Here is a 60,948-nt window from a genome sequence, read left to right as displayed (position 1 = left end):
AGTCTTTGGTTGATTACATACCAGGGTGCACCAACAATTGCTATTAAGATTTTTTATTGACATCTTTCCATTATAGCAATATAGGATTTACTACTTCAGCCCCACACCTCTATGCCATATGTCCGTATTGGTTTAATAACTGTTTTATAAATTAAAATTTTATTATTTATTGACAGCTTATGAGTTTTTTTAATTAACTAATTTTTTCTTTTTGTCTTAGTTGTTTTGTTTTCGTATTTTGCTGATGTGTTCCTTTCAACACAGGGTTTGGTCCAGATGTAGCCCAAAGTATTTGGTTGTTTTAGTCCAGGATATTTCCTCATTGTTGATATTATGGGTGGTGTTGTTTCTTGTCGTAAAGTGAAAGTTATTTAACTTGCTAAAGTAAGTTAACCCTTTCGCTACGGGTCAAGTATCAGTTGCGGGTTGCTCATATACGGCACCGGGAAAACTTTACAGTGGAAAACTTAAAAGTGGTTGAATCGTTTTTCGTTTGTCGGCAGTCTGTTTATATTCGTTTTATCGAAGTAGTGGAATTTTTTTTCGTAGAACTTAAAAAAAAAAACGGTATTCAGAAAGTACGGCGCTAGGGTGGGTGATGTGCTGCCGTGTATGTACGGCATCAGTATGGTGTATTTGTGGATCGTAACGTACATAAACGATACTAGTAAGCAAGATGGACAATGTAGAACGTACTATTACGATTATAGCTCTTGAAAGATGTAAATACTATACAGAACCTGAACGATGAAGATTAATTTGCGTAATAGTACGGAGCTCGCTCATCAGAGCTGCAAATGAAAATCGTACTTTTAGGGCAATGGTATCGAAAGGGTTAACTTGATTTCATTTATTTTTATTTTCCATTTTTCCAGCCAGTTTTCAAGCTCATACAAGTAGTCTTGGAATTGTGTAGCTATTTTAATGTGCTTATGACTTGTAAGTGCTACTGTATTACCTGCAAATGTACCAATTGTTACGTTATTTGAAGATCAGACGTATATAATAAATATAAGAGAGGTCCCAGGACGCTGTCTTGCGGAATTCCCACCTTAATGGTATATATTTTGGATATTTCTCCATTCACTTTTGTTCTGAACTGTTAGTTTTCCAAGTATGATGTAAGTATTCGAAAGAATAGTGGTATTATTTGTCTAATTTTATAAACTCATTTATGCCAAATCTTATCAAAACCTTGACTTACATCTAGTGATACCATTGGGCACAATTTCTTCTAATGTATATGTATCTATATAAACAGGGATGCTAAAATGAGTCATAACACTCTATTGATACCGATTCGAGCACGAGAAGTTTATCGAATTTTGTCCTTCTAGGCCATATATTTGGCCATTTACTTCAACAAAGCAATAGCAGCTTTTGCTAAAATATTTATTCTTTTACTATCAGAAGTACCTGCATTATAGCCACGGAGGAAGTTCCTTTCCTCAGGTAGGTGTAGCTTATACCTTAGTGTTCTGACGAGGGCGTGGGAGAGAATCGGGAAACTGATCTTTGCCCCCACCCCCCGAGAAATTTTTTTGTTTCGGCCCTGGGAGAATGGGAGTTCTTGTTATAGTTAATTTAAAAAAGGAAATGGTTAGGTACAAAGATTTCATTTCAAACCAAGTGCCAGCTATAATAAACTAGTATCTCGCCTGGGGCAAGAACAAGACGAAGAATAAAAAGAGTAAATTGATTCATTTTAAACAACCTGTCAGCTTCTTGAATTTTAAATGCACCTAAGAGCTTTGTGATCTAATCGAACCACTATATATATACCGAGTATGTCATCTCTAGTTTTGTGTTCTGTAACAATATTTTAAGTTTTTCCTAATGGCGGTTATTTTTGATATTCTTCTAGTCTTCTAACTTTCCGAAAACTTCTGTTAAAATAAGTATAAACAAAAAATAATACAACAATAACAAACTTAATACACTACAGTTAAAAACTTTATTTAAATCACAATATCAGATCATCATCATAACTATCCGTAATAATATTACTATCACTAGACACATAAGTGGGCATAGCCATAAACTTTGTGACGAGCCAATCTCTTATAAACCAAGGGCTAATATGAAACAGAGTGTGAAACATCTTGTATCTGTAGTCCTCATTTTTGTATACGGCATCAGGCTTTTCGTCCAGTAAAGTTTTTTCATATTCCTTATATAATCTAAAAGGCAAAAGAGCAAATAAATAAATTCTAGCAATTGCATAAGGTTAAGGTTCGATACCTCATTGACATTTTTGAGGTTAAGAATCAGTATCAGTTGTTGGAGTTTAGTTAGTCAGTTAAGTTCACAATCACTGTGTCAAAATATTCCGAAGGTGAGAGAACCGACGATATTTTCAAATTACCAGAAAGCTAAATTGGTATTATTGGCAACAAATTCGTATTCAAATTGTTGATTTTGAATTTTCCAAAATAGGGAAAGATACTGTTGCATTGTTAAAAATATCAAATCCTGAAAAATATTCTGGACAGAGTTTTCGCAGATCTTTTATAACGTTCATGCAGGCGTTGGTAATGGCCTTGAAGTATCATGGTAAATGATGGATAATGAATTGTAAGTATAATGTCAATATTATATGCATGATATGCGAAGATGGTTTCTCTGATCAAGCAAGTGAGTTTGAAAATACTATGTCAACAGGATATCAGACACAAGATGAAGTGAGACTCAGAAATCAAATAGACAGATCACCAAAATGATGATACGAGAGCTGGACCTTAGCCTTAGGAAATCAGAAAAAGATTTATATATAATTCTTTTTTTCTGTTCCATCCGTGTTTAATGCTACTCCCAGATATGTGTAACTTTCTATAGTTTCAATATCGTCCTCTACTTCAACTGTGCGTCTGTTTATCCTAGCTCTTGCCTGTGTTAGCTTTTTGTCTTTTGAATATTTATTTCTAGTCCGGTCTCTTCTGTCCCTGTTTTTATTTGTGAATATATTTCTGCCGCCTCTTCTGTTCTGCGAGACATAATATTAATGTCATCGGCATAGGCGGCAATCTGTATTGATTTATTTGCTGGGATATTACCTATTTCTATCATATATTCGAGATAGCTGCCTTATCACATATTCGAGAGTCAGGTTGAATAGTGTCGGTGCCAGCTCGTCTCCTTACTTACAACCACAAAGTTCTGCAAGATCTAGATCCCTTTTACCATCAATTTGACCTACGCAGTATATATCTCAAATATTCTAATTTTCTTTTTTCTTTGATGGTATGTATGATTTCGGTTTGTTTATTTATAGTTCAGGAAATGAAGCTCGAAAAAAGTTAAAACCTCGCAATTTTTTCGTCCTGCATGGATTGAGTTGAAATTTTAACAGAAGGTAGGTGATAGCCCAAAGATCAAAATCTATATCGAACCGAAGTGCGCTGAAGGGTTTTAGGGGTGAAAACTACCCCTAATTGCCAAAAATGATAAAATAACATATTAAACCTGAATATGGGTAAGATTTGGTTTGAATTAGTTAAATAATGATTATTTTATACTTTTGAATAGAGTTCCATCATATTTTAACCCTTAAAAAGCAACCCTTGTTAGAGATTAATGTAAAAAAATTACTAATTCTAAAAAAATGATTTCGCCTTGGATCGCTTTGGATAAAAATTTGTATTTAAGCTCAACTCACCCTCTGCTTTATAGTTTATGCCATGCCGATGAACCCTGATTGTTCTTAGGGGTGAAAACTACCCCTAATTTTCAAAAATTGTAAAATAACATTACAAATCTTAAGATGAGTGAAATTTGGTTTGGATTAGTTAAATAGTGATTTTTTTATACTTTAAAATACAATTTCATAAATTTTCAACCCTTAAAAATCAACGCGCACGTGCTACTTCTTTTAAACTTGAGAAAACACTGACGAGGAACCAACGAAATATACACTCACACACGTAGACATATGAGCAGATATTTTATTCTGTTGTATGGGATTTCAAAATAAGAACGCTTAAAATTTCGAATGTATAACGCCCCACAACCTAATATACCGGTTTTGTAGATTATTATGCTCCGAAATGTACTGTACTATACTAATGGAATTTTCCGGAAAAAAAAATTAATTGGTTTTTTTAACGTATTTCCTTCATTTTTAACGATAGAGTGTTTCTTCAAAAACGATTTTGTAGAGGTTTTTAAGAGCTACAAGGATCTGTGAATTAAATCTTTTTGGAACCCTTGGTTTTTAAATGGGGTGAGTTTAAAGGGCTCGAAGAAGATGGTGCTTGATCGTAAATCGATGCTTTAAACGGCTATATCTCGCCAAATATTCATTGTACAACAAATCTAAATAAAGGAAAATTTTAGTCATTAAAAAAGCTACAATTTAGTACATTTTTATTTTTTTTATATATTCAGTATTTTCGGGGATATTTAAAAAAAGAAGGGTAAAAAAAAAGAAATTGTAAATCGTTTCTCGCTTTAAGCTGTACTTTTTCTAAAACTAAGCATTTTAAATGGGCCAAACTTCTTGGACGTATTAACAATACATGTACAAAGAGAATTGCAGAAGGGTGAAGATCGATTTTAATTATGGGGGTTGTTTTCATCGATTTTTTCGTAAAAAATGAGGTATTGACCTTATTTTCATCATAACTCACTCAATTTTTGAGCTAGAGTCTTTTTTTTATGATAGGTCTATTTATGCTCTTTAAAAAAGGTTGTATGAGTTTTCTTCCAAAAATGCATCATTTTCCCGATATTTGACTTTGAATCTTTCAAATTTGGCATTTGAAGAAAACCGCTGAACATTGATAGGCCGTATTTCGGTTCCTATTATATGGCAAAAACATTTTAAAAATGAATTGTATTTGTTTTTTTAAAAGCTACAAATTTGTTCTCTGCAATTATTTTGATAAAATGCACCATTTTCGAGTTATTCGCGAAAAATCGATTAAAAACGTCGATTTTTTCGTCTAAATGTTGTTACTTTCAATCGCGAATAACTTGAAAAACATCAGTTTTACAAAAAAAATGTATAGAACATTTTTTGTTTAGAATCACTTTTTTAATCGAAACCTGTGGTTAAAACATGAAAAAAAAATTTTCACCCCCGAGATGGGGTGGCAACCACCCCCAAGGCTTTGGCGCACTTTGGTTCGATATAGATTTTGATCCTTAGGCTATTACCTACCTTCTGTTAAAATTTCAAGTCAATCCACGCAGGACGAAAAAATTGCGAGGTGAAATGTTTCATTTCCTGGACTATTAGTTGTTTTAGTACTTCTATGTTTCAGACCCTATCGATACATGAAATTCACAGGATACGTTGGTAGGTTCATACATTGAAGGCTACAGTTTCCTACAAAGATATCTGTAAGTGTCCATGCTGCTACTTCATACATTAGTTTACTAAATACATAACATCTGAGAATAAAAGTCCATACGAATAGATTGCTATCGCGGATATATAATACAGTCTACATTTTTATGAGAGTGGCTTGAGCTTGTTTCACTCGGAACCTTATCTTTTGTGTGTCTTCACATTTTTTTAACTAATGCTTACTAAAAGATTTCTTGTTAAACAAGGAAGCCTGACTCCGCGCTAGTGGTATCGATAACGTAACGAGTGGTATCTCTTCTGACTTCTCTCTGTCTACTGTTACTTTTGCTTTCTGATTCCTGTGAGATTCTTATGTCTCACTTTGCTTATGTGTGTTGCCCTAGTTCTCTTCGCATCTGCTGTAAATACGAACATAAATGATTTTCAAAAATATTTTTAACACACGACTAACTGTGCTCTACAATATTAATCATTTTCGGTAGGGTCATAAAACTAGAAATTAATAAATCTTTGGGTATTTCGTCACTGCATTAGATTAAATTAAACTAAACACGTTTACTACAACATTGAGTGATTGTTCTTTACAAGCAATTTATCAGTTCAGAGTATATTTTATCAAAAATAATCGACGTAGGATGTCTAACTCAGTTGGTGTAGGTAGCGACCATAGCCTAGTAATATGTAAAATAAGAATCATCATGAAATACTTCACACCCAAGAGAGCGGCTCCAACACCAACAAAAATCAGAGCCGCAGGAATAAATACAGAATCCACGGAATACTAATACAGAAAAAGAATATCAGAGAAGATTGCTGGGAATGAAGTTATGAAAACGATAACATCAAGGAAATCTGGGAAAACGTAAAAATAACATAATTAACGCACCAACAGAATCACTTACTCTACTACTACGCAATACTACTCTCTCAAAGTGAATATGATTGCTGAACTAATTTAATATAACCGCCAGAAAATTTAACACGTTAATTTACCCAAAAAAGACAAAATGCATGGTTATAACAGCAAATTTACTAAGATGTAAATTGGAGCTGGAAGGTCAGATAATAGAATAAGTGATGGAGTGTAAATATCTAGGCATTACATTATCTAGCTACGAAAAGATTTTACAAAACAGTCATCAGACCAATAATGACATACGCGGCAGAAACACGAACTGACACAGAGAGTATAAAAAGGATGTTAGAAATAGCAGAGATAAACACACTTGGAAAAATTGATGGTAAATCACTATGGAACAGATATAGAAATACACATATAGGGCTTAGATGCAAGGTGGAGAACACCAAGGACTGCGTAAGAAATAGAAGAGTAGAATGGACAGATAATATAAGACAACAAATAGAGTAGTAAAGACGGCAAGAGACGGTTCCCTAATAGGAAGACATAGGTTACATATTACAAAAAATTTTAAATAAAACTTTCTTTCATATAGTTACACATACTGTTTAATTTTGTTTCTGTAGCAATGATGATTTTCCGTTGCTGATTCATTAATAATTCAGTAGATTTACTTTTGTATAATTCGGCAGCTTCTTTCATATTTATGTAGATATTCGGCTGCTAGATTTCGATTTAACTACGTTGAATAGACAACAACAAACTCTTGTTTTGCTTATCTTGTTTTTAATATTCCTTCTACAATTCGAATACCTTTGTTGATTTTTTTAAACAGTGTCCTTTGTTTCATAACGTCCAAGATTTCGACTTTCGAGTTTTCCGTTTTTAGTTTCAGTTATGGCTTTTTAATTACATTAAAAGTAGAAGTAGAAGTTTAGATGTTTAATTTTATTTTTTTTTTAACTAAATTTACATCATATATGACTATTTTCTTGTATATATATTAATCAGGACGTCTTTCAATATTGGATGTTAATGCCTTATTCAACAGTATTCGAATTTAAAACAGCAAACTGTTTAATATTAATCATATGTAATCTAACACGGGAGAACTTATGTATACATTAATATATTAAAATAGTGTTATTTATAGCTGTAGATCATAAAAAATTTAAAGTAAAAAAAATTGTTAACATTAAAAATAGAATAAAGAAATATAAATATGAAACTTGAGAAAAAGTGATTAATGTTTTAGTCAAATGGACCTTTTACTACTTGATTACAATTTTTTTTATTTATAAAAATACCATATAAACAGAGAAGTACGATCGGATTAATGGTGTCTAAATAGGGAATTTATCTGCACAATACCCATGGGGAAATAAATTGATTGGATGTAATAATGAAACTGGCAAAAAATTAAGCAAAAATAGAAACGGGAGAACAGCTATACAAATAGTTCTGGTCTATGCCTTAATAATAAATAAGAAAATAATAAACGATGCATATGAATAACAATATATATATACAGTATACTCCCTCTATAACGAACACGGTTATTACGAGGTTTCGCTTATAACGAGATACATTAGATGTCCCGTGAAATTTCTATTAAACTATAACCGTCTATAGCGAGGCAAATTTGGTTATAACGAGAGCAAATAAGATCCAAAAACGTGTTTTTTACGTTTTTGGTCGGTCGTGGCTATAAATAAATACCTTTTCAAACAGCCCCTCAATAAACTTAACTGCAGCTCGCAATAAACTTCTTTACAATGAATAAATACAATTGTTTCACATCTTTAGAAAATATGATAGAATGATACTGGACCATTTAAAGCAGTTAAAAATGACAGAGTTCTTAAAATTGCAGAAGCAATAGTTTATGATATCCTTGAAAATACGCTTTATACATTATGTAGTTGGAAAAAAATATAAGTACAGATTTTTTGTTTTAACGTATATCATTGATAATAAAAGTAAACAACTCTTTTATGCTTTAATATATTTCATTGACAATAAAAGTAAATAACTTTTTTTCAAAAACGCCATTCAAACAATATTTATTAGCATCTTATATTGCTCCGAATGGCTTCACTATAGGAAGTTAATGGTTTAGAAAACTACAGATTCATATGTATGCACAGTATTATTATTGTCTCATATAACGAGATCGGCTTATAACGAGGTAATTAGTCTGTCATTTCAGTTCTCGTTATAGAGGGAGTCTACTGTATATATATATATATATATATATATATATATATATATATATATATATAAAGAAAATTACTAAGTTCTCGGTAAGAACCATGTTAAGAATTTAATACTCGACGTTTCGGCACCTATTTTGGAGCCATTATCAAGAGGGACACGATTACGTTCGAGTTCATGACGTACTGTATAAATACAAGAACCGTCAAACGGCACTGAGGTCTCAATCTGCCTACTCCTTAGTGTCGAGTGACAACCGGTCTTACTCTGTGGCTGCTTTTATACTCTCAGTATGCACGGGAACGGTATGCGCTGGAACAATCAATGAAATGAAAAGAGTTTTTGACAAAGGACGAGGCGTTTTCGGCTAATAGTTGTAAGGATAAAGAGAGATGTTTCGCCAATTTCTGAGTGGGGCAGTTGTATGCACTGACGATGGGTCTTAGTCTTAGGGGATTGGGTTTATGGATTTTTGGAAGGCCGTATATCTTTGGAATTCGGGATGATTTTTCTCTGGGTATACTACTTTAGGTCTAGCCCAACATCATGTTCAGACAGGCCACAAAATACATTTCGAAAAAGCAACAACCACCGCTCCCATCCGCTGCTTAAAATCGAGAATCATTCGTGAAGCCATCGAAATTGAAAAACAACCTAACAGCTTAAAAACACGCGATGACGCTAAACGACTGCCGGTAACATGGCGACCGCTGATGATATTAATAAAAATGAATCTCTGCAAAGAAAGAACCTTTCAATACATCCAATGGTTGGCTACATTAATTCACAAAAATGTCACGGTATTGGTAAGCTTACTATACAAAGCGAAAAGCTTAGTGCCAACAGAGAGGCAATGGTGGAATTTTAATATTAACTGGAGACCATAATTACAGAAAATAATCTACAACTTTCTCAAATTTATAAACATGGCGAAACAAGGGTATATTAACGAGAAATATCTACAAAAAGCTTAGCTGCAAGTAATGAGTGCATTGGTGTATAAAAATAATAAAACTTTTTTAGTAATTCTTAAATAGAATATGTTTGGTTATTACTTAAATAAAAAATTCATACCCTTCATCTTCAATTTTAAAAGGCATCGGAGGAGGAGTAATGAATGATAAGTAAATATTGTATCGTTTGAAGTAGTCACTGTAAAACGCATGTTGCTCTGGAGAAAAATTATCATGCATTTCTTGAACATTCTGGAGCTGTTTAGCCATTATATTACTTTGTAAAGTAAACGAGCCAGGTATAAATTGAATTACATTAACTCCATATTTGTTCATCTCTACTCTAAGACCATCACAAAATCCTGATAAAGCTGTTTTAGTTGCTCCATATACTGACAGGCCCGGAAGTACTGATTGGGAACAATGACTAGTAATGGTTACTATTCTTCCTGAAAAAAATATTTATAAGTTAATACTTATTTAAGACAATTAAAAAATAATTTGTAAAATATAATATATTTTTAACATTTTACACCTTATTTCCTTTGTAACGCCATAACTTGAGAACGATTTTACCGATTTCATTCATACTTTGCCGTAATCTTTTTAAATTTTCTCATGCTCTGTAGAAGGTTCTCATGGAAAAAAATTAATAAAATTACGCAGAAACAAAAAATTTCAAAACACGATTATTTAAATTTAGTGAGTTTACCAATTTCACTTTTGATCGTTGGCACGATGCAAATGTCACGTACTGGCTACATTGGTCGGTCAGAGGCTATAGCGAGATAATATGGTCAAAAGTGACCCGCACCGATCAGCTGCGCGACTTGTGCTTTAAATAAAGCATATAAAAACATGACTTCATACAAATTTTTAGCTTCCCAGAGGCCATAGAAACTCTTAAATCTAAAAAAGAAGCTTTTTCAACTTTATTTTTTTCTGGGCGCAATTTTACTTTTAAAAATCTGAAAAAATTCATGAAGGTGTATCTTTCGAATAAAAAATAGCCTGATTTTTTTCAAATTTTTATATTGAACGTTGAGTCTAGGAAAAATCATCATCTACGAGATCCAAGATAAATTTTCGACGTGAAATTTTCTTGTCCGTGACAACTTTGTAAAGAGAACAGGCATTGATTGCAGCCAAATCCAATACATTATAAAAAAACTTGCAACGGCCACCGTCTTGAACTTGCTTTTACCGTGTACTTCTTAGCCATTTGATCGACAACATCGACACCAAATTTAGTTTGGTTATAAAATTTTATAATTTCTGGCTTTTTCTTTCCTGCTTCTTTGACTGTTACTGACGAGTGACGTGTTGAAAATAAAATAACGTTTATATTTGCTTTACCTTGTTAACCAATTGCAACGCAGTTTTTATGCTTGAAAGCCTTTGTTGAAAACAGCTCACTATTCTTATTTTTCAAGGATTTTGGTATTTCTCTTCGAATTCTATTGACTGTTCCTACAATTGTTGTATTATTTCGTTCGAGATCTTGAGCAAGATGGATAAAAGTAAAAAAATTATCAGTTGTTATATTTCGTCCTTTTTTTAGTTAGGGTTTCATCAGCTTCAACACTACATGGTCAGAAAGTCTTTCATAAGAGGAGCGAGTGTCATCTTTTCCTAAATACGGAAATCCATTGAGGAGATATCGAGAATCTACATCTACAGCCAGCCAGTACTTGATTCCAAACTTCTCGGGTTTGTTAGCCATGAATTGTGTAAATCTGCACATCGCCTTTGTTGGAAAAAGTTGTCCATCAATTTATGTTTTCGTTAGATATAAAACATGATTAACAATTTGAAATAAATCGCTGCCAAACCTCTGAAATTAGACAAAATTTATCGCCCTGAATGAAGTCTTCTGATATAGCGTCTGGTTGACCGGATGTCAAAACGTATAAATCGCATTATTTGTAAAAATCTATCTCAACGCATTCTTTAAAAAAATCGGAGGTCCCCACTTCGTTGACCACAAGCTCTTCAGACTAAAACTGTTTTGCCCTAACATTCCACGAGCATACAAAAGCCCAACAAAATGCTTCAATTTCTTCTGGTGAAATTTTCCACCCTTCAATTTGCAATTGTCGACAAGCTTCAACTTCTGTGCACCGTTTTATATGTTTCAAAATCTAATCGTCAATGAATAAGCGAAAAGCACTTAAAGCAGATCCGACAATAATTTTTGTTTTTGCATATGATGTGGGTCCTGAAGGGTCCTTCAGAATATTTCGTTTAGCTGCTCTACCTTGAAGAGAAGTGTTCAGATTGATTTTTCCCACACAGTACCATCCGCAGATGTTTCTGCATCAATGATAGATGTCAAAAGATTTTGAAGATCTTCATTATCGGAGTTATCAGTGCTCTCATCACTGGAGCTTCTTGAAGGCGATTGAAAATATTCATCGTCACTGTTATCGCTGCCAAAATTAGTTGCTTCAAATTCCGCATTCTGAATTCTTAAAACTTATGAACTATGATGGCATAAAATGGTTGACAAATATATTTAACAATATATATGATACAGGCATAATACCCCTAAAATGGTTAGTGTCAACTTTTATAAATCTTCCAAAAAAACCCAATGCGAGGAAGTGCGAAGACTATAGAATTATAAGCCTTATGAGCCATTTACTTAAAACATTTCTAAAGGTCATTCACAAAAGAATATATACAAAATGTGAGGAACAACTAACAAGAACACAATTCGGATTTCGTGATGCTCTGGGAACACGGGATGCCCTTTTTGCTGTACATGTGCTTTTTCAGAGATGCAGGGATGTGAATTGTGACATATACTTATGCTTTATAGATTACCAGAAGGCATTTGACAGAGTAAAACATGACAAATTAATGACTGTAATGCAAGAAATTGGAATTGACAACAAAGATCTTAGAATTATCAGAAACATTTACTAGAATCACACGGCCAAAATCAAAATAGAAGACCAGTTAACTGATAAAATTGCAATAGAACGTGGAGTACGACAGGGCTGTATTTTGTCTCCATTGTTGTTCAATATTTATTCTGAATGGGTATTTAAGGAAGCCTTTAGACGATTGTGCGAAAGGAATACTAATAAATGGTGAATGGTTGAATAACATTAGATATGCAGATGACACTATAGTTTTTGCCGATAATCTGAATGACTTACAGATATTAACAAATCGCATAACAGAAGTCAGCAACAGATACGGACTAGCTCTTAACATAAAGAAAACCAAATTTATGACAATTAGTAAAAAACCAATACTAAACGCTCAACTTACAATCAACCAACAGAATATCGAAAGAGTCGAGCAATATACATATCTAGGCACCAATTTAAATAGCCAATGGGACCACTCAACAGAAATTAAACAGCGAATAATAAAAGCAAAAGCAGCATTCGTTAGAATGAGAACCATTTTCAACAGTCGAGACATATCATTAAAAACAAAATGCCGTCTATTGAACTGCTACATATTCACAGTTCTGCTCTACGGAATGGAAGCGTGGACACTGACTGTTGCATCTACGAATCGGCTCGAAGCTTTCGAAATGTGGTGTTATAAGCGCATCTTACGTATATCCTGGGTTGACAGAGTTACTAATGTGGAGGTCCTGCGTAGAATGGGGAAAGAATGTGAAATTCTCATGACTGTCAAAACTAAAAAGTTGGAATATCTAGGACACGTAATGAGAAATCAAGAACGTTACGGCCTTCTCCAGCTGATTCTCCAGGGGAAGGTAAATGGTAAGAGATTCAGTTTCAGATAATTGTTCTAGTTCCGCTAAATAATCCAAAGCTTGTTTGCTGAGTAAGACCACGACCACGACTTGACCAGATTTTTGAAAATCAATCTGATAACAGACTGTCACCGACGGCTTTTAGACTAATACTGCACAAAAATGCCAAACCAACAATAACTTTAAAACAAATTCTAGAAATAATATTCTTGGAAAATTATATTGCCAATTGAACGAAATTCCCACGTAAAAGTGAAATTTATAACCCACATAAATCGATTCGGATCAAAATTATCACTTGTCCTCTTACAAAATTCCCACGTAAAAGTATTTGTGAAATAACCCACATAAATCGATTTGGGTCAAAATGACTATTTGTCATCCTTCTAGGGATATTATTTCGTAAAACAAGAATTTTTAAATAAATTTAGAATAAAACACTACCAATGTATAGAACAGTTTAGTTTGGAGGAAGTCAAAAAATTACAATAATCTCCTTCAACTAATTGAAAAGATATTAAACTTTGAAAAAGCAAATTGGTCAAAATGACCACCTCTGTCTTTCTAGTGTTAAAATATGTTTTTTTTATATGTGAAAACGCTCATGGTGACCTGTGGAATTTGTGTTACAGGATTTGTGTTGTAGCTGATTCGTTTGCTTGCCTCTTGTGGGGGTGAAATTACACAAAACACTTTTATTAGCGGTTTAAACTACTTTGCTCTTGTGTCTTGTGTAGAACGAGTGAGAGAGAGGGAGACAGGGGGAGAGAGAGAGAGAGAGAGCAAGAACAATGTCTTGGGCGACTAAACAACTTAAATAACTAAAGGCGAGTGACTGGTACCTCCAACGTGGTGTGCGGGCGGGAGAGGTGTCAAATATGCTGACGATCATCTGGTCTTTTTTACCTAATAACAGATAAGTTTGATATGCAAACTACAGCGGCGGCATTAGATTAAATTGGAGTAGTAACAAATTAGTTGGTTTTCCAACACATATTTTCTTTCATATAATAATAATATATGTAATTCAACACAAATGCGTTCCATGCTGAAATATCTAATGATTTAAAAAATATTTTTTGTATTATTTTCCCTCTATCTCTTGAGGTTGGGTAGTCATGAAGGTGTTGATCTAGCAGATCAATATCTCTCATTGTATCATTATATTCAATGATGACATTCAGTTTAGAAATAGCATTTCTTTCTCTATCCATTTTCTTGTTGTCTCCATCTGTGGATTATGAACTGTAGATAGAAGACAAACATCTTTCTTATCCTTTCCATTACAATTGAAATGAAATTGTTTCCCCCTTCTACAACTTTTTCTTTATGATTTAGATGCAAAGTTCCATATGTATCTGTTTTGTTCTGTTCTTGGTTATTACTTCTGTCAACTGAGGGGACAAATAAAAATTATAATGAAATAAATTTAGTAAAATAAAAAATGTATATTACATACATATCTACTGATTATTAGGTACAAAATTCACTTCCCAAACACTTGTAATGAAAATAAGGCACACAATAGCTCTAAGAGTAAAGAAAAGACATAATTTGCTTCAGATACACTAACGCTTTGTATAAAAACAAACATTTGAATCCCTATCAACTTATCCTTGGTTCTGACTGCAAGTTATTAGATAAATTAATATCATTTTACAACGATTCAACACTGGCTGGGCAATAAAAAAAGGTATTTAGGTATTGCTATTTAGGTATTTATACATTTCTTTTTAAATAGCAGATTCGTAGGTGCTTGAAAATTTTAAAAATTAAAATGTATTGATTGCCTGTCTCTCAGCCGACCCTGAGCAAAATTACCAGTAAGGAACACTCATATCAGAGACGGGCACATACATGGAGAGGTTAACAAAAATATATTTTTATAAGTAGAAGTCTGTCAAAAAAGTGTTTGTACTTACCTCTATGATGTCTTATGAGTGGACAAAAAGCATTAGTAAATTTCAGTGTACCCATCAGATTTACATCAATTTGTTGATGTATAAGTCTTTCAGTCAACCATTCAAATTCTCCAAATACCATGACACCAGCATTGTTAATAATAGCATGGAGCGCTAAAAATATTAACTGGATTCAACATTTAATGAAGTGAATAGACTACAATGGAAAAAATGTACAATTCAGTATACCACTGTCCCTAAAGTTGGTTGACAGTAAGAAAACTTTTAAATTTAAATAAAGCTAAAATAATGTGACATTAATTACATAAAAAATTTCAAGTGCAGAATATTGGCATAAATTTGGATCATGGTGGAATTTGGTCAAAAATGAAACATTTAAAATTATTTAATATTATTGTCATATTGCAGTATATGTACGACCAATCATATCCTATTCTTCTTCTTGTAGTTCCTTCTCCTATCGGAGGTTGGCTATCATCACAGCTATCCGTACCTTATTCTCAGCTGCTCTAAAAAGATCTACTGAGCTGCAACTATACTGTTCTCTTAGGTTTCTCAGCCAGGAAATTCTTTGTCTTCCTATGGATCTTTTACCCTTGATTTTACCTTGCATTATGAGCCTCAATATATCATATTTCGCACCTCTGGTAATGTGGCCTAAATATTCCAGGTTTCTTGTTTTGATGTGCTTTATGACCTCACAATCCTTTTGTAGCCTTCTTAACACTTCTGCGTTTGTAACTCGTTGGGTCCATGGTATTTTTAAAATCCTTCTATAGCACCACATCTCAAATGATTCCAACTTCTTTATATTATCCACTTTTAGTGTCCATCTTTCCATTCCATACAACAAAGTCGAGAACATGTAGCGTCTTAAGGCTCTTATCCTCAGATCCAGAGGAAGGTCTTCATTGACAAACATTGTTTTCTTTTTTATAAATGCTTGTCTTGCAATTTCAATGCGTGTCCTTATTTCTCTACCTTGGTCATTGTTTTCATTTACCCAGGTTCGCAGATATTTTTAGTTATTCACTCTTTCTACTTGTTCTCCCCTTAATATCTACCCTTCCTAATGTATGTTGCTTAGAAATAATCATGAACTTGGTTTTCTCAACGTTTATTTGCAGTCCATATTTAATACTGACTTGATGTAATCTATTTACTAAGCGTTGCAATGTTTCTAGACTGTCTGCAAAAACAGCGGTTTCGTCTGCGAATCTTATGTTGTTTAAGATTTTACGGTTTATTTATATACCCTGTTGTTCCTCTGATATTGCTTCCTTAAAAATATCTTCACTGTACAGATTGAATAACAGTCCTAAGCAGTCCTCATAACATGCTAAGTGGTAATTGTATGTTGTGGTATACTATAGTATATAAAAAGAGCAAACAACGTTATAATTGTGTAAGTTATTCTAGGATAAATCTGCATCCCAGCATAAGAGTTGGGCTGGCTATATCTGATACAAATGCATTGATTTAATTTTACAATAATATAAGCCATTGTTACAGGAACATCAGTCAGTTAATATATTAATTTTTTATTTTTGTGTAACCATAAAAAAAATGTTGACATCTGTTTTGTATTAGAAAAAACGAAAAAAAATTATAAAAATAGGCATAATGAAAGATGAAGGCAAACTATGATGTGTCTTAAAAAAACAAATAGTAAAAATGTAAGTATCTATTCAATTCTCTTACTGAAAAAAAATGGAAACAATTGTGCAAATGAAGCATATACACCCAGTTATTTTACAAGCAGACAGAAGGCCAATGTCTACAGACTATTTAAAATTAATGAAGAAATAAAACTTACCATATCCTGAATTTCTTGTTAAAAAATGTTCAATAGTTTGTACAGCTGCCTTAACACTGGATGAATCAGTTACATCAAGTTGAATTTGTATTATATTTTTCCCATATTTCTGTCGAATTTCTTTACAGCCTTTAGAGTCTAAACTTAAAAACCCAGCTATTACAGTAAATCCCATATCAACAGTGTGTTGAGCTAGGGAAAAACCAAGTCCAGAATCACATCCAGTAATGCATATAACTTTTTTCTTGTTTGGTTTAATTTGTTTGTTATTCTTTTTAGTGATATAAGCCACGCTGGCTGTCGTTATTACAAGTATAGTTAAGGTTCGTATTGAATCATATTTATTAAAACCCTTTTTAACTAGATATAAAATCCCCAAGAAGCCTGCTCCTACTGCTGCAAACATTTCGTTAAGTAATTCGAAAGCCACTAAACTGCACTTAGATAATATGCCCATTTCTTTAAAACCGTGTTTTATACAGATCTCTCCGAATTTCCATGTTAGCCGTGTTCTTTCCAGTCATCAATCAATAATTGCAAAATTTACATTTTTACCTTTTCAAGAAGCTAACCTTAAACAAAAATAATAATGACAGTGACACTAATACCGCCATGCCATGACATATGAAGTGACTTCTTCTTAAAACCTGGCCCCGAACGGTACGCCTTGGGGATACCACCGACCTTAGACATTTTCCTTTGCTTTGTCTACCCGTAAGCCACAGACTCATATACAATGTTTAAAAAAAAATGGGTTTATTAATAACTGTGAAGTCATTTTCAATTCAAAAGTGGAAGTAAATCTTGTGACTACCATGATTCAATGAATTCAGATAATTTTAAAAAATGGTTTGTGCATCAGCTTTGAAACTTAGAAGAACCTTCGTTGATTATAATGGATAATGCATGGTACCATTAGAAGAATTGTTCACTGTTATTTTTGAAAGTTAGCAAAAAGTGGGACATAGATAAAGAAAAGTGGGACGAGTGGAACGCACGTGTCGCACATGGTACCTGGTACCACCACAGTTTATTTGAGTTTATGCAGCCACCAGCCACCCTCAGGAGCAGGAGGAGTGTTTTGAAGTTTAAACCGTAACCAAATCGCCCATTTGAACAATTCTTCTATGTACCATTCAACTTTACTTGAAAAAATTCCAAATGCAAGTTGGACCAAACATTCTTTAATAGAATGGTTGACAAACCGAAATAACAATTATTCAATGTCTATGATGAAGTTTGAGTTAATGGCTATTGTAAAGAAGCATTTACCAGATAAAGTATTTAAGTATGTATTAGAATTTATTTAATAAATGGCATTTTTATATATTTTGTTTTACAGCTTGGATAGAGTAGTGGCCCTTTAATGTGGCCATCATAGAGATTTTTTTGTTTATTTCATTGCAAATTTACAATCTATTCCACACTAACATTTGGAGTAATAAGTAAATAGTTTGTATTTTGTAGTATGCATGTGCCATGATCCATTCAGCAATGGCTCTCCCTCTCCGTACAGTTACTCAAGTAGGTCTTTTGGCCAGATTCGTTTCAATCTTCCAAGGGTTTTCAGATTAAGTCAGTTTCTTTTTGCTTTTATGTGTGTCTTTCATGTCAGTTTCTCATCCAAGTGGAGTTCAAGCAATTTTACCAAAATTTTTACGGATTGGGTTGTTATTTATGGTAAATTGAGGTGATCTGCTTCTTCTTGTAGTAAATGTTATTTGAGCGGATTTATTTGTATTAACACTTATTTTCCATTTATGTAGCCATCTAGAAAGGATATCCAGGTAGTATTGCAACTTCTCAGATGCTCTCGTCGGTTATTATTGCAGTATCATCTGCAAATGTAGCTGTATCATATAGAGATAAAGTATTTAAGTACACATTAGAATTTATTTATTAAATGGCATTTTTATATATTTTGTTTTACAGGTTGGATAGACTGGCCCTTCAATATGGCCATTGTGTCTTGAGACTCACTCCATACCATTGTCAATTCAATCCAATAGAGAATGTTTGGTCTGACTGCAAAAGGTATTACGATGCTAATATAACTTCTGCTGGCGTTACAAATGAAGCCACAGTTTTAAATCTTTGGAAACAATCTTTACAACAGGTAAATTAATTTTTTTTTAATTCTTAGGTAATAACTTTGCTCTAATTTTAGGTTACACCAGAAAAATGGAGGAACTATGTTAAACATGCGGAGAAACTTATTAATGAGTATTGGGAGACTGCCAAAAGAATCGACATAAACCCCATAGCTCCAGTAATTATCAATTTAAATGAATCGGATTCTGACTCTTCGGATGACGATTTTGTGGAAATGCCAGGAATAGGCTGATACTTAACCGTTTTTCATTTGATTCGCCAATTTTGATGTTTGGGTTACATTTATTACTATGTTCAAAAAAATATTTTTTTTTTCAAAAACATTTTGAAATACAAGGGCGTCCTCTAATGGGGACATTAAGGTATTTGTATAGTATTTTTCAAAACACCATTCAATAGACATAGTTTTTTCACCATTTTGCGACCTTTGTGTTTCAATGGTATCACTTGACCTAGTGGTTCAATGGTATCACAATTGGATAACATAGAACACTATTGTCATACCATTTCACACACAAAATTTCATTAGTTTTGTCAAATCTATAATCATATGCATTTTTCTTCATTAGCTTTCTCCATTACTGGACATTTTTGCACTTGCAGTTCCTGTTGCCTTTACATTTTTTTGTTTCAGATATATCATTAGTTGACAGTTGATGTCATGAAATGTTTATTGAAAAAATTTAATTTGTAGATGGTTCAGGCAGCTATTTCAAAATATCAATTACTATTTTAGCTCCAAGTGGTCTTTTTTAATAGTACCATTTGCTTTTTTCCTTAACAAACATGAAAATCATAATCATATCCAGTGGAACCAGTTATCATCCCATTCTTCTTCATTCATTCCCCCTGGATTTGTCTAAGGAAATATCTTTATAAGTATAAACATCCTCACTGGCAGTACTTTCCAATAATTTTATCTGCAAAAAGTCTAATAATAATAATAATCTTTATTAATAGCACATGGCTAGAAAAATATACATATAAATACATCAATTTATACCCTTAAAATTAAATCACAATGCTTTGCTTAACATATATCTTACATAAATTTTTAAATTGAGCTAAGTTTCCAGAAGCCTTAATGTTTTCCGGTAATTCATTGTATTGCTTTAATCCCCTATAAAAAAGATTGTTCTGACCAAAATTAGTGTTGACCCTATTCAGATAAAAGTTATTTCTAGAACGTGTGTTGTATTCATGTACATCTCGAACAAAGGTACAATTATTACACAAATGCACAGGTATCAGACCATTTAACATTTTATAAACAAAAATCATACTATTACATACAATTGTCTGTCTTACACTTAAAACATTTGCCATTGTTAGCATGTCAGTTCTACTAGTGTATACACTACATCCTAATATTATCCTTAAGGCTTTATTTTGTTTTTTCTGCAGTACATTCATTTGAGAAGCATTCATTAAAAACAGCAATGTAGAGCAAAAATAGAGATGGGGAGCAATAATCGATTTATATATGGTCAACCTAGACCAGCAACTTAAATTTTTTGACATTCTTCCCAATGCATAGATTTTTTTTGCTATTTTGTTTGTAACAAACTTAAAATGTTCAACAAAACTTAAATTTTCATCTATAATACATCCCAAATACTTATACTGAACCACTCTCTCCAAAGCAAGATTATTAATTTTTACATCTTTTATTATGTTATTTAATTTAAAATTTTTATTCTTTATAAGCATCATTTTTGTTTTAGTTACATTAAGACTTAAGGAATTATTATCGAGCCATTTTAATATATTACATATCTCTTCATTTATTATATCGATTATTTCATCTACCTTATCCCCTATTGCATATATCACAGTATCATCGGCAAACAACTGTACCTTACACTTTTTAACAACATCAGCAATATCATTTATATACAGTATGAAAAGAGTAGGACCTAACACAGTTCCCTGTGGCACACCATACAGAGATGTCTGAGCCGATGAAATGGCACCATATTTTGTCACTTGTGTTCTATCAGTCAAATATTCTTGAAACCACTTTATAATTTTTTCACCAAAGCCATACCTTTCCATCTTTCTCAATAGCAGTTGTCTGTTTATGGTTTCAAATGCCCGTTTAAAGTCTAAGAAAACCACACCAATCATTTTCCCGCACTCCAGCGCACCCTTCCAGTCAAACAAAACCGTCTGCATTGCACTCTCACAGGAATTTCCTCTCCTAAACCCTGCTTGGAATTTAGTTAACACATTATTGCTTTCCAAGTACTCCACTATTTGATCATTTACACATAATTCCAGCAGTTTTTCGTATGGTGGTACCATATTTATGGGTCGAAATTCCTCACACTTAACAGTTCCATGAACCTTCTCAATTGGTACAACCAGACTTCTCTTCCATTTACTTGGGAATACGCCACTTTCTAGACTACCATTTATAATATGCAAAATTTTGTCGCCTATTACTTCAAAGGAACTCTTTAAAATTTGAACTGTAATACCATCAACATTACTTTCTTTGTTTTTCATTTCTTTCATTTGTTTTTTTAAATCTTTCATTTCTAACATTTTGAATTTTTCCATTTTGCAGTCGACATTTATTGAACTACAAATTTCTTGGTGGGTTTTGTTTGAAATAATGCTATCTGCTATGTTTTTTACACTGTCTAGAAAAAATATATTAAATCTTTCACTTATCTCTTTACCAGTAACCCTCCCACCATCAAATATTATTTCACTTTTAGCTTCATGGTTTTTTTTGCCGTTTACAAGCTCCTTTAATGTTTTCCACATTCTTTTTGGGTCGTTCTTACAATCATCTATTTTTTCCTGATAATAATTTTGTTTGGTAATTCTGATTAATGCTACGACTCTATTTCTTTGTTGTTTGAAATCATCCCAGTCAGTATCAGTTTTAGTAAATATAGCCTTTTTGTAATATTGATCTCTTTTTTTAATTTCATTCGCAATGTCTTCATTGCACCATAATTTATTTCCCCAAACATCCTTCATATTAATAGACTTTTCTGGAGCAAACTGATCGAGTGCAGACAATACATTAGTTATTAGAATATCAGCATTGTTACTTACATCTATAGAGGAACTTGACGGCCACTGCATATCCATAAGTTTCATTTGAAATCTTGTCACATCCATTATATTGTACTTTCTATAGGTTTTTGTAAGTGTCGTCTCATTGTTTCTACCCAGATCAGCTACAATTATCGAGTGATCTGTAATCTTTGGAGTTGGGAGCACCTTGCAACTAATGTCTTTTTGATTTGTAAGTACGAGGTCAATCCTAGTAGATGTCGATTTTGTAATCCTTGTGTATTCGTTTATTAGCTGATAGGTACCATTTTTAATAATAATATCATTTAATTTCATAGAGTAAAAGTTTATACTTGCCAAATCTATATTAAAGTCTCCCAATATCACAAAGATAGCATCAATCTCAATGATATCTAAAAACGCATCCAACTCCTCCAAAAATTCAGCATGACTTGCACTAGGTGAATGGTACAGACAATAGATGTAATATTTCTGGTTTTCTATATTTATTTGTATTCCTGTTAACCATATATTCTTGTTTTTTTCTTCTTTAATAATTTCTTTATAACGATACCTTTTTTGTATATAAATTGATGTTCCTCCTGTATGTCTACTTGAAGAAAAACCAACAACTGAGTTGTAGCCATCAATATCTATTTCATTTGATGCAAAATCTGAGGTAACATGGGTCTCCGATAAACACATAATAATTGGCTTTTTCTGACTTGCAATCCATGATAACTGTGTTTTATGTGTGCTAAATCCTTGAATGTTTAGGTACAGAATGGTTGGACTTGATTGCTATATTTTACAATTACCATGTGATAATTCAGGATACCTTATTTTTTCTTGTAATCGCTCTACTACTTTCTTATAGGCTTCACAATTCCTATCATATGCTTTATGTTTCAAATCAATATTGGAAATTTTTAAAACTTCTGCATATTTGCAGTTTACACAACAAACTATACGTGATTTACAGTCTTTTACGTGATGCTCACCAGCGCATTGCTGACAAGTGGGCGTCTCTTTTTTGCACTCTTTTGCAAAGTGACCAAACCTCCAACAATTGTAACACTGTTTAACATTTACACTTTCTCTAAAAAAATAGCTCTTCCAACCAATATGCAACTTTTCATTTTTATTAATGCGTTCGTAGGTATGCACATCCATCTGGAATATAATATTTACCATTCCTTTTCTGTTTTTCATAGTATGGATTACCTTTAGTTCTCTTACACTTGGTTCTGTTGTTATACCATTTTGTACTACAATTTTTTCAATTAGAAGATCTTCATCTTCTATATCCTTTTTATCTAAGTTAAATACTATTATTCTGGGATTCATCTTTTCAGGTACTTTTACATCATAGGACTGGCCCAATGACATTTTTATATTATTACAGACATCCTGTACATTTTCTTTTCCATTACCCGTACATCTTATAGCAACTCCTCCATCTCGAATATACTTAACTTCTGAAACACCAACTCCCAAGTTGCATGGGTTGATTTTATCTTCAATATTCTTTCTGGTTATTTCACTTGTTTGATTTGAGTCGTTTGGTTTTACTATGATGACTTTTTCTTTTTGTTTTTTCACTGCTTTGCTGTAACTAAGATCGTTATTTGATTTCCACCTTTGGTCACACTGCTCTTTAGTACTACTTTCATTTTTTAAGACTTCATTTTCTTGTTTCAGTAAGTCTATGATTGTGTCCTTGTCTTCTAATGATGCCTCCTTAGTTTTTAATAACTGTTGATAAAGTTTTATGGATTCTCCATTCTGACATTTGAGACAGTAGAATTTCATGACACGGCTTGATAGTTGTAAGACTTTCACTTCAGATGCTGTTAATTCGCCACATTCTTTACAAATTGCATCATTACACCCATCACAGTCAAAAACATCTTTGTTTTTAACATTAATTTGCTTACACACATTACATTTCATGTTTGAGGTTAGGTTCGGTAAAAATCAAAAAAATTTCGAAAATATTCCCGAAATATTCACAAAACTACAAAGCTAAATGTATATTTAAACGACTTGAATACTTTTAATTTTTAAATATAATTTTGTACATAAAAACTGTAGAATCGCTTATTTTGACATCCGCTAGATGAACAAACTTTGTCATTTATAAATACCTGTCTCTGCTCAAAGCGTTGTAAACACACGAAACTCCTAGGTCCGCATCCAATGACCTGATCTAATTTCATTTCTAGATGGTTCAGGCAGGTATTTCAAAAGATCAATTACTACTTTAGCTCTAAGTGGCATTTTTTTAGTATCTTCATTATCATTCGTTTTTTTTTCAAAACAAACGTCAAAACCATAATCATATCCAGTGGGACCAGTTATCATCCAATTCTTATATCCAAATCTGACTGGCTCCTCTCTAATTAATGTTTTGCTAGGTTATGACCGAAATATTTCACCATGAATTCGTCTAAGGATATGTCTTTAAGGAAACTCTCCACTGGCAGTATTTTTCTATAATTTTCTATTACACTGATATTCAAATTCTACTTTTGAGTGTTTTCAATAAACTATTATTATTACGCATTAGTGAATAGTTTTTATGATTAGAATTATATTTTATTTATGTAATTAATTTATGTTACCTAATAAATTTCTGAAAACAGTATTTTTTGTGTTACTTATACTATGGCCAAAAAGCATTAGTGAGAATAGAAGACATAACATCAGAAGAAATAACAGTACAAAGAGTTGTTCGACAAAGGTGTTTGACTTAAACCTTAAGGTAAAAATACGACTGCTGAGGTGCTATCCGTATTATAATACGGGATGGAAGCGTGGACACTGAAGAAAATTGACGTGAGGAGACTGAAGGCATTCGAGATGTGGATGTACCGAAGAGTACTAGAGATCTCATGGGTAGATGGAATAGTGAGGAAATGTGTATGCATAAGGAAAGAGAAGTACTAACAATTAAGAGGAGAATAGTGGGATATATGGGTCATAAGATGAGAGGAGATAAATATCTAATACTCCAGGTCATTATGCAAGGAAAAATCCGGAGAAAAAGATCCATAGGAAGGAGACGTAACTCATGTAATAACGACTTACTTAGAACCGCGGTCTCAAAATTAAAAATCGATGTGATGATTGCCAACTTTCGACGCGCAGACAGCCCCTTGAGAAGAAGATACAAAAATTCAATAAATGAATCATTTTGTCGTCAATTTTAAATGTTTCCATATTTATAAATTTAATAAACAATATTGTTTACTTTTTATTTTTATTAATATACGGGATTACCCCCATTATAAAAAAAATATATCTTAACATATTTTGTAATAATCAAATCTACTCAGATGACCTTGCAATAAAAATACTAATAATTCCACAAGCTTTCCCCTGTGGGTAATTACGAACCTGGCATCTGTCAGATTCTTCAATAATGAAATAATTCTCGACCAATGACGTATAATATATAGACTCAGTGAATGCTTTAAAAAGTGTCCGCAACATGAATCCTTTGTTATTGTTTATTATTTTGATATGAAGTTGTGTGTTTACATATTTTTTGTGACAAGCAAATTTTATTTAAAATTTTTGAGATTCATTTACCTACTATTTTAGTAAAATGCCATTTAGGTATCTTGTTTGTGGTCGCCGAAGTTCGAAGAGCGAAACGTTATCACCATTGTTTAAATAGGACTAGTTAGACAATCCTTATGGAACAAACGTTTGACTTTTCTTCTGCCGTCATATGGCGGCCTCTAGTAATAAATTTAAAAAACTATTAACAGAAACTTAATTCTCAGCAGGATTCTATACGAGTATATTTCTACCAGTCTGGTAACTAATGCAAACCCGTACACGGGTGCCAGATTGTGAAGAAAATATAAGACTTTAATAAAATGCTTATTGTTATTATCGTTGAATGCGTCTTGTGAAAGATAACTTGACTATTTCGAGCGAATATTTCAAATTGTTTTTCTACTTTGAGACTTGATAAATCTAAACCGGTTAGTAATCTATTTAAATGAAGCAGTTAAATGCTGCCTTTTTTTTAAGTTTTATTAGTTTACCAGATATTTAATTTGGTTATATGATTTGTTAGAAAAGGATTAAATATTTAATTGAAATAGACTCGACTGCTATCGTCTTAGAACACTCATGCGGAGGTGTATTTTTTAGTCAAGACATGAGTTTTATCATTGTTTAAAAAAAATTCTCTTTAAACAATGGTTTTATGTATGTTTTGAGAAAATTAAATTTTCAATGTTTTAATATTTAAAATGACGTTTGAAAATATAGTAAATTTATGGGTATGGTTTTTTGATAATGGTTTTGAAACAAATAAACAGATCGATATGCCACAACAAGAGGCACCACATATTTAGGGACAAATTAATCTATGTGTTGGGATAAAAGGAATAATAATTAACAAAACTTTAATAAATAGTACCCTTTATTTTATTTATTTATGTATTTTATAATATACACACCATGTTTGTATTTCTGTTTACATAAATGAAAATGTTTTTTTCAATCAACTCGCACGATCTGACTGTTTATGCAAAAATTAAATTCGCGTTATTTTCATAGTTAGATAACACTTATCAAAATTCTGATATCTACACCATAGACAATATTAACAAAATAATAATTCAAGGTAAAAAAACAAAACAAAATTGTTTACATTAAAACATTTACATTGTTTAAAGTGTGTGATAATTATGAAATCTTTTTGTCTTGACCAATGGTGATAACGGCATATCTAAAAAGCTCATCAACAAAATCGTCAAGTTCAGAATTATCACTGTGCGAAACAGTATTGGCACTGGTTGATGGTTGTTTTTCTAATGAATACGTATGAAAAACGCGTGGTGTCGTTAACGAACCTTCCTCTTCTACCTCACTATATTTTTTTGTTATAGCAGTACTGGGTAAATATTTTGCATTGCGTCAAAATGCTTACTGCATAGATTTTTTTTTAAATCGGGTAGCTCCAGACTTTCCAATGCAGCATTACCTACAACAATATTATTATTAACACAACTGAAAAAAAGCAACTTTCTGCACAATACATTAAATTAAATTATATATATATATATATATATATATATATATATATATATATATATATATATATATATATATATATTAATTATAATTAAATTATATATATATATATATATATATATATATATATATATATATATATATATATATATAGATATATTATATAAGAGTAAGAAAAAAAATTTTTAGATAGGAAAAAAAAGAAATTAATTACTATTTAAATGGGAATAAGCCACAATTAAAGGTTAAAATACGTTTATTGACGTTTTAATTTCCACTTCAGAAATCGTTCTCAAACATGTTTGTTTTTTAGAACGATTTCCGAAGTGGAAATTGAAACGTCAACAAACGTATTTTAACCTTTAATTGTGGCTTATTCCCATTTAAATAGTAATTAATTTAAAATGAAACAAGAAAATAGCTTCAGAACAATATTAGGAAAAAAAAAGATCCCATATCACTACCAAAAACAAATTTTTGATAGTCCTATAGAATCTAGTCATGGATGATGTTATTAGTGATTGTATCAACAATTACACTTTTTTCATTCCTTTTATTAAAAGATATGTAGATGATTTAGTTTTGGCACTTCCTAAACACAAAATGAATGAAATAGTCAACATTTTCAACAATCATAATCAACATATACAATTTACAGTTGAGGAAGAGGTAGATGATTCTCTAGTTCCTTAGAGAAGGTTTCAAGTCCAGTGCTTTATACAGGTTGGTGAATTGTTTGCAGTCGGTAAGTTTGGTATGGTTGATTCGTAGTCTTCTAATAGTCGATGCTTCTCTTCTAGTTATGAAGTCTAGGGAGAGATGACCAATAAAAGATTGAAGTTTATGAAAAGTTGTTTTGCTCTTTTGCTATAAGTTTTGTCAAGTATCCTCTACTGACTTTTTAAAAAAGAATTTCGAGATTCGTTAGCTAGTTGAATTGGGGTGACTTCAGTCACCCCATGGTTGGTAGCTTCTTTGGCAAAATTATCTGCTGTTTTATTACCAGTAGTTCCGGTGTGAGAAGGCAGCCATATGAGAGAGATTTATATCGTAAGTAAAGAGATTTTGGTATATGTTATGAATGTTTTGAACTAATAGGTGGTCAGTGAAAATTGTATTGACTAAACGGATATATGAAAGTTAATCTGAACAAATGGGCAATATGTCTGTTTTGATGGGAGATGCATTTAAAAGCCAACAGAATACTATATAGTTCACCTGTGCAAACGTTGCATATTACGGGTAACCGAGATGATCTTACAAGTTCATGTTTAGTGGTTACTGCGCAACCAATACCAGTGGTAGTTTTAGAAGCATCTGTATAGAGAATTAAATTCTAAAAATGCTTTCTTTATAAGAAGGTTAGAAGATTCAAGTTTGTTAAAAATGGTGAGTGAGGTATATATTGAGGGGAGATCTTTAGCCCAGAGGGGGAGTAAAGTTAGAGGAAATGAACTAGTCTGAAAAAGGTCAATATTTTTAAGTAGTGGACAAATTAATTGAGGTATAGGTTTTATGATAAGGTGTTGGTTATTGTTAATGGAAGAAAACGCCATTGTGGCAATTAGGGAATGAACGGGATTAAATGGATTTGCGGATGTTGATGCAGCATACGAAAGTAGAAGTGATTATCGTCTTAGGGTAGGAGAAAGTTCATTAGATTCACGGTATACACTCTCAATAGGACTAAAGCGAAAAGCGCTCAGACCTAGAAGTAGTTTTATCGGCACCCCATTAAAGATGACTGAGGGTTTTAAAAATGTTCAACCTTTTAAAACAATTGATTTTAAGTTCAGAGACTGGATTCTTTCAATTTAATCTGGAGTCAAACATAAAACCGAGAATTTTACATTAATTAACAACAGAACTTCAGGAGCTAATCAATAGAGTTGACATGGAATGTACAAATTGGGGACTGTCGATAAATATTGATAAAACTAAATACATGGTGACCAGTAAAGTGAATATCGGCGCAACCCAACTGATATTAAACCAACAACCGCTGCAGAGAGTTCAGAGATTCAAATACCTTGGATGTTGGATTACCCAAAATCTAGATCTATCCTTCGAAATTCGATGTAGAATTGAACAGGCAAGAAACTCATTTCAAAAATTCAAGCCTCTATTATCCAATAACTCATTAAATTTGGAAATCCGTGAAAAGTTTACAAGATGCTACGTGTGGTCTGTACTTTTGTATGGATGTGAAACTTGGACTTTAAACGCCGATATCATGAATAAAATCGAGGCGTTTGAGATGTGGTTGTATCGAAGGATACTAAAAATTCCATGGACTAGCAGAACCAGAAACGAAGAAGTTCTTCGAAGAATGGGACATCAACGAACTCTATTAAATATTATTAAGAGGCGTAAACTAGAATATCTTGGACATATAATCAGAGGACCAAGATATGAGTTCCTTCGGCTAATTCTCAACGGTAAAATCGAAGGAAAGAAATGGATAGGACGGAAGAAACTCTCTTGGTTGAGGAATTTGCGGCAGTGGACAGGTTTGACAGCGGACCAATTGCTACACGTAGCGCAAGACCGAGATCAGTATAAAAATATTGTAAGCATGGTAGTCGCCGACGTTCCGTAGGGATATGGCACTCTAAAAAGAAAAAGAAACAACAGAAAGTAGAGAATTGTTAAATAAAATTTTGGTTAAGGGAGTGAAAATTCTTCTGGAAAATTTTACTAATTTGGTTTTGTTCTCAGTAAGTGATAATCCTAGTTCGTTAGATCTATCTTGAAGTAGATTTACTACACTTTGTATAAGTTTATATGAGGTTGGGACCTCACCAGGGTTGAGTTACCAGTGGATATGATAACATTTGCCATGTTATTATATCCACTGGTAGCTTTAACATCCTAATATATAAGACTAAATAATGTAAACTAAATTGTAACGTATAACTTTTAACGGGTTTTTACCCAGATATTTAGCGGCTTAAAACATGTTCACCTAGACACTGATGATGGAATATAGATTCCGAAAACCTTTTTTCTTCATGACATAGCCCATTTGGGTTTTTTAATTTATATACCTTTTATAATGGATTTTAACAAAAATTTTTTTTTGTAATGATTTTTTTTTTATATTAGTATAGATTAGGGCAAGATCTTTCATTAACGATTGTCAGCGGTATGTCAGTGATAAATTTACTGGCTTCATTTAGAGGGTCGTTGGTGCCTAAGGAATTTTCGAGAAATTTTTCAAGATAATTATAGAAAATCCTAATTTTTGTGTTTTTATAGGATTTGAGTGCAGCTTTTATTCCGAAATAGTTTATAGAAGAGTTCGGATAATTGGTATCTTGTGAAACTAAGGATGAATAAGGAAAGGGTGAAGGAAGAAAAGAGTATATATGGTTAGGTCCAGATTTGTTCCAAAACTTTTATTTTATCAAGTATAACCTTTTGATTAAAAAAGGGATTGGATATTTTAAGGTTATTTTTTATTTTTTATTTTTTATTTTTAACTTTTTTTTTCAAACTAGACTTGGGCTAGTATCTGAAGTACATAAAGTTTTCTTACTTAATTAAATATTGTGTCTAAATTTGGCAAAAGATGAAGTAAAAATATACATATAGCAGGAAACTCATGATATATGCCTATTGATCATCTGATGTTCCGTATTTCTTAGGGACTGTTCGATTAGTGAATGCGGGATGAAAGGAGATACATTTGAAATAAGGATTCTTTTGGTCGCAGAAAGAAGCCTGCAGATCAATATGATGGTGAAATTAATTATGACGTTCGGTGTATTAGTTGATCAACGATGTCGGTAGAAGTGAGGAAAATGTAGATTCGATTATTCGAAATGCGAGATTTAAAAGTAATATTTTTTGGATAAACTATTTTATCAATTTCTTTAATATATTCAAATAAAACAGTATTCAAAATGGAGTGCATGACAATAACTTGTCCCCTTTTAGAAAACGAACGGGAAGGAGGGCTAGAGACTGCGGCAACGACATATGATTTTGGGTTGAAACTGGAGTTGTTTTGTGTAAATGTAAATATTTAATTGCTGTTCATGATGTGTAGTTCTGGTTACCCAGACCGTAACACAATACCTAAACGTGAGTACCTAAAGGACCCTCTCCCAAACTGGAAAGAAAGAAACAAAGGATCTCACCTATTTCTTGGGATTTTCACTGGTTTTCTTTAATTAAACCAATATAGCCACAATTAAATTCGACTATTGAAATATAAAACCAAATTTGATACTCGTTTTCTTATCACATTGTAATTAAAGAACTTCGCTTCGTATTGTTAACTCGTCGATGAATTAATTTATCTGTTTAACACTGTTTAAATCTTTAAAATCCATTAGGAACTTTAAAAAGGGTGTTTAACCTTTAACAGTTATTTGATGTTTTTTGAATCGATTATTTAAAGCTTTATTTATAAACTTCAACATTTTATTAAACTTATTATAAAAAAAAAACGGTTTGCAAAAGTGCTTTTTAGCTTCTAAACATTTATACTACATTTGATATTTTTCATGTCATACGGCTGTACGTAGGCTCAATGAAAAGCTGGCGTAAAAGCACAATTAAAAAAAAACAGAACTTTCTATAACCACTAACAAGAAACAAGCTGAGATATTGCAGCGGACAGATCTCCCTTGCATTTTTCTGTGGCGATATTTTACGAGTACCATTATTTTAATGTTTCAAAATAATTTACTTCTTCACTGTGTATGCTATTGATAAATCGAATTATAAAAATTAGATATTCTTTTACAATGTTCAATTTTCAGCTCTTGATGTTAATAAACAATGAAAATATTTGCAATTTCTTAAACAAGAAAAAAAAAAATGCTATTTGATTTCCTCTGGGCCATAGAAGGTTTTGGTTTTTTTTTAATGTTTTTTTTATTAGCTTTATATTGAGCCTACATACAAGTGTGACATAAAAAAGTCAAAGTTATTAAAAATTTTTATATGCTAAAAATTTGTTACTCTTCAAACTGATTTTTAAAAACAAATTTATTATATTCTTGATGTTTTTTTTTTAATAATTTAAAACGAAGCCATAAAAAATCGATTGCTATTTACAAAATATCCCTAGAGTGACTGTTTGGACAGGTACAGTTGTTTAAATAATCGGTCTCCTGGATAAACAAATTGAATAACTCATAAACTGTATGGTCGTTCTGTATGACATTTAGCACACTTTAAAAACTCATTAACTGCCATAATTTTAAATAGTTGTATTACATATCGTTATGCAAAAAGAAAGTTATTAACATTTATAAATGATACTTTAAAAATAAGGGTTTTTAAATTATCTCGGTCAATTCTTTATGTATTTTAATTATAAAAATATCAATATTAGAGAACATTTTATGATCTATAACTTTTATTTTAACGTTTTATGCGCATAAACTTTTTTCACTTTTTACGATTGTTTAAAAAAAAAGCAAAGCAAAATTAGCTAAATTTTTCACATAATTGTCATCAGCTACCCCTCATATACCTTTTAGAGACTTTAAATATCTGTTTAAGATTTTTTCAGCTTTTTTTAGAGTTGTAGATCATAAAAAGTAATGTAACTTTTGAGAGTATCCAAATTAAAATACAAGAAACTATTAATCGAAATAGTTGCAAAAAACCTTATTTTTGTAGTTATTTATAAATTAAAATAACTCTTTTTTGTGCAAAAACATATAACATAGCTCCTTGAAATTATGGAAATTAATATGTTATTACAGTGCGCTAAATATCAATCAGAGCAAATAGTTTATAGGTTATTTAATCTGTTTATAAACATTTATATCTTTGATATCGTTTATGGCACAAACTTATATAGAGGCTAACGAAAAACTGATGAAAAACACACTTTCTAAAAAAAAAGAATCTTCTATGACCATTACGAGCCAAGAGAGCATTTTATATTTAAAACCAAAGCATTTTATTCTTAAAATCATACTTCCATTGTCTATTAACAGTAAGAGCTGAAAATTGAAGGGACTCTAAATGAAGATCTGAATTGTGCGATCCAGCTTACAGATGGCATATGCGGTAAAGAAGTAAAAATTTATAACCCGTTAAAATGATGGTATTCGTAAAATACCTCTTCGGAAAAGTAGAATGGAGAACCATCTGAGCTCCGTTTTTTTTTTAGATTTGAACTTTTTTAAAATAAATCACGCTTGTAAAATTTGCAATATCTTGGCTTCTGTGGCACGTAAAACATAATTTTTTTTTTAACTGGGGTAGCTCAACAAAAAGTTGTTCAAATAATCGCTTTCCATGATAAACAAATCGTCACTATTTTTATTAGTTACATTACGTACCATTATGCAAAAACAAAGTTATTAAAATTTATAAATTTCTGCAAAATCAAGGGTTTTTTGCAACTATTTTGGTGAATTCTTTATATATTTTAATTTAGAAACTCACAAAAGGAAGAACTTTTTGAGATCTACAATTTTTATTTTAACTATTTTTCTCTAAACTGGATAAAAAACGTTTTATAAGCAAAATAATGACCTCTCACTTTTTAAAATTGTTTAAACAAAAACAAACCAAAATACCTGTATGTCTTCACAGATTTATTATTAACTAACCCTCGTATATCTTTTAGAACCTTCAAATATCTTTATAAGATTTTTACGTGTAATCAATGATTTTTTTACAGATAGACTGGTGTATAAATTAGTTCTCCGATAAAGATGAACTTATTTCTACTTTTCAATACAATAACTAAAAATAGGTAGTTAAAGAAATACATATTTAAATATCTAATACTTTGTTTATGTTTATTCACTAATTTGTTTTTTCGAAGTTTATTATATCATAATTATAATACCAACGAAAACGTAAAATTCAAATGATGAATGAAAAAAAAAATAAACATTTTTTTAAGTTAATTACGTAACGGAAACGGTGTAAAATAAAAGAATATAAAAAAGTTTCTATTTACTTACCAGAGTGTAATATCCATGTTTGACAAGCCGAAAGATTTTTTGTCGGAAATCTGAACATTCTTAAACCATGAATTTTGTATGGTGATAAACCACATTGTAATAACAACAAATATTTCCAGCCATCTGTAAAAAACCATTTGTTTATTATGGAAGTAACATTATTTTAATTTAAAATCACTTTTTTCAAATATTATCGAATGTATGTATTATCCGCTAAAATTTATTTCTAAATACCTAATTTGTTCATTTCTCATACAAACGTTTTTTGTTTTAAACACATAGAATTAAAATGTTTTACTTACCTCCGACCAAATTTTTGTAATACACTTCCAAATAAAATAAAATATTTAAATTCTTTAAACTTATTTAGATATAGGAAGATTTAGAAGCCACAGTACGTTTATGTACAATTTTAGTTGACACGATATTTACTAGTTGATAGTAATAACTCTATTTAAAACAAAATCTTAACTGATTCATGGTCTGTTTTTTGTAAAATTTTTATTTGTAAGCAAACCTGTTGCTACTATGTCAGTGAAATATTGCAACGCTGGTGAATTTAATTCAGGGGATCAAAAATGGACGTTTAGTTTAATCTTTAACTTTTTCACATAGCACCATCTAGTATAACGTATATCAAACAAACAATGGTATATTAAAATCTATTGAGACAGAAAGAGTGGTGACATCTAGTGACTGTCTCAATTAGAATCAAACAAATTTATACATTGCGTTGGCTAACTAGTTCTATTTAAACAATGGTTATCACTTTTCAAGTAAGTTATTTTTTATATGTATGTTTAGGTTATGTTTTGATAGCCAGTGGAGGCGTTTAGTTGTTATTTATTTAATAAATAAATAAATTATTATGCATTATAATGAATAATAACAATGTCCATTAAATTTTTTGTCTTTTTTTTTATTAAAATCATTTAAATATAATTTTTCTTACTAATTTTTTTTCATAGATTTCCTTTTGACGAAGAAAAACAGGAAATTTGGATATACATTTTGCAATTAAATAAGAACAAGCTTTCCAGATGGTCACGTATTTGTTGTGATCATTTTGATCCAAATGATGTTATCATGAAATCTAGCTTTGTTCGTCTAAAAGAAAATGCAAAACCATTAGCTATACCAAGGTGGGTAATGTTTTTATTAAATTTTTACATTGATATTTAATATTTGTATAAATTTTCTGTGTATTGTTTCTTCTATATTGTTTTTTCTTTGCATACAGGTATTCTAAAGACGTTAAAGAGGTGGTAGGAACTAAAGCTCTCCCTAGTCCATCAGACACCCACAATTTAAATTTCGAACTGCTAGCAGTGAACTAACTTTGTCTGCCTCAGAAACTGAGTAACTCTTAGGCAAGAAAAATATTGAAGGGCATGCTGCAGACAGAGAATTAATAGCTAAAAAAAAATAACAAGAGGCAATATTCATTTAATGTTTCATTTGCATTATTATATCCTTGAATAAGCAATTTTTCTTTCATTAAATCTTTTTATTTTTAGGAAGCATTATGTGGGGGATTTTTCCATGTCGGACTTAGACTGCCTAAGAAAAAGAAAAAGATACATGGAATCAGTAAACATGTATATAGCAAAAAAAAAGAAACAAATTGACACCCTAAGAAAATCTACTAAAAGATGAAAACGACAAGCAACAACATTAAACGCATTGGTACAATCATTAAAAGAAAAACTGTATGTTACAGAAAATGCTGAATCTGTGTTGTTGGTAAGTTTTCTTTCACATATTCTATAAGGAACAAAATTAAATTATTATTATATTCTTTTATTTTTGTATTTTTTTATTGTTTTAGTCCTCTTTACCAGAATCAGCCAAAGCTTTGTTTCAACGATTTTTAAAGGGTGCCAAATGTGCCAAATATTCTCCAGAATTAAGGTCATTTTCACTGGCTTTAAATTGTATTCAGCAAAAGCCTATGATTTTGTAAGAAGAGCTTTTAATAATGCATTACCACACCCATCAACCATAACAAAATGGTACCAAACTGTTGATGGCGCACCCGGATTTTCCAAAGAAGCTTTAAATGCTTTGAAAAACAAAGTTGAAGAAGCAGGGAAGCAAAATAAAACACTTGTGTGTAATTTAATTCTGAATGAAATGTCTATTCGTAAGGTAGTAAAATGGGATGGGAAAAAATTTATTGGCTCTGTAGATTTTGGTAGAGATATAGAATCTGATAATATACCAGAAGCATGAGAGGCACTGGTGTTTATGTTAGTAGCCTTAAATGACAATTTTAAAGTGCCAGTTGCATATTTTTTATTTTGAGAGTTTTTGTGGATAAGAAAAAGCATCCTTAGTAAATCTTTGCTTAAATTTTATTTATGATTCAGGCATAAAAGTCTATTCATTAACTTTTGATGGTGCTGTCAACAATTTATCAATGGCCAATGCATTGATTTTATTTAACTCCTATTTGTACCTTCCTATAAAGATGATGGTAAACGACTTTTCAAAATTATATTTAGGTTGCATTGCATCTGGTACTATTTCCAAATCTAGGTAATTTATAATTATCTCTCCAGATTTGATCCAGGTATCCTTTTACCTTGCTTCCTGACATCTTATCCACCTTCTGTATGCTCCTATCCTTCACATCCTTCTCCATCCATATACCTATGCAATGAAGAGAGATCAAGCATGACCTCCATGAGGCAGTTAGGGTAGTCAACATTGCTCATGTTATGATTAAGCATGCTTGTCTTTGAAGCTTATTCAGCTTCCATTAAGTGGTCTTTTGTTGTTATTTAAACTACCATATAAGTGCGCCATATGTAATCATAGATCTGACTAGTCATATATAGCCAGTACATCGCATCGGTTTGGGTTTCAAACCCCAAATTTTCCCACATACTCTTTGACATGTAGAAAGGGAAACCTTTGCTTTGTAGATTATTCTTTCCAACTGGGCGTTACATGTAAGCTGCTTATCTAATATTACTCCTACATGTTTTACTAAGATTGCTAGAGAATTTTTCTATGTCATACTACCTACTAAGGATATTTAATGTTCTTTGGAGTGTGCTGGAATGAAAATTACCATATTTTCCTCTTACCATAATTACTAGATCATCCCTATAGGCATGTACTTCTTCCCCCGTGTGCGTCAAGAAGTGACATCAAGTGATCCACCAGGAGTGACCAGAGGAGGGGAGAAAACACTCCCCCCTGTGGACACCCTTAGCAGTTTTGGCCAAAATCTCTCCTTGCACCTTTGTGACAATCTTCTATTCACTCAACAATATATTTTCCAGCATTGCTTTGATCCAGTTACACATAGTAACACACATTGATAGTGGATCTATTTGATAGGGCAATATTAAATGTGCCTTCTAAATATTCTCTCCATTATTAATTGAGTGACTGATTTTCTGAACTACTTTGTCCACTGCTGTTTCTGTTGATTTCGTTCTTGATATGCATGCTGGTTGCCATTGAGAGAATGATCCCTCAAAAGTCTTCCCTTAATATGTCTATCAAGAATTTTTTCTGTTGCCTTCAATAAAAATGATGTAAGACTGATCGGCCTGTGCGATCTAGGCAGGGCATTATCTTGTCCTATTTTGTATATTCACACCACCATTACAATTATAGAAGTCTTTGGTATACAACTTATTTATTATTATAACATATTGTATCTTTATATACAACATATTGTATGTCTTAGAAAATAATTGAAACTGTATTTATTAAGTTGTGTGCATTAATGCGTTAATTAAATTACTAATTATGTTGCAAAATGTTTTATGATTTATTTCTTTTGTATGTTTTTTGTTAAAAATGTATAATTGATTTGATGTTTTTTTTGTTTGTTTTTAATTCATTACAACAAAACACGAAATTAGAATTCAAAAGTTTGTTGTTTGTTTGCACTCAAGTAACCTATTAATTTTCTTCCTAATTCCTTAATATAAACTTCAAAAGTTGCTTTATACAAGAAAATTATTGCAACAGTGAAAACCACCAGGAAATGATAAAAAATGAATTAATCAAAAATTAAGAAGACAATTTGATGCACTGGATTCTTAAACTAATAAAAAATACAGGGAACTCAGAAAGTATACCGATGTAGTGGAGAAAGGGTTATCTAATAACGATATTAAAAAAGGAGATCGAAGGATATCAGTAACTACAGAGGAATCATGTTACTGAACACCACATACAAAATATTGTTAAGCATATTGGGAAATAGATAAATTACCGAAAATACACTAGGGTAATATCCGCCAGGCTTCAGAAAATGAAAATCAACCATAGATGCCAACACAGCTGATTGAAAAGTGATATGAACGTGATATAAATTTTCACTTACTATTTATAGACTTCTAGCAATCTTTCGACTCTCTAAATAGACTCGCAACACTTAATAAAAATGAAAACCTGATTAGATTTATTTATCAAAATTTCCTTCACACTAAATAATAATCAATAGTCCTTAATACAATTTAAAAAATGAGAATTTTTAATCTTTAGGTGAAACTTCAATATTTCATATTGGTAAAATGATTAAAATTCAGGTAATGTACTTACAAACATTATAAAAATAATTTTTTTTTTATAGACGAGAACACAAAAAAAAATCACAAATATTTAATTTTAATTAAAAAAATAATTATTGTCATTAAAATTGAAATGAGCACGCCGCTGTTCTGGTAAACATACCTTCAGCGGAGATCTTTAGGACACCCGATTATATAGGGAGAATACGGGACCGCTTAGTCTATATATTATACGTCATTGTTCTCGACACTCCTAATTCATTATATGACGTCATAATTAATGACGCACTGAAAAGTACCTCTGGGATGTTCTTTACCAGCTAATTCGTGTACAGTAGTACTTTTATACCAAGAAGATCTGTGCAAGAAAGCAACAATGTTTTGTTTGTACTCTACTTGTCATCCACAACATTTTGTTGGTTCTTCCTCTTATTAAAAACTGATTTTTTAATAGTATTTTAGTTCGGGAATTAAAATTGTGAATCATAATACATTACGATGTTTTAATAGAGTGTGCTTAAGTAAATCTAATTCAACTTAACTCATAGAAAGCAATCCATCCTATGCCCATTGAAGATGCTGTATGCGGCCATACTGAGATAAAGGTGGTTCTTTATATAGGGTGATTCATTTAGAGGTACTTTTTTGAACAAGAAAAAACAATGAAAATAAATTTTTTTTGAAAATATTTATTATCATAAAAAAGAACCATTCTGTACAATTATTTCTTAAAGATAATTTATTTTTAATGTTGGCCATGACTACGATTAAATTGGTTCATTCTGAAGTTCCAATTCTCGAAGACCCGTTCTGTTGTGACCCGTACCACATCGAACAGTTGTTTTTTCAGGGTGTAATGACAATTCTTAAACCTCTTTGAGTTGTTCATCGCCCCAAATACGGGCATTTTGTTTATTAACGTACCCATTAAGCCCAAAATGGGCCTCATCTGAAAACAAAATTTTTTTAGAAAACAGTGGATCTTCTGAAAGCTTATCAAGAGCCTATCGACTGATACGGTGACGACTCGGAAGGTCGGTCAGCTTCAGCTCTTGCACTAATTGAATTTTGTATGCTTTTAAACCAAGATTTTTATGTAAAATACGCCAAGTTGTTGCATATGACAAGTCAAGCTGTTGAGAACGGCGACGAATTGATTCTTCATTATTTTCGAGTACACTATCCGTTACCGCCACTATATTTTCTTCGCTACGTCCTGAATGTGGTCTATTTGGTCGCGTGTTATCCAATAATTAAAACTGGGTTTCAAACTTACTAATCGTAAAGCGAATTGTACGTTCCGTAGGCCGATTATATGGACCATAAATTGCTCTAAGCGCACGAAACACATTCCTCACAGAACTCCCATTTTCAAAATAAAACTTAATAATTTCTTGACCTTGTGCCAGGCTAACTCTTTCCATCGTGAAATGTCAAACGATACTGAACAAAAGCAAAATGTCAGTTTGACAGTATTCATGCACGATCTCCAATAAAATCCCCACCAAAAAAAGTACTTCTAAATGAATCACCCTGTATTATATATTTCATAATAATTGCATGATTCGCCACCTGTTGCTCTCATTTATAGGGCCTACTATTTGTCTCAGTGCCTTTCTATTCTTTCAAAGATGTCTATGCGGTTTATAGCATGATACTATGATTAAGAAGATAAGATATTGCGCATAAGTCGTGACGTAATTGGAGACTTGCACGTTCGTAATGTCAATTTTTTGTATGTGTCAATAAATAATCTTTAATAAATAGTTTGGAGATATCCTTTTGTGTACGATTACTGTAATTATTAAACCTTTATTTAATATTATTATTTTGCTAATTGAATAATTTTATCACAGAATGCATAAAAATCCCATTTAACTTTAACAAGAATTCAAATTCTGCTCTCCAATGACGGCATGCGCGAACACGACCGATTTTGTGCTACGGGAAGATCCTATCTTGTTAGTCATAGTATCATGGTTTATAGATCTTGTGAGTCAACACCCAAGTTTCACATCCATAGCTCACTATCTATCGGATTATGGTTTGTAGATTCGTATCTTAGTTATTTGATGTACGTCTCGTGATTTAAATATCGGGCTCATAGCAAAGTATGCTGTATTGGCTAGGGTGCTTTTTCTTCTAAGCTCTGCCTCGTCAATGTTGTCCTTTGCGATGTTGACTCCTAAATAGATAGATATTTACTTTTTTTAAGTTGTAAACTGTCAGGTAGGGTTGTCTTGCTCTCATGGGCTTTTTGTACTAGGGTTTTAGTATTTTTTGTGTTTATTAAGGCTGTTTTAGCAGTTCAAACATACTGCGATTTGAAATGGGCGTATCACTTACTTTTCTACACTGCTTACGCGAGACCATCTTTACTCAGTGCCGCCGGCCGACGGGTAGTTTAATGACAACAAATACATTATTCGCCATTCAAATTAGTTTTAACACGAACTAACTGACAGTACGTTCATGAGATTTGACGTCACGAAGGCGATAACGATGAAACTAAGCTCCAATGATGAGTAACACGTTTCACTATTAGATTTCAGTATTTTTTAGCAATTTTCTTTAAAGTTGGAACACGCCTTTCTCGATTATTACTGGACACAGAAAGGTGAAACAAAAATCAACGATTACAGAAAAAAAAACTCTTTCGAGTGATGGGCGTAAAAAGTTTGGTTATAATAGAACGTTAAACAGTATATTCCAATTTTTCAACAGAAATTTCAAAAAAATAAAAAAAGTAAAACCATCAATTTAAAGGCAACATAATTTCGAATAACGTGTCCAAATTTCGAGACATTTTATCGGTAAATAACAGAGAAAACACTGTCCTTAGGTTTTGGTGCACCGATAAAACAGCCTTAACAGATCTATTTGTTTGGCATGTGATTTAAGTTCCGTATACGTATTATCACCTGTTGCTTTGGTTCTGCTCATATTTATGTCATCTGTATATGCTGACAGTTGGACTGATTTATTGATAAGTTTTTTGTTTCTACCTTCTGATGTTTTTCTAACTACTTATTCCTGTGCTAAATTAAACAATGTTGGTGTTAGCCCATAACCCTGTTTTAATCCTCGTGTTATTTGAAATGAGTCTGCCATCTCACGATGTATCTATATCTGAGCCGTTATGTCCGCCATCGTTATTCGGATGAGCCTAACTAGTTTGGACGGTACTTCAATTTTACTTAATACTTTGTAAAAGTGTGCCCTATTTATTGAGTCGCATGCTTGTTTAAAGTCGACGAAAATATACAAATCTATGTCATGTTCCCAGGCTTTGCTTAAGGCCTGCTTTACGGTGAATAGTTAGTCGATGGTTGAGATTCCTTGTCTAAAGTTCTCCGATGATCTTCTCTTCGAGGAGTTGTTGCCTATGGTTAAGTATACTGGTTAAGTATTTTATATCCACAACACAGCAATGAGATTCCCTATAGTTTTGACAGAGTTTATCGCCCTTTTTATGGATTGGAAAGATGATACTCTTATTCCACTCTTTTGGCATTTTCTCTTGACTCCATATTCTGTGTATGACCTCATATTTTTCTTATTTTTTGGCATCATATCCCCGGATGGGTCTTTGCCTGTCTGGCTATGTCTTTCCATTCAGATCTCTCTGGAGCCCTTCTCCTCCATTGTCTTATATTCATGGTTTTCAGGTCGTCTTCCACGTCATCCAACAATCTTGTTCTGGGCCTTCCTTTTTTTCGCCTTCGTATCGGCTTCCACTGTAACATGACTTCATATATCCTTTTCATTATTTCCCTTCCTCTCAACTTCAATATTTTCTGCAGTTTGATTGCCCTTCTAAGCTCTTTTATCGTTGGCGGTTTTGTTGTCTCGTTATCTTCATTTTCTGCTTCTTCCAATTGCTCATGTTCTGTGTGTTCTACATCATCATTGTTGGAGTTTTTGGTCAGCACTTTTTCAAAATATGTTATCCAAGTTTCTTTAATTTCTTTGGTGTTGCTGGTTATTTCTTTGTTTTTATTCCTGCACGGATTAGTTTTTGGTTTATATCTTTATTTTGTTTGATAAATTTATATGCATTTCGTGTTTTGTCTTCTCTTAAGTTTATTTCCATGTTCATTAATTTTTTGTTTATGTGTTTTCTCTTTTTTGTCTACACAGTTTATCAGCTTTTAGTTTTTTCTTCTCAGAAAATCACTATGCAAAAAATCATTTCGCTGTATTTTGGCATCCTCGACGACTTTTACATATTCTATATTTTGCAGAATATGTAAATTCATAATAATTTATGAAGAACTTTTACAAACAATCCCCATTGTAGACAGAAAAATAAAGTAAGTCTGACAAATTCAAATTGAAAAGTTATATTTCTATAAACAAAACTTTCTAATACAATTTGGTCTTGCATTATTAGTAGACGATAACATTAAATATGTATGTTTTTTCATCTATAAGTAACGAATAGGTCTTAGAATCAATGTTAACAATCTTTTGTTGTAAACACTCAGGATACAGCAATGTAAAAGTATAATTTGGCTACATGAAATGTTTCAAAATAAGTTCAGAACACAAAAATTTAATATCATACGTATTGAGATCGGTAGGTGAAACACGATTTGTATTTTATATTTTTTACTCGAGTGTAAAATTGTTTAAAATAATTTAAACATTCCATCTCCATATTTTATACCTGTTTATAATCAGGACCTCCATATGTTCCGATTTTAAACAAAATTAAGTTGCCGATTACTTTCATCTTCTTTTTGTTTTAATTTTATTTTTGTTTAACCCTTGAGCACACGCGGTGCATTTGGCCGGGCTTAGAAAATTTCAGTTATTATTTTTCTAATTGTTTGTTCTTGTTCTAAAAATATGATCTTTTACATTTGATCATTCAGGGAAAGATCCAAGGTAATCGTGGTCCTGGTAGAAGAAGAACATCATGGCTGAAAAATCTAAGGCAATGGTATGGAAAATCAACTACATCGTTATTTAGAGCTGCTGTCAATAAAGTCACGATAGCGAATATGGTAGCCAACATGATATCCAATGATCGATAACGGTCATGGAACTAGAAGAAGAAGAATTGTTTGTGAGTTTGATATGTAATCTTAGAACTATTTATCACAATGTTCTACCTAAAAATTGGTTTCAAATAACTTTAGTCTGCTGACAATATTTGTTTCGGTTTATTTGACCATTGAGCGTGTTCTCATGTTACAATATTTTTAGTGTTTTTTTACTTTTCGTGTTATAACCATATTTCCAACACAGCTAGCAAACTGCGAGATCAAGAGAGGAACATAATCACAGATAAAAATAATAAAATTTGCATATAATATTTAAATAATACAAGAACTCTTTGATGAGAATAGGTCCATAGGTCCGAACAATCTCCATTCTACTTATGTAATGACCACTTACCAATCACATCAGATGAAGTGTGGAAAAAGCAATACCACAACTAAAAGATGGTAAAGTTCCTAGACCTGACATATGCTGAAATCATAAAACGATTTCACACCGGAGTAATACCAAGAACATGGCTTAAGTCGACGTTTATTGCTTTACCAAAGAAAACAAAATCCGTATATTGCAGTGATTTCCGGACCATCATCTTAATGAGCCTAATTTTAAAGTTATTTCTAAAAATCATACATCAAATGATATATAGACTGTGCAAAGAAAAAATCATCCGTACACAGCTTGGTTTTTGGAATGCACTCGAGAGAATCTCTCTTTAGCATACAAGTGCTATTTCAAAGATATAGAGACATGAATTGCGATGTTTACGAATGCTTCATTGATTACTATAAAGCGTTCGAAACAATAAAGCACGACAAGCTGATGGAGATATTAACAAATATTGGAATAAACACTTGTGATCTAAGAATTATTAGCAAACTTTAGTGGAATTAAACATTGTCTATCCGTACAGAGGCAGGAGAATCCGATGATATAAAAATCAAACGTGGGGTTCGACAGGGATGTATACTATCACCCTCTCTGTTCAACACATTCTTCTTCTTGATGTGCCTATCCGTTACGAATGTTGGCGATCATCATGAAAATCTTTATCTTATCTGTTTTTCAAATATTTTTCCTTGCAGGATGGCTTGAAGGAGAGCATATCTGAATTCATTTCGCATAATATGTCCGAAGAACTGTAACTTTCGAGATTTGATAGTGGTCAGTACTTCTCGATTCTTATTCATTCTTCTGAGGACCTCCTTGTTTGTGACTCGGTCAGTCCACGGGATCTTAAGCATTCTCCGATATAGCCACATCTCAAATGCTTCTGAGAAAATCTTTCAAGAAGCAATACAGGATGTTGAAGCCGGAATTCGAATTAACGGATAATGTATTCATAACATCAGATACGCGGAAGATACGGTGGTATTCGCTGACAGTTATGAAGCCTTCCAGGAGTTAATGAATAGGGTCACAGAAGAAAGTCAGAGATATGGACTTCCACTAAACATTAAGAAAATACAATGTATGATGATCTCTAAAAAGAAACAGCAATTTGGACGTATTACTGTGAACGGCTAACGAATAGAAAGGGCTAAAACATACACCTACTTTGGTACGAACGTCAATGAAAATTTGGGATCACTCACTAGAAATCAAATGTACAATAAAGAAAGCAAGATCAGCATTTCAAAAAATGGCTCATCTATTCAAATGTCATGATTTATCAATACCCATAAAAATCAGGTTACTACAATGTTATATCTTTCCTATACTGTTGTAAGGGATGGAGTCGTGGACTCTCACAGACGCTACCTGAAAGAAAATTAAGGCTTTCGAAATGTGGCTTTATTTTCGAATCCTAAAGATATCTTATACACCACGTTATTAATCGGGGCGTTTTTTGAAGAATCGAAAAAGAAAAAGATCTGTTAACCACAAAAAAGACAGCCAAAATCGAATACCTCAGTCACATCATGAGGAACACCGAAATATATGGATTGCTGCACCCAATTTTACAGAAAAAAGTAGAAGGAAAACAAGGCCCAAAAAGGTGAAGGATTTCCTGGCTGAAGAATCTACGTACGTGGTTGAGATTGCCATGACGTTCGCCAACATCCTAAACGGATAGGCACTACAAGAAGAAATATTTTATAACAACACATAATATGTCTATGTCAAGAGGACAACAAATTGTTCAATTAGCTCTAGAGCAAGAGATGTTTAGTGAAAAAGATTTGAGAAATTATGAGTTGGTGTAGATTTCAGTAAACCAGATGAAATAGAAGATGAGATATCCCTGGTTGAAGATAACGGGCTAGAAGTGTATGAAGAAAACGGATGTACGGATTGTTCGTCTATAGAAAACCGTGATTTATGTTCCATTGGGAAGGACAATCTAACCGTTTGGGAGAAAAAACCGTCTGAGTTTATTCGCGGTAAAATACAAAAACTGCACTCTTTAACTTTAAAACGCATCTTGATTTTTGTCGATAGGACACTTGGATCAAAAGATATCGGATTTTTACCGTTAAGCTGATACAAATTTTATTGAACAATGATTTCGCACACGTATCTGACATTGAAAAAGTGCTAATAAACATTTTTGTTTAAAATTATCTCAGCTACATTTTTTTCTACGACGTATTGATTCTTGGTAAATCGATTTTTTTGTTCTTATCCCCTTACAAGAATTGTTTTAGGGGAGAGCCAGGGGGTAAAAGTGGTAAACTTTTTTGCATCTTTTTTGGGGTCCCAAAATATAATATTCTTGGCAAAATTCAGCTTGTTCGTATGCTTTACGGTCAACTCTCTGACGCCTGGACTATATGGGCAAAGGACGGCAAGGGAATTGAGTTGTGTTATTTGACTATGGGAGGGAACAGATTTTTAAGTTTATTACGAGCTCTTCAATATGATGACATAACTACAAGAACGGAAAGAAAGAGGTAGGAAAAATTAGCAGCAATTCGCTAATTTTTCAGTGCTTTCATGTATTTAGTTGTGAAAAAAATTATATGCCAAAAGAACACATGACAAAATAACTGAAACTTGTTGTTCAGCCATTAAACAAACATCTGATAGTGATGTATAACACTTCAAACAACAATAAATAATACTTTCAAACACTATACGTGTTTCCACTTATTATTTAAACTTAAGCAGATACGCGGTTATTTCGATCGCTATGTGTGTGTGCTCGTGTAACTTTTAAAACCGCGTGTGTTCGAGAATTAATATTCAGTAACACATATACCTACCAGTAATCATAGATGTTCTATTACATAAAATATTTAGTTAATCTGAATATGTTTCAGTAATTTCAACATCTTAAATTGTATTATTGTTATTATACCTCTTCATTTGTTGTACACTATTTCATACATTTGGTTACAAATGGTTACTAAATGGTTACCGGCTAAACAATATCAGATATGCAGATGACACCATAGTATTTGCGGACAACTTAGAAGACCTACAAGTTCTTATGAACAAAATCACATATTACAGTCAACAATATGTACTCAATATAAACGTTAAGAAGACAAAGCTTATGATAATTAGCAAGAAAAAAATAACAGAAGGTTAACTCTACGTCAACCAATCCCCTATAGAAAGAGTGACGTACTACAACTACCTCGGCACCATAATAAATGAAGAATGGACCAACAACCAGGAGATTAGAGCACGCATCGGAAAAGCTAGATCCACCTTCAATCTGATGGGGGCCTTCTTCAAGAGTCACAACTTCTCTCTTGATACAAAAGTAAGAATGCTGCGATGCTACGTCTTCTCTGTCCTTTTATATGGTGTTGAATCGTGGACCTTGAACGAAGATATGTGCAGAAAACTGGAAGCATTTGAGATGTGACTATATCGGAGAATGGTTAAGATGCCGTGGACTGACCGAGTCACAAATGAGGAGGTCCTCAGAAGAATGAATATGAACCGAGAGCTACTGACCACCATCAAATCTCGAAAGTTACAGTTCTTCGGACATATTATGCGAAATGAATCCAGATATGCTCTCCTTCAAGCCATCCTGCAAGGAAAAATATTTTGAAAACGACGTCCAGGAAGAAGAAGAACATCTTGGTTCAAGAACCTCAGAAACTGGTTCAATACAACATATGTGCAGCTTTTCCGCGCTGCTGCAGATAAGATAAAGATTGCCATGATGATCGCCAACATTCGTAACGGATAGGCACATCAAGAAGAAGAAGAATTTCATACATTTATTAACTGTTTCTTCTTTCACCCTTTGCATATATATCTAGTAGCGATTTCCGGTTATATTTGAATCGCTTCTTTGTTATCCGGTTGTGATGACAATACTGTTTGGATTTTGTTAAATGTATTATAGGCCTTTATTTATTGCATTTTGTTAGACGCCTCTTCACATTTCAATAACCAATTTGCATTTATACTTCCGTTAGATTGCTTTCTTGTCTAATTTTGGGGAGAATAATATTCTTATATACTATAATTTTTGTACTTTTTCACATTTATAGTCATAAATCATTTATTTATAGGCCTTACTCTTTTCCATTCTTCGATTCTCTTCACATTTTAATTCACTTTCATTCGCCTTGTTTATTTTCCCTCATTTGACCACCTGGAACAGTTTAATAAATGAAACTTTGTAAATTTAGAGTGATTGAGACGTGCCTCAGGCTCAGAAGATTTCGCATTGCAAACCACGCAGCTATATTGGTACTAATCAAAGCATCATATATTACGCCTGCAAATTACTTTGCTAAAACAATGTTTTCATGATCTACTTCGATTCGTTGTATTAAAAACATAGTTAAATCTAATACTTGGTACAATAAAAAGCGTTCTTAGTTAGCTAGAACAATTTTAAATTTAAATATGTTGGTAAGTAAAATACGCGGTTACCAAGAAAATTTCCTATTTAACAGGTGACATAGTACTTTTGATATAGGACTTTTTCTTATTAAAACGAATGAAATTTTTAAGTTATTTCAAAAGGACTTTGAACCTAAATTTTCTAAGATAGATGTACATGGAAGGCATGTACATAGCGAAATTATTAAAATCGAGGTAATTAAATGTTACACAGACAATAATTGAATTCAGTCTATAAAAATGCTTACCAATATCATTGTTATATACATTAGCAGCAGAATCACACACATCACATGTCTCTCACATAAGCTCGAGTTGTCTTTTAACAGATTCGCGGTGTTTTTCTGTAGTGGATTCTAGTGTACACGTCATTTTTGCGTCTAAACAATCTAGACGGTCACGAAGAGTAAAAACGTCATTTCTCTATGGTAGACGACAATCGAGACAGAGGAGAAAAAGCGTCTATCTTCTACGGGAACCAAATTAAGAGAGGCGAAAAACACTGTTCTCTACAGGAACCAAAATCAGAGAGAGGAAAAACAACGTCGGTTTTCTACGGGAACCAACAGGGAAAAGAGTGCGATTTTTCTTTTGCATTGTCCAATAATTGTCTATTTCTTGCGGTCTGTTCTCTACGGAACCAACAGGTAAAAGAGAGCAATATTGTCTGAATTTCTTGCGGGTGGGGATAAAAATAGGTAGGAGGAATTATTACTAAGATTTGGTTTAAGTAATGATTTTGATATTGAGGTTGGTAATTATAGGAATGATATAGCGAAAAATATAATATTATTTTTCGCATGTAAAAAATTAAACAGTAAATTACGTCTAAATTAAAGAAAAATGAAATCTTTAATTTTGATATTAAAGGTATCTGTCCTTTGTTTTTGCATTGTTATTTATCGCTGTCTGTATACAGGATGTTTCATTAATAATTGGAAACATTTTAACTGTAGATTCCTGAGCTCAAAATATGACTTAACCCAAATAACTTAAATAAAATGTGGCTCCTTACTGAGAGTACAGGGTGTTTTGTTAAAAATTTAAAAACTATTTGTACCCAGTACTTATTATATTATAGATGCATTTAACATTTAAAAACAAATTGTGGTTCTAAAAGAACTATTTCGTTATAATCTAAATAAAAAAACAATTTTAATAACACGACAAAATATAAAAAAACACATTTCACTAAACCTTTTATAAGAAATGTCCAATGTGAAGCCCATTTACATCAAAAAGCTTATGAATTCTTCCGTTAAACGATCTTCTATCTTTAAAAAATATATTTAGCTGATTGGTAATACAATTAGAGGAATTTACTATTTGCTGCCATAGTGATTGACGATTATTTAATTCTTGTGAGTATACCACTGATTTCATATACCCCCAGGAATAAAAATCTAAGGGATTACATCGGGTGTTCTAGGCGGCCAAAGAACTTCACGACCTCTACCAATCCAGTGACGAAGAAATAGTTAATCTAGACAGTTTCGTTCTATTAAAGACACATATCTCTTCTTTGAAAGTGGCAAATCTAGATCGTGGAAAAGTGTAGTTTGTAGAAACTGTACATACGCGTTAGCATTTAAATTGGCTGGTAATTCATAAGGACCCAACAAACTATCTCCAAATATACAGCACCATACATTAATCTTAAATGCATGTTGAAAATGTGACTCTCCAAATATAAATGGGTATTTTTAATATCCAGTTAAATACTCCTCTACGTGTAAATGTAGCCTTCTAAATTAAACAGATTTTTTAAAATAAAATTACGATTTAAATTTCTGTTATTTATCATCCACAATGTTTTTCAATAGCGATTAAAATTTTATTTGCATAATAAATACAATACTATGACCCAAAAACACCGACATAATTAATAAATTAATCTTAATAACTGCGCCGCTTAATTTTTACCTTCAAATATCTCTAAAAATAATGAATTTATCGTTACAAATGAAGAGTATATTACTATTTACATGGAAAGTATTGGGAAAATACAAGTCCGCCCGTGACGTAGGATTTAGGAGGGGACAACCATGCACTTTCTCCTGTCGCACGCCTCTGGTAGTATCCAGAAACATTTATATAACAATTTCGTAGTATCTTTTTTAGAGTTTAGAGGTACCTTCTAGTATAGAAGTACCTACACTTCCTGCCAACTATGACAAGGATATACCAAATAGTTTTAAAGTACTGGCTACAAATAGTTAATAAAATTTTTAAATAAAACCCCCTAAAATAAATAAAACTCAGTAAGGAGCCACATTTTATTTAAATGATTGAGGTTACACCATAATATTTTGAGCCCAGAAACCTACAGTTAAAATTTTTCCAATTATTAATATAAATCCGTGTATAAATAGTTCTCGTATAGTCTTTTCTTAGGACTTTAAGTAGACTAGCCCACACTAGTAAGGATGCGCGAGTTCTGAGCACGCAGTGGCAAAATCCGAAAAAGGGGAGCAAGCTTCGTTCTCTCTGGATTCACAGAGGAGTTACATTCATATAATTTGTCGGCTACTTGTGTGCAGTTTTATTGTAACATTGTGATATAAATATGGAAAATATGCGAAAAGCACAAATTCTAAGACGATATAGTATTAGTAATTTATAAAGTTTTAAAATATACAAAAAATTAAGCATTTAATACTTGTACCTGTGCTTCCTTACCATATTTTTGGAATGTTTTACAATTAAATAAAAACATCTCGTATAATTGGTATATTTATAAATAGATATACCAATTTCATTGCAAGTTTTTTTAAACTATGGAAAAATGTCTACAGGCGGTACTACTTTATTAAAGGGATTTTAAAGTAATGATGTAATTGCATTGACTAACTCAGATAAATATTAAGACCTTTAACGCAAAAATGAGTAATTTGTAAAGAATGATTTAACACTGCGGTTACAGATTGTTGCCTTTACCAATACAGTTTCCTTTCTTCAGTGTACGTTAACAACAATAATAAGTAAACGGAAGTTGTATTCTCAATGTAAATAGAATAGAACAAACCGTCGGAAAAAACTTGGCAACGATGTTCTGAATTTGCCAAAGACGTGCATCTAGTTTTATGCTAGTATAAATAGCGATGTCAAGTCACATATATATTTTTGGGCTGGCACTTTTTTGTCGATTAGGTTTAAAGACTACGGAATGTAAAACATAATATATTTATTAAAATAAAACCTATGATCTCTTCATACTTTCAAAATATCGCTAAAAAATGCATTATTGTAAATAACTATATTATTAGTTTATTTTTCACTATATGTTTATTAATAATTTGGTTTTCTGAGCTTATTTTGAAACTACATATGGATAAACACAAATACGCAATTATTATAAAATATTGTAGCATGTTTAAAATCTTATAAATAAATATTGGCTTATTAAATAAAATACATACAAAATAGTATACGGTTATTGGACAAGTATAAAAACTACAAATAAACATATTGAGCATATATTCTATAAATGTACACAAGCAGAGCTTCAATCATTTTATCAGTATATAGGTAATTAGGAACTTTGAATTGTTTTTAAAAACCAATAATATTTAATTTTAAATAAAAGTATCTGAATAGAGTATATTAAGAGCGGCATATTAATAGATATGGCAATATTATTTTATTATAATAAATATTACTGAATGCTTAAACGCTATGACTTATAGGTAGATAGTAATAAAATTGGGGTGACAATAGAAAAACCTTGATTATACAAAACGCAAACCTTTCCAAACGACAGGGTACATAAAACATTTTAATAATAAGCACAAATGATTGCAAATGCCGGTCAAATTCTAGAACAGTTCTAGACACCCTGGTTGACCAACTCAACAGCAACGGGTTCTACACAATAGCCTATGCAGACGATATTGCTGTCCTGCAAAGCGGTAAGTTTGAGAACACACTATGTGAGAGATTACAAATTGCTCTTGGTGCAAGAAACACTCACTATCTATAAATGCTAAGAAGACAGAGATAGTCCTCTTTACCAGGAAAAGAAGAATCATGGGCTTAATACCCCAAGGATTCTAAACTGCAGTCTAAATTTTTCTGACGAGTTGAAGTTCCTTGGTATTACCCTCGACAGGAAGTTAACATGGAACTAACACTTAGATGGTATAGCTAAAAGAGCATGATTGCCTATGAGCAATATCTACGAACAGTCGGACGCACGTGGGGCCTTTGGTCCAGGGTGATCGCCTGGATCTACACTGCTGTCATTAGGACAATGCTAACTTAGGGAGTTATTGCTTAAGTACCAAAAGTGCTACAGGCAACAGCGATTAACAAACTAAACCATATTTAGCAGATGGCTTGCGTAAATATAACAGGTGCCATGAAATCAACACCAACTGCTGCAGTGGAGTTGATCATTGGCATCACGCCTCTAGACATATATGTCAAAAAGGTGGCGCTGGTGATAATGATGCGACTGCGCTCAGCTGGTGCAAACCTTGATGTAGGAATGGGACAATTGAGAACTCGTTTCTGGCGGTGAGAGCTGTATGCGCTACCCCTGCTACAGGCAGGCTGCGACTCAATTAAACCAAAGTTTTCTTTGACAAACCCTACAAAATCGAAACAAGACAGTATGGGGAGACAAACGTGGCAAATGCCTATGGCATATACACCGATGGCTCCAAAATGGAAGAAGGCTCAGGATGCGGGTCAGACCACTAAACCTAAGAATAAAGTGGGGTACGGGCAAAAATGCCAGCGTAGTTCAGACAGAACTGGCTGGTATCTCCATAGCCGCAAAAGAGATAACCCAAAAAGGTATAGCAGGGAAAACTATAATAATCTGCACAGATAGCAGACAAGCGCTACTAACCTTGAATAGACCACGTGTCACATCAGGGTTAGTAATGGAGTATCACGAGTCACTAACTCAAGCTTCGGATGGTAATACCATCATCCTGAGGTGGCAACCGTATTGCTGACCAATTGGCTAGGAAGACGGGAGGCCTAAGACTCTTAGGACCTCCGGATCTTTTTGGTTGGTCAACTACAAAATTCGCGGAAATTGTCAAATGTCACTCCCATACGCAAACCGTTAAAAGATGGAAAGAAGGGCAAGGATGTAGACTTGGTTTTTAACTGGTCATTGTCAACTAAGCAAACACCTCCACACACTGGGGCTAGTAGACACAACTGTAGACACACTATGTAGGACGTGTGAACAAGAAGACGAAAGAGCATGTCCTGTGTGAATGCCCGGAGATATCGTTAATACGAGAGTACGCGTTCAGCGAGTCCTGGCCCACACCTGCCCACATAAGGGAGATATCTCCTAGTGACTTGTCCACCTTCCTAGAAATGGCAGGATGGACAATGAGCTAAGGGACAGCTACCTGGGTGGATGCACAATGGGTCAATTGTGGCCTAAGTGCTGTGGAACTTAACTCGCTCTATCTACTCTACAGATACAGATACCATTCAAATTGTATACAAAGAAAGAAGAATTCATGATCGATCAGCATTCACTGTATTTATCAACACATAGAACTTATATCTACAATGTTGCCGCTCTGAATACTATACGGTATCTCTCTAAATACACATGTGAATTTAAGTATTGTATACAATAATACTTTCCTTGTTTTCACTGATACATAAATATTTATGTTGATAGTGCAAATTTTTTGTATCAAATATTAAGCAGAAGAAAAACTAATATATACACTTGGAATGTAAAAAAATCAAACTAATACTTAAAAGCTACGACATATTTAAATCATAAAAATATTATCTACTTATTAATAATTATTACAAATAAATATGGCAAAATATTTTTTATTTTTTAATTTCTACCACATTATTTTATATATTAAAATGACTGAAACTCTGCAAAAAATTATACAGTACTATTGTCAATGTAGTCTGTTTCTGTCAAAAACTGTAAGACTAAGGGTCAAATAAGAGCGTGCCATCATGATGTATATCTTAAATGTAAAATAAATTGATAATGAAATAATAAAAAAAAATAGTTACATAGACCAAAACACGGATCAAAAATGCGAAGAGAACAATTCAAATTATATTAAAATACGAAAAAGGTGCAATAATACGAAATCAACTAAGAATAAATATAATTCATGTTTAAACCTAATGTATAAAAAAAAGAAAACAAACAAATCTAAAACGAAAATTATAGACTGAATGCAAACATTAGCAATAGGGATTTACAATATTATCCAATTCAGAGGAATCTTTTGGTAGTATCCCTTGATGCCAGAAACCAGAGCCTTGAATGAAGCCAGAAACGTTGATTTAACATAATTTGGTAGGGTGCACAATACCTACACTTCCTGCTGAGTATGACAAGGATATGTCAAATTCCTGGGTACACATATTTTTTAAATAAAACACCTTGTAACTCAGTAAGGAGCCACATTTTATTTAAGTAATTTGGGTAAACGCTAATATGTTGAGTCCAGCAATATACAGTTAAAATATTTCCAATTATTAATGAAAGACCCTACACCATTATAATGTTCTCGGACCTCATCATCCTCTTTTTTGTGTATTCCGAGTATGTATACATACATATATATATATATATATATATATATATATATATATATATATATATATATATATATATATATAACGTTTTAACTTTGTGTTGGAGTTGCTTCTCCTTCTACAGTATTTAAGTTTTCTACGAAGGCTAATTTTTTACCAACTACTGTTCAGATTAACCAGTCACAATATTTATCTTCATCGTATCCTACATTTCTCTTGAATTATCAAGTGCAGCTGCGTTTATTTTGAACCTCTATTACTTGGCCTAAATATTGCAGTTTTTTTTATTTTACAAGGTTCTACTGCAATTTTTTGAAAAAACGTTTATATCGCAGTCGGGAATCATTCGGAACTTTTATAAACTGCGTCTTCTTTAAGTTTACGTTAAGTCCATAATGTTGACTCATTTTTTACAACCGTCACCTATATCCTTTGTCATCTAGGATATCTGTTAATAGCATAGTATCGCTAACGTATCGAATCGTTGATATGGGAACTCCATTTTCAAGAATACCTGCTGTTTCATGAATTTCGGAAATTATTTTTTACTTTCAACTAATTTATTTTACGTGGTTATGTAAATATCACCCTTACAGGGAGTAGCAGTTGGTGATTATAGTTTTTTGAGTGAAGGTTGTAGATCAGAATCCGGCTCGAAGGACCATGACAAAAGGTTCGAGTCATAGAACCATGAAAAACATGTTGAGTGGATAGATTAGACTTGACGAAACCTTGTATATATTCGATTCGAAGTATTCTGCAGAGGTGAAACTTGGGTATAAGTTCTTTAAATTAATAGATAAGCTTCCTAAGTTTAATTTCTGTAGATTGTTGTTTCTATTAATATTACTAGCCCCTAAATAGATATTTTATTATTACACTGTATACGATTTTACACTTCCGAGGTTTTTTTTTAGATTTTAATAAATATCTTTGTGATTTTATGATCACTATTTTATTATTGTTCTATTATTTTGAGAAGATCGTATATTTCAAGTAGTTCCAAAATGATTATTAAAAGTTAATAGAAATAAATCATGAATTACACGCTCTTATTACTAATCACAAATTTACACGATGCCTCTTTTTGTGCAACGTGCCTCAAGCATCAAGAGGCATGCAACTGCATATGACATAAAAGAGACGCAAAGTGAAAGGCAATGTGGTACAAGTGCTTTTCACATAGAATGAAGATCTTTTATCTCTTTATATTCTTTTAATTTTAAATTCAGATGTTAGTACAGTATATCTTTTTGGTTAATTCCAAGTAGTTAAACATTAGTACAAGAGTAAGAAGACATTGAATTTTGTGGTACAACAAATATATGCTTTGGCGAACATCACATGCTGATTACGAAAAGTAGCAAGTTTGAAAGAATGACATTGTCTTCCCTCTTGATGCGTATATATCGGATAGAGTATTGCATGCAACCAAACACAAAAAGAAGCATCGTGTAGATGCGCTCTAAGGATATCAGTAAATAGAATTTTATATACCAGGTCGATGAACGTTACCAAAAATGTTTTAACAATCAACGATAGCGACACTCAAAACATGGATTTCAAAGAGTATATATCAACAGCTTCTTATTATTGGATATTGATTTCTATAGTAATATAAACTTATGTAATATGAGCGAAACAGTCATCGGCGTGTGAATAATACTATTGATTTTTTTTATTTTGAGTCGTCAAAACAGTATTTGTGAGCACAAATGTTACAACTGTGTGCGTGTTGGATCTTGGAGGTTTGTACAACATATTTTTAATATTCTGAATTTTTTTATTTTTGTAATTATTAATTTCTTTATATTTCACGTACATCATTAATATATGCAATATAGTTCCAATGGTATCAAATTTTACCGTTAGTTTCCAGTTATACACATCATAATATCCATGACGATCCATAAATTTTGTCTACGCAGCTTAGATAAATCATCAAATATTTGATAGCAATTAAAGATGCTTTTTACAACATAAACTTTGACAAATTGGCTATAAATTTGACAATTTAAAGGATATTGTCATGCTAAAATGTCATGGATAAAATATTAAAATTGAATAATGTGAAGTGGTCAATTTCTACGCACGTAAGTGTTAATTCATCCTTGATCGGGAATATTTGATAATCCAGCATACTTAACTCTTAAATATACCGGATTAAAGAAAGTTTACTGTATAATGGAAATTATACAGTATTATGTAGTTTACTATTTTACTACATAAAACATAATTTTACAAAATTTGAGGTAGGTACACCTATTATGGGATACGGAGATTCCATATTTGATATTTGCAATGTTGCCAGATTTGCCGTTTCTCTTATATTATTAGTAACTTTGGTTTTTCAAATTCATCAGCCTGTATATTCGGTCATTATTGGAATCTCCTATTCAATACGAGTTCAACCATATGCAACACTTATGATTTTATGTAGTCTGGAAGGTCTTAAATACATAAAACAGTGCAAAATATGTAGATTTTAATAAATTTAAATATTTAAATGTAGAATGCTGTGATTTTGACATTTGTTCACCATTTACATTACTAACTAAAATTGACAGTAGTTGTGTTTAGAAAAGTTCTGCAAGATAAATTGCTTCTCTAAAATGGCTCTTAACGAAAATGAACGAATTACTATTCTAATGATGAGAAGGTACGGCGACAGAAAAAGAGCTTATTGTGAAGTAGCCAACTTGTTCAATGATACTTTCCCAAACCGTTCTCATATTCATAAAGCGACTGTACAAAAAACTGTAAAGCGATTTGAGGAATCTGGAGAAGTAAAAGATAGATATCGAAGTAGGCCGAAAAGAATTATGAATGACAACAAAACTTAAGATATAATGCAAAGTTTTGTTGAAGATCCACATACATCCTCACGCGGGGTTGCACAAGTACATGATGTAGGTCGTTCTTCAGTCTTACATGTATTACGTAAGAATAAATTTAAACCATACAAAATTAACTTCGATCGTAGATTAGAGTTTACTGAGGTAATGATGGATAATTGAAAATAAGAATTTCGTTAACAGAATACGTTTTTCCGATGAACCAACCTTTACACTGCGTGGAAGTGTAAATCGACACAATTTAAGATACTGGAGTGACGTATACCTGAAAACCATACTCAAAGACCACAAAAATTAAATGTATGGTCAGGTATAGTAGGTACTCAGTTAATTGGGCCATTTTTTATCGAAGGAGCTCCAGCTCATTTTGTTGTAAATGTTCGGCGTTATTTAGATGAGATATGGCCTCCACGTTCACCTGATTTCAATCCTAAAGATTATTTTTATTGGGGATACTTGAAAAATTCACTATACAAAACTAAACCAGCAAGTCTTGCAGAGCTAAGGCAACGAATTATCAATGAATCTCCAATAATTTCTAGACAATCATGGAGAAATGTGGTAGACGCATCCTACCATCGATTAGGGTACTGTCAACTCACAAATGAAGCACATTTTGAGCACTTGATAAAGTAACGATTATGTTAAAAAATGTTGTAATCTATCAATTGTTACCAGACTTCTGTTTTATGTATTTAAGACCTTCCAGACTCCATAAAACCATAAGTGTTACATATGGTTGAACTCGTATTGAATAGATTCCAATAATGACTGAATATACAGGGTGATGAATTTAAAAAACCAAAGTTACTAATAATATAAGAGGAACGGCGAATCTGGCAACATTGCAAATATCAAATATGGAATCTCCGTACCCCAAAATAGGTGTACCTCAAATTTTGTAAAATTATGACTAGCAATTTACGAGATAATTGACAGTTTCCAGACTTTTGGGCCACTCTGTATATGTTAAAATAATATAAATAGTTTGTATGATGTATTGAACCATATATAAAATGTAATAAAAATATTCAAAACATGTAAAAATATGTAGTAATTATTCAGTTTACAATTTATTTATAAACTTTAATGGCACTGCAAATGTTCTCACATATAAACGAAAAATTTCAGTAAAATTTGACTAGTGAGCGATATACTTGATCTACAAGGCAACTAATGCTATTGGGCATTATGTACATGATTCGGATTTATTCAGTATTTCTTTAATATTTCTCCAAAACGCAATTCAGTTTCTGATACGATACAACCTATCCTGTCAAACATGTCATAGAATTACATCAAATACAACTTTGTATTTTCTTAAGCGTTTTTATTTTTCGTTATTTTTTGAATATTTTAGCTTATATACAATACATAACCTTAAATTAAAACGTATTTTAAATATATTCATCGTTTAAAAATAAAAATAAAAATGTAAAGCAATTTTTGAAAATCAGTCCAAGCCACAGATATAAACAGTAGTCAATGTACGTCTTCGTACTCAACAGATACTCCATAATACCATAAACTCACCAAAGCCAAAAAAACAAAAAACCAGAAATTGGAAGCCAGGTACTGCGGTGAGGTAAGTCCAAGATGCCCTCAACCTTCTTTGAAGATTGGTGGATCAAGTTTAAAATTGCAATCAATCAAGTAAATTCAAGCTATATTAAAAAAATGGTTTTTCTCATTCTCTAACCAGATATATTTGGCACAAAGATAGATTGAAAATACAGTGGAGCTACAAGGTTTGGGATTAGCGACGCGAGTAAGTCCAGGCAATTATTTGAGTTGACGTGTACCCAGTTTAGTGACGTGTAAAGACACAAGTTAACGACGCAATATAAATTATATTATGTTGAAAATTGCGCCACACGTAGCTATAGATTGAGTCAGTCGACAAATAATTCATGATCATGATATGAGTGCACCCGGTATCAACGGAATGAATGAGAATCTGATGATAACTTCGGTAAAACGTAAAAAAATGTGCATTTTTTTCTTAGAAATGGTTATATTTTTTTAAAATGTACGACAATTTAAATAAATTCATTCTCCCATTTTCATATAATTAAAAAATCTATCGGATGATTTTATAGTTTTTAAGACCTAATCTAGCACCTAAATTATCAAATACCGCAGGAATAAGCGGGGTTTGTAAAGGGAAAGGCTACATGTGAGCAGATCCTGAACCTGAGACAACTTATCGAAAAGTCGAGAGAATTACAAGTAGCTATGATATGCTTCGTTTACTACCAGAAGGCATTCGATTGTGTAAGATACAAATGGTCCATTTTAATAGATATGGGTGCACCGATACACTTATGACACTTATTAAAAATTTTTACCAGTCCAATATGTCAATAAGTACGACTAGATCAGAAGTTCTCAGGCTAATTCAGAGCAGATGGACAGGTTAGACAAGGATGCGTTTTGTCACCTGACTTATTCAATATTTATGGTGAACATGCCATGAGGATGGCTTTAGTAGAATGATGGGGCGATGGAGTAACAGTGGCTGGTAGAAAAATCTTCAATTATTATAGCAGCAAATGAACAAGACATGCTAGATTTCCAGCGAACAGTTGAATTTGAAAGCATTTAACTCGGTCCCAAATTAAATAAACACCAGACGAAAATAATGATGATAGACAGATTCAACACCATTCAGCTGAGTAACCACTTATACGAGCAGAAATACCAGATAGTAGGCAGCTTAAACTATATCGCATCTAGTATGATTAACGATGGCAACTGCAAAGCAGAAGTTCGCAGATGCATTAGTATAGCAAAAAATGCGATGAGTCTTCTAACTAAAGTTTGGAAAGACATATCTATCTCTCAAAAAATCAAGATCAGATTGGTGAATGCACTTGTATTCTCAATATTTCTATACGGAGCAGAAGCTTGCACTCTTCGTGCAAAAGAACGCCAAAAAATTGATACCTTTGAGATGTGATGTTGGAATAAGAATGCTACGCATACAATGGACAGCTCATCTAACAAACGATTCTATTCTTTGGTTACGTGATTCGCAGAGGTGACACTAATTTAGACAGATTAATTGTTTACGGAAACGTTCCGGGGAGAAGACAAAGAGGGCGGTCACCAACAAGATGGTCCGACCAGATTAAGAATGCCACTGATTTTGCGAAACTCTTAGAGCAGCTGAAGATAGAGACTAATGAAGAAAATTTGTTAGGACTATTAGAGTAAATTACGATATTCAGTAAAGGGGAAACCC

General features: G+C 32.4%; 3 protein-coding genes and 2 long non-coding RNA genes across 6 annotated transcripts in view; 2 read left to right on the top strand and 3 right to left on the bottom strand.

Moving 5' to 3' along the window:
• Positions 1 to 1,940: 1,940 nt before the first annotated feature.
• LOC140443670 (D-beta-hydroxybutyrate dehydrogenase, mitochondrial-like) lies at positions 1,941 to 17,408 on the bottom strand. The gene is made up of 4 exons (XM_072535042.1): positions 16,812 to 17,408; positions 14,996 to 15,148; positions 9,456 to 9,783; positions 1,941 to 2,180 (listed from the first exon to the last, which is right to left on the bottom strand). The coding sequence occupies exons 1-4, from the start codon at positions 17,266 to 17,268 to the stop codon at positions 1,964 to 1,966; spliced, it is 1,155 nt and encodes a 384-aa protein (XP_072391143.1). The 5' UTR covers positions 17,269 to 17,408; the 3' UTR covers positions 1,941 to 1,963.
• A 109-nt stretch (positions 17,409 to 17,517) lies between these two features.
• On the top strand, positions 17,518 to 19,155 carry LOC140443671 (uncharacterized). Its single transcript, XM_072535043.1, has 3 exons — positions 17,518 to 18,099; positions 18,744 to 18,927; positions 18,979 to 19,155. Exons 1-3 carry the CDS (start codon positions 17,939 to 17,941, stop codon positions 19,153 to 19,155), a joined length of 522 nt encoding a protein of 173 aa, XP_072391144.1. The 5' UTR covers positions 17,518 to 17,938.
• A 7,349-nt stretch (positions 19,156 to 26,504) lies between these two features.
• On the bottom strand, positions 26,505 to 34,705 carry LOC140443669 (uncharacterized). Its single transcript, XR_011951250.1, has 3 exons — positions 34,252 to 34,705; positions 33,950 to 34,072; positions 26,505 to 26,958 (listed from the first exon to the last, which is right to left on the bottom strand). It is a non-coding gene; the product is annotated as an uncharacterized lncRNA (long non-coding RNA).
• A 2-nt stretch (positions 34,706 to 34,707) lies between these two features.
• Positions 34,708 to 37,992, top strand: LOC140443668 (uncharacterized). Of its 2 annotated transcripts, none has more exons than XR_011951248.1 (3): positions 34,708 to 34,725; positions 34,918 to 35,091; positions 35,467 to 35,761. It is a non-coding gene; the product is annotated as an uncharacterized lncRNA (long non-coding RNA). The 2 variants fall into 2 exon arrangements; XR_011951249.1 differs by lacking the exon at positions 34,708 to 34,725 and adding an exon at positions 35,778 to 37,992 and having other exon boundaries at positions 34,852 to 35,091; positions 35,467 to 35,692.
• Positions 37,993 to 42,811: 4,819 nt separating this feature from the next.
• homer (protein) overlaps positions 42,812 to 60,948 on the bottom strand; it is a 102,174-nt gene continuing 84,037 nt past the window's right edge. Inside the window, exon 7 of the mRNA XM_072535039.1 lies at positions 42,812 to 60,948. This exon is cut by the window's right edge and continues 7,586 nt beyond it. The gene's annotated coding sequence lies outside the window, so the exon portion shown is untranslated.

Source organism: Diabrotica undecimpunctata, chromosome 6 (genome assembly GCF_040954645.1).
Source record: "Diabrotica undecimpunctata isolate CICGRU chromosome 6, icDiaUnde3, whole genome shotgun sequence".
Taxonomy (NCBI): Eukaryota; Metazoa; Arthropoda; class Insecta; order Coleoptera; family Chrysomelidae; genus Diabrotica; species Diabrotica undecimpunctata.
Note: the sequence above shows the minus strand (reverse complement) of the source record. Positions and strands in the feature narration are given on the sequence as shown.

Bases quoted from the DNA above. Each gene is read 5' to 3' on its own strand.
- LOC140443670 (XM_072535042.1), bottom strand. From the start codon at position 17,268: ATGGGCATATTATCTAAGTGCAGTTTAGTGGCTTTCGAATTACTTAAC. The intron at 15,149-16,811 runs GTAAGTTTTATT...TAATATTTTTAG, and splicing joins AACAAGAAATTCAGGATATG to CGCTCCATGCTATTATTAAC. The intron at 9,784-14,995 runs GTAAGTACAAAC...TATTTTTTTCAG, and splicing joins ACTCATAAGACATCATAGAG to GAAGAATAGTAACCATTACT.
- LOC140443671 (XM_072535043.1), top strand. From the start codon at position 17,939: ATGTACCATTCAACTTTACTTGAAAAAATTCCAAATGCAAGTTGGACC. The intron at 18,100-18,743 runs GTATGTATTAGA...TTTGTTTTACAG, and splicing joins TTACCAGATAAAGTATTTAA to GTTGGATAGACTGGCCCTTC. The intron at 18,928-18,978 runs GTAAATTAATTT...CTCTAATTTTAG, and splicing joins GGAAACAATCTTTACAACAG to GTTACACCAGAAAAATGGAG.